The 70655-nt window shown below is 39.9% G+C and overlaps 4 protein-coding genes and 1 pseudogene across 5 annotated transcripts; 1 reads left to right on the top strand and 4 right to left on the bottom strand.

The window, feature by feature from the left end:
- Positions 1 to 827: 827 nt before the first annotated feature.
- LOC100436483 (keratin, type I cytoskeletal 24) lies at positions 828 to 6923 on the bottom strand. Its single transcript, XM_063719064.1, is given in 14 exon segments — positions 828 to 1006; positions 1159 to 1256; positions 2497 to 2714; positions 3418 to 3474; positions 3476 to 3544; positions 3666 to 3728; positions 3731 to 3831; positions 3942 to 4096; positions 4762 to 4844; positions 5161 to 5267; positions 5270 to 5404; positions 5407 to 5542; positions 5544 to 5728; positions 6917 to 6923. Coding segments are annotated over 13 exon segments (1413 nt in total). The 3' UTR covers positions 828 to 1006; position 1159.
- Positions 6924 to 17465: 10542 nt separating this feature from the next.
- LOC134760614 (putative uncharacterized protein FLJ38264) lies at positions 17466 to 28824 on the top strand (annotated as a pseudogene).
- A 2976-nt stretch (positions 28825 to 31800) lies between these two features.
- KRT25 (keratin 25) lies at positions 31801 to 39068 on the bottom strand. The gene is made up of 8 exons (XM_002827593.4): positions 38580 to 39068; positions 38120 to 38202; positions 37594 to 37750; positions 34945 to 35106; positions 34734 to 34859; positions 34163 to 34380; positions 33045 to 33112; positions 31801 to 32169 (listed from the first exon to the last, which is right to left on the bottom strand). Exons 1-8 carry the CDS (start codon positions 39006 to 39008, stop codon positions 32060 to 32062), a joined length of 1353 nt encoding a protein of 450 aa, XP_002827639.4. The 5' UTR covers positions 39009 to 39068; the 3' UTR covers positions 31801 to 32059.
- A 10969-nt stretch (positions 39069 to 50037) lies between these two features.
- On the bottom strand, positions 50038 to 55892 carry KRT26 (keratin 26). Of its 2 annotated transcripts, none has more exons than XM_054546343.2 (8): positions 55452 to 55892; positions 54933 to 55015; positions 54029 to 54185; positions 53737 to 53898; positions 53530 to 53655; positions 52655 to 52872; positions 51363 to 51424; positions 50038 to 50443 (listed from the first exon to the last, which is right to left on the bottom strand). In XM_054546343.2, the coding sequence occupies exons 1-8, from the start codon at positions 55890 to 55892 to the stop codon at positions 50292 to 50294; spliced, it is 1401 nt and encodes a 466-aa protein (XP_054402318.2). In that variant the 3' UTR covers positions 50038 to 50291. The 2 variants fall into 2 exon arrangements, with proteins under 2 accessions (XP_054402318.2, XP_009250085.3); XM_009251810.3 differs by having other exon boundaries at positions 51363 to 51430.
- A 4700-nt stretch (positions 55893 to 60592) lies between these two features.
- On the bottom strand, positions 60593 to 66345 carry KRT27 (keratin 27). The gene is made up of 8 exons (XM_009251809.2): positions 65845 to 66345; positions 64974 to 65056; positions 64093 to 64249; positions 63493 to 63654; positions 63285 to 63410; positions 61300 to 61517; positions 61033 to 61082; positions 60593 to 60918 (listed from the first exon to the last, which is right to left on the bottom strand). The coding sequence occupies exons 1-8, from the start codon at positions 66286 to 66288 to the stop codon at positions 60779 to 60781; spliced, it is 1380 nt and encodes a 459-aa protein (XP_009250084.1). The 5' UTR covers positions 66289 to 66345; the 3' UTR covers positions 60593 to 60778.
- Between the last annotated feature and the right edge of the window lie 4310 nt (positions 66346 to 70655).

The raw sequence follows: 70655 nt of genomic DNA on the forward strand, positions 1-70655 counted from the left end.
GAAGACATCTTGCTAAGTGAAAGAAGCCAAACACAAGGACCACATATCATATCATATGATTCCATTTATGTGAAAAGTCTAGAATGGGCAAATATATAGGACAGAAGATGCATTACTGGTTGCCTAAGGCCGGGGGTGGGGGTTTGTTGGGGCAAAATGAGGACTGACTGTTCATGGATATGTGATTTCTTTTTGAGGTGATAAAAATGCTCTAAGGTTGACTGAGGTGATAATTGTACCACTCTGTGAATACGCTGCAAACCATTGAATTGTGCACTTTAAATGTGTGAGTTGGGCCGGGTGTGGTAGCTCACGCCTGTAATCCCAGCACTTTGGGAGGCCAAGGCAGGTGGATCACTTGAGGTCAGGAGTTCGAGACCAGCCTGGCCAACATGGCAAAACCCCATCTGTTCTAGCAATACAAAAAAACATTAGCCAGGCATGGTGGCATGCTTCTGTAATACCAACTACTTAGGAGGCTGAGACAGGAGAACTGCTTGAACCCAGGAGGTGGAGGTTGCAGTGAGCCGAGATCGCGCCATTGCACTCTAGTCTGGTTGACACAGTGAGACTCCATCTCAAAAAAAAAAAAAAAAAAAGTGTGGATTGTATGGTATAGGAATTATATCTCAATAAAGCTGTTATAAAACAAGTCAGTGAAACAAAAGGACAAAGATTGATGGAGTTGATTTGCAACAGGCAGAAAGTTTATTGACACAGAGTGATTAAGAAGGAAAACACATTTTGCAATTTAAAGACAAAACCAGACCCAATAAGACAAAAGAATCTGAGAAATGATTACAGGAGTAGCTGCAGCTCTGTGGCCGCAGGTTTGTTGCCAGTGCTTCAGCACACCTTTGTTAGGTGTCATCATTTACATCCTGGGGACAGGACTCAGCTGCCCGCATCTTACTCTTGAATTTTACATCAGAAACATTGTTGACTTGAGATGAAATTAGTTGGTCATTATCCATCACCAGCCTGGTTCCTCTGCTTTTATGTGAATCTAAAAGAGAAATAGGGAGAATTTTACTGGAAATGTGAAGGATGGTTCACAAGTCATGCTTTAAAGTGAATGACTGTAGCCCAGATTTTTGGGGGTAAGGAAAGCACACTTTATTCATGATGGATGCTCATTAAGTAAGCAGAAAGTATTACTTCAAAAAGCGACTCTTCCCCTTGACTGAGCTGTGCTGATTCTTCCTTTGGAGTCCACAGACAATGATCCTTTAGATTCAGCTTCTCTGGCCTCAGAACTATTGACAAATAAAAGAAATGATTGTTGTCAGTTACTTCTCTTTGGCCAAAAACTGTGAAGAAGCAGACATATTTTCTTTCTGAATGGAATGAGTTTTGGTGAGGATGTGAAGAAATTGGAGCCCTCCTACACTACTGGTAGGAATGTAAAATAGTGGAGCCACTATGGAAAATAGCCAGGCAGTTCCTCAAAGGTTAAACACAAGGCTAACACATGACCCAACCATTCCACTCTAAGGTATATACCCAGTAGAAATGAAAACATATGCCCACACAAAAGTTGTATGTGAAATGCTGGTGCCAGCTGGGCATTATTAATAGCATGCTGGGCGAATGGCTCATGCCTGCAATCCAAACACTTTGGGAGGCTGAGGCGGTAGGATTGCTTGAGACCAGGAGTTTGAGAATAGCCTGGGCAACGTAGTGAGACTCTGTCTCTACCAAAAGTAAAAAAAATTACGCCAGACACGGTGGCTCATGCCTATAATCCCAGCACTTTGGGAGGCCAAGGTGGGTGGATCACGAGGTCAAGAGATCGAGACCATCCTGGCCAACATGGTGAAACCTCGTCTCTACTGAAAATACAAAAGTTAGCCTGGTATGGTGCCTGTAGTCCCAGCTACTCAGGAGGCTAAGGCAGGAGAATCACTTGAACCCGGGAGGCAGAGGTTGCAGTGAGCCGAGATTGTGCCACTGCACTCCAGCCTGGTGACAGAGTGAGATTCCGTCTCAAAAACAAAACAAACAAACAAACAAAAAACCCAGGCATGGTGGCTCATGTCTGTAGTCCCAGCTACTCAGGAGGCTGACGTGGGAGGATCATTTGAGCCTGGGAGGTCAAAGCTGCAGTGAGCTGTAAACACACCACTGCACTCTAGCCTGGGCGACAGAGTGAGACCCTGTCTCAGAAATGACTGCAATTATCTAGGAGATACAAAAAAAACTAATGAACAGTTTAAGGAATAACATGTAATTTCTTATTTACATTCAGTTATCAAGATACAGCTGCAGAAAAATTTTAAAGGAACTAACGCCCAGTGTCAATTACATTCTAAATAAATCTAGAGTGACACCATGGAAAGTTGTGTTTTTTTTTCTTTTCTATTTTCTACTAGCTTTTCAGATTGTACTTGATTTGAAACTTGCGAAAACTGTAAATCTCAGTCTCTGAATAAAAAACAATTTCTTCATTTTTAAGAAAGTGATTTTAACAACAAAATCATGGTATCGGTGACTCACCCTCCCTCTCCACTGAGCAGGCGGTGGTAGGTCTCGATCTCCACCTCCAGGCGTGTCTTGATGTCCAGCAGTTGTGCATACTCTGTGTTCTGGTATTCAGTCTCGCCCCAGATCTGGCAGATCTGCTCCTCCAGGATGCTGATATGCATCTTAATTTCTGACAGCTGAGCCACGTAGCCAGCTTCTGTGTCAGCCAGGGTTCCTTCTAGGGAGCTTTGCTACAAATGCCCATGAAAATTGAAGCATTGTCAGAATAACTGCTCAGTATTCAACATATGAATCCTGAAACATATATTTTGTATGGTGATGGTGTCTCCAAACGAACCACTTAATAGAGATTTACCTTGATAATTAATACCCAATAATAGTAATGATAGCAAATATTAATCAGAGAGTGCTACTGTAACCATATAGCAATTCCTACTCACTATTAGGCACTGTCCAAGTATTTTATAAATATTGACTCATGTAATTCTCATAACAACCTTATGAGATAGGTACTATTATTCCTACTTACAAAAGCCAACATTTTGCCAGCTTGCTTCAAACAATGTCTGCAAAACAACTTTTTAAAACTATAGGCCGGGCGCGGTGGCTCATGCTTGTAATCCCAGCACTTTGGGAGGCCGAGGCGGGCGGATCACGAGGTCAGGAGATCGAGACCACGGTGAAAACCCATCTCTACTAAAAATACAAAAAATTAGCCGGGCATGGTGGCGGGCACCTGTAGTCCCAGCTACTTGGAGAGGCTGAAGAAGGAGAATGGCGTGAGCCCGGGAGGCGGAGCTTGCAGTGAGCTGAGATCGCGCCACTGCACTCCAGCCTGGGCGACAGAGCGAGACTCCGTCTCAAAAAACAAACAAAAAAACCCCAAAAAAAAACTATAGAAGAAAATTGAGTGAGTGCCCCTTTCCCACCTACCATGGCCAAGACAGACTGTAGTTCATGCTGGAGGGACTGGAGGACTGGTTTCAGTTCCATTAATGTCACTCTTGGCCGAGCTAACGGCTTCAGCATTCGTGGAGATCTGTGTCTGCAGGGATGCACTCTGCAAGCATGAAATCAACAAAGCACAGTGAAATCAAAGAAGCGCCAAGCACTCCTCCTGACTTTCTATCTTCTCTCACTTTGCCAGGTTAGGGTTCGGGTTAGGATTAGGGTTGAGCTACCTGCTTGTTGAACTACTCCTCGGCCTCCCTAAGGTTTTGCTCAGCCAGTTCCTCTTACTGTTTTGCCTCATGCAGTTCAGCCGCTTGGTTAGATCTGCCCCTGGGGCCGAGTTCATTTCTACAGTCACGTCCCCACTGGACTGTCTCTGCAAAGTGCTCATTTCTTGGCGGAGAAGAAACGCAAAAGTCACAGTAGCAAAAATCCTTTGAGGTTGGGGACATTGCTGAATGGTGATGGTGATGGGAAGTCCCTTGATGGGTTTATTTCTCCTACCTCCTTGGGGTTGTTCTTGAGATAAGCCAGGTCTTCTGCTAGGCTTTCGGACTGTATTTTAAGGTCCCATGTGGTCACATTCAGCTCACTGAGTACTTTTTGCGGGCCGTTTACATAGGCTTCAACTGACTGGCATAGATAGAGCTCATTTTCATACCTTAGGAGATCTTTGGAATATGATATATGAATTAGATTAACTACTTTGAGAAACTTTGTTTTAAAAAGGACTTGCCCACTGACATCCAGCTCAAGTTGAAATTCTTTTGAAATATTTAAACAAAGACTATGAAATAATTTTTATTTCTTAATTAATTAATTTTGAGAAGGAGTCTTGCTCTGTCCCCCAGGCTGGAGTGCAATGGTATGATCTTGGCTCACTGCAACCTCCACCTCCTGAGTTCAAGTGATTCTCCTGCCTCAGCCTCCCAAGTAGCTGGGATTACAGGTGCCTGCCACCACACCTGGCTAATTTTTTGTATTTTTAGTAGAGATGAGGTTTCGCCATGTTGGCCAGGCTGGTCTCAGGTGACCTCCTGACCTCAGGTGATCCACCCTCCTTGGCCTCCCAAATTGCTGGGATTACAGGCATGAGCCACCATGCCCGGCCTGAAATCATTTTTAAAGATTCCAATTTTGGAATCTCTTGCCATTAAATATACATTAAAATTGGCCTTTTTCCTTCAGTGTAGATATTTTATACTACTATATTACATCTATCTGATACTTGGATCTAATTGCCTTTATATACATTTTATGTTAAAAGTAAAAACCTAAGTCTTATTTTTTGTCATGGTAACAATTGATATTTTGAAACAAACTCACTTCATTTTGAAGTTATCTGCTGCAAGTCCAGCATTGTCAATTGGGGAAGTCATGCTGGCATTATTAATCGTGGCTGCAATGATCTAGGAGACACAATAAAACTCGTGAACATTTTAATGAGTAACTTGTCATTACTGATTTACCTTTGACTGTCAAGATATAGTTGCAGAAAAATTTTTTAGTAACTAATGTCCAGTGTGAATTACATTCTAAATAAATCTAGAGTGACATCATGGAAAGTTTTTTGTTTCTTTTCTCTCTCTCTCTCTTTTTACCAAATATATATCTGAAACATTCTGCATGGAAAAATTGACCAAAAAATAAAAGAACAATTTCATATTGTCCTAAAATTTAATAAGTAAGTACAAAAGAGGTACGTACCATCACTGAGTTTCTCACCTGGTCCGTGTGATCTTCAATTATTGGATAGTATTTGCTGCAATCTCTTCTAGATCCACCGTCTCCAGACCCAGGCCCAAATTTGTCACACCACTCCTTGATTTTGTGTTGGCCTCCTCCAGGGCTCTGACCTTGTCTAGGTAATTGGCTAGGCCATCATTGAGGTTCTGCATGGCTTACTTTTCCCCTCCAGAGAAAAGCCCCCCGTTGCCACTACCACCTCCCATACAACCACCATACTGCAGAAGCCTCCACTAACACCACCTCCTAATCTAGAACTTCCACAGAATCCAGAGATCCTGCTGAAGCTAGAACCACCTCCTACAGAGCAGTTATCAAAGCCCCCACTAAAGCTACCTCCAAAGCCACTACTAGACCTCCCCACTCAGGCCATAGCTGTCGGCTCCTCTTTCGAAGCCCCGGGCAGAGCAGCCCCCCAGACCACATCTGCCTCCACTGCTGAAGCTGCTTCCACCAGCAGACAGCCTGGCCAAGCTGCTGCCTCCAGCCCTGGAGGAGGAGACACGAGAAGAGCAAGACACGATGCTCCTGCAAACGTTGAGCTTATCTAGGTGTGAGAGATGGAAGTGAAAAGCGCACCGATTTGAACTCCTTGGTCTTTATGTACACAGGTTTTTAGGGCATTCATTTCATTTGGCTCTGTCCTTGTTTCACGTTTCCAACCTATTCTGGGTCAATTTATTTTGAGTTAACCTCTCCCTGTTGGGCCAAATAATATTTGAAAAATTGGGTAAACATGGAGTAAGATTAGATTTGTTATTATTTCATTAGAATTCATTAGTGCTGTACAATCCATTATTTCCTGGCAATCATTTTTTCACCTTCCTAGACCTCTGTAGTTGGCAAATCGTACATTTCTCTAGGTCCATTAAACTCATGCATTTTTTCTTTGTGATTCTGGGAAGATTATTAAACCAGATTCCAGTGTTAGTCACAATTCAAATACTCAGAAGTGATTTGTCAGGAAATATTTCTTTCTTTTTTAACCCAGTAATAACGATGAGTAGCTTCATATTCCCTTAACAATTTTTGGGAACAAATTGAGCATTGTAATTACTCTTGCAGAAAGAAAGCCTGTCTTTGCTAATTTATGAGGATTAGCTTGGAGAGCACACTTCGTTGATAAGGGTGGGGTTGTTAGTAAAGTGTCATTGGATTCTTCTATGCAAGACTTTTGAGCAATAATAATGTTTCTTTTTAGCCTCCTGATTCAACAGCCAAAGGAATTGTTCCTCTTACTTAAATCCATTAGTTTTGGCCTACCCCTAAGGATTTTAAAAACATTATTCAGATCTTGTAGCCATAGTTTTCATTAAAAAAATTCAAAGATAAGAGCCCACTTTCCTCATTAATTATGGATGTCTACAATATTTTATTTTACTCTGAAGAGGTAAGCCTATAATATTTACCTCTGTCAGCTACATAGGTGAAAAGGTGATTTCAATGTTTTAAATAGAATACTATAGAAAATTGAATTTATTGAGGTGGATAACAAGTGCCTACACTACGTGTGTCTTGGGCTTTCCTGCAAATTACTGACGGAGGGACCCAACAACCCTGTGTGGTAGGCACATCTTCTCTCCCTCTCTCTCTCTTTTTAAATCTATTTTCAGTTTTTAGATGGTCTTTTCCAATGTGTAGGGTTTAATATCATCCACATGCTGACAACTCCCACATGTATATCACCAGTCCAGATTTCTCCTGGAAATCCAGATTGGCAAATGCAGCTACCTACCTGACATTGACACTGGTGTGCTAAATCAGCATCTGAAACTCAACGTGTCCGATATTGAGCTCCTAAAATTTTGTCCCCTCCTCTTCAACTCAATAGCTCCTGCAGCCTTCCCCATCTGGGTTAATGACAGCTCTATCTTCTAGCTGCTTAGGCCAAAAACTGTGTTGCCATCCTCTCTGGTCAGGAGTACTGTAGTAGCCTTCTTCTTCTTCTTCTTTTTTTTTTTTTAGATGGAGTCTGGCTCTGTCACCCAGGCTGGAGTACATGGCGTGATCTTGGCTGACTGCAATCTCTGCCTCCTGGGTTCAAGAGATTCTCCTGCCTCAGCCTCCCGAGTAGCTGGGATTACAGGCATGTGCCACCATCCCCCAGCTAATTTTTGTATTTTTGGTAGAGATGAGGTTTCACCATGTTGACCAGGCTGGTCTTGAACTCCTGGCCTTGGGTGATCTGCCCGCCTTGGCCTCCCAAAGTGCTGGGATTACAGGCACGAGCCACCTTGCCCGGCTATAGTAGCCTTCTGACTGACCTGTCTGCTCTTGAGTTTACCCCCCAAGCTCCTTTCAACACAGCAGAGTGAGCCCGCCTGAAAGCCATGCAACTCTGTAAAGCTTACTAGAGGCTTCCCATCTCATGCAGAATAAAAGCCCAAGTTCTCCCTAAACGACATGTGTTGTCTGGCCTCCAGTGGCTCCCGATATCAGCTCCTACCTCTCTCGCCCCACTCACTCAACACTAGTTCCTCAAGCACACCAGGTCTCAAGGTCTTTGTGTTTGCTTTGCCTGGAAAGCTCTTCCCTCAGATACCCACAGGGTTTAGCTCCCTGATTTCCTTCAGGTCTTTACTCAAGTCCACTTTGGAACAGTAAGGGCTTTCCAAGAGAACGGATCTAAAATTCTGCCCCCAGTCTTCTGCTAGTTCACATCTCCCTGATATTTAACATTCTCCTTTCATACTTTTCCTCTTTGACATTTATCAGTAACCCACTATATGTTTCATTTCTTTATCTTGTCCGTTGTCTTCCCCAGCCTACACTAGAATGTAAGCTCTAAGCACTTTTTGGGGTTCTGTTTTGTTTACCCAAGAATCCCCAGTACCAAGAAAAGTGACTTGCATGTAGTAGGTGCTCAACATATATTTTTTTGAGTAAGTGAATTAATGAATAATTAAGTAGAAGCTGTGACAGACACACAGATGACAGACATAGAGATGCTCAGATCTCCTTTCAAGAAAGGACTCTCTGCCAGCTGCAAGGGTTATTCATTCCTGCAGGGTTCCCCGGTCCCTATTCTTGCAACTAACCCTGGCTGATATGGTTTGGCTGTGTCCCCACCCAAATCTCATCTTGAATTGTAGTTCCCATAATCCCCACGTGTCATGGGAGGGACTCAGTGGGAGGTGATTTAATCATGGGGGCCGTTATCCTTATGCTGTTCTTGTGACGGTGAGTGAGTTCTCATGAGATCTGATGGTTTTATATGAGGCTTTTCACCCTTTTGCTCAGCACTTCTTGCTGCTGCCATGTGAAGAAGGACATGTTTGCTTCCCATTCCACCAAGATTGTAAGTTTCCTGAGGTTTTCCCAGCCATGCTGAACTGTGAGTCAATTAAATCTCTTTCCTTTATAAATTACCCAGTCTCAGGTATGTCTTTATTAGCAGGATGAGAGTGGACCACTACACTGGCCAATGACTCAGCAAGACAGTGGTAGCCAAGGGCATCCTCTTCTTGGGGTGGGCACCAGCCAGTGTCTGACTAAGGGGTTTGAACAGGGCCTGGCCATTTGTCCAACACAAGGCTTCACTAACACTTGACATATCATCAGGGGCCACTGGACCCAATTTAATTTTTGACTGTCTTTTTAAAGCAGTTCTAACTATTTGTAAGGACTGATATTTTGTGACTTAATATTCTTATTACTCTTAAAGAACAAAGAGAAAATTTACTTATTTTTAAAAAAATAGAATAAAGTTTATTTTGTCTTATAATTACTATAAGGATTCACTAGATCCTGTCATAAATCTAAGACACATTTATGAGGTCTTAATTGTTTTATTTTTTTCTATATCTTGAAACATTTTCCTATTTCATTATCTTAAAAGTTATTTCATCTTCAGTCATCAGTTATTCCTAACTATGCTAAAAAAGGCTAAAATAAGAAAATGAAAGAATGATGGAATCACCTGGAAGGATGATACAACAATGAAATAAATCATCATTATTCCATCGTCAGTTTTCTCAATGCATTGCCCAAAGTATTATATTGCTTTTCAAGAAGGTATAAGGGAAGTATGGTGATACCAGCTTTGAGCCTTTCTTTTTTTTTAAAAAAAATTGTAATTGAACAATATTGAAAATTTAGTTTTAGATTTTTCGGCCCATAATGGCAAAGAGAAGAAAATTGAGGAATATGTTTGACAATTATTAGAAAAATCAGAAAATAATGCAAAGGAGAGATAGCAGCACTTTAGACTCTAAAGAGAATGGTGAAGTTGATTGCTTAAGCAGATCTTGGACTATGAATGTCCAGATGATGATATTCTAGAATAATTTTCTGTATATCAATATTTAAAGAGTAATTTATTTATTGTTTGGCTGTGTCCCCACCCAAATCTCATCTTGAATTGTGGCTTTCATAATCCCCACATGTCATGGGACGGACCTGGTGGGAGGTAATTGAATCATGGGGGCAGTTTTTTCCCTTGCTGTTCTTGTGATAGTGAATAAATCTCATGAGATCTGAGGGTTTTATAAAGTGCAGTTCTCCTGCACACTCTCCCTTGCCTGCCGCCATGTCAGATGTGCCTTTGCTCCTCCTTCACCTTCCACCATGATTGTGAAGCTTCCCCAGCCATGTGGAACTGTGAGTCCATTACACCTCTTTTGTAAAATAAATTACCCAGTCTCTGGTATGTCTTTATTAGCTTGAGAACAGACTAATACATCATCTATACTCACTCAACAGAAATAATTTCATCATACAATGTTTTGCCACAAGTTCCTGGGTCATTCCATTTTGCTGAAAGAAGGTAGACAGTATTCTTTCAGCTTTTATGATGTTTGTTACCAAAATTTATGAGATATGGTTTGCAAGTGCACAAGTGTTAAAGGCAGGTGTGTATACAAAGGTTGATTGGGAGGAAATAGGTAATGTAGACATAAAAAAATATTAGATTGATTATACAATTGATATTTATAAATATATATATATATATATAAATGAAAACGTTTTGCAATTATGGAGCAAAGAGGGTTGCTCCTCTCTTAAAAAATCTTGTGAGCTATTAAAGTTCCCAGACTTATTGTATTTTGTTGCTGCAAGTGCAAGAGTTGAAAGTAATGATGAGCTAGAACCTATTACAGATGCATTTGAAATCTGGAATCCATAAATACAGAACGGGTATGTTCCAGGGGCATGCATGACATGCATTCAAACGATGTTGCCCATTTTAGGTATATATACTTCCAAAACCACAAAATTATAGAATAAAAATTTGGGTTTTCTATGTTTTAGTTTATATTAACATTTTAAATAAATTTGTTTTGTGCTATCTTTTAAATCTTCCGTATATTATTTGTAAAAGTCACTTGAAATTATAAAAAAATAAAATGGGCCTATGTGATGGTGATGACTTATTTTTGGGGCATGCTAGGGGCTAATGGGCAATCTTTGTTCCAGAACTCTCACGGGGCTGACAGAGACTTTGGTCTGCATCAGTCTGCTGACTATCCCCAAAAGACTAAAAGCCTGCCTGGTCTTGCTTTCTCCCTTTTCCTTTCATAAGTATTACTTCTTAGGATACCTTTTGATCCTCAAACTCAGTCTCAGCATCTACTCACTGAGAGCCAACCTGCAACAAAACTCAAAGAAATGAAGTGACTTTCCCAGGGCCAGATATCTGGGAAGTGTTGGAACTGAGATTCCAACTCAGGTCTATGCACTCATATTATTTGCAGAAGTCTGCCTGGATTTAGGGTCAGAACTAGTAGAGTCGTCTAGTGGTAGAACTCTACTAATTACCAAGAAGCCTTAACTCAATCTAGAAACTTCGATTTCTGGAGCTATAGTTTTTTCACCTGTAAAATTAAGGATAATAGTTTCTGCCCTACATATGGCATAGGATTATCACATCAAATGTGAGAGCGCAGAGCGCTCTGTAAATTGTAATTCCATATTCAAGCATAAGGTTTGGTCATTTTTATTGTTGTTTTCTTGCATTTGTACTGTATTGCTTATTCCCTAAGACCATATGTTTCTAAACCAGGAGGTCAGCCTAACTTCATCTATTGAAAAGTCCGTCATAGTCCTCACCATTTTTCTATGTACATTTGGTGTTCCATTTGATGTCTTTTCTAAGGGGTTTATCTTTGAAATTTTTATATATAATTATTTACAAAAGAAGACGTAGACCCTATCTATGGATTCTTTCTGATTTAAGTTTGAGGTTGTAATCAGCTGCTCTCACATACCTTAGCTATTAGGGATTGTAGTTCAGTGTCATGGGTGTGAAGAATGCGTTTTTCAGTTTCATGATCTCATATCTTGCTGCTTCAGTGGAGAACTGAGCTGGCCATGACTTACTCTGAGCTATAACATCTTGGCAAAACAGAGCTCTGAAATATACCCCTATTTTATTTACACATATATATTTGACTAGCTACTCTATTAATTGAATTGTTCTTTAGCTTCTTAATAGTTTTGCTCGACAAAAATGTTGTGTTACGTTTATCAACATTCAAATGTTAAGACCGGTCAGCAGCTGGGGCAGCATTCCTTACAGTAATTATATGACTACTAGACTATTCCTCAATCTCATTGCCTAATCAAAAGGAACAGAAAAGATTACATTAAAACAGAAAAAATCTATACTTCTATTTTCTCTGATTTTTTTTTTTCTAAAACAAACTCTGAAGAAAATGATTGTTTTGGAGGAGAGGTGGAAAAGCATTGAGGCATGAGTCCCTTCTGTGGTGAGTCACTTTCTTCAGTTTGGTTTCACATTCATTTCCAGGCCAGCAGTTGTGAAAGTTTTCAGGGCATTGCCTGTGTCGTTGACCTCCATTTTGCACTTTAGATAAACCCTGTTTTGATGCTGGTGTTTTGGAAAAGTGGTTAAAATTGTTTCAAATAAAAATATTTTCCCAAATATTTTCTATTAAATTACGTGTATTTTTTTTCCCCTGATATCGAGTCCAGTAACTTCAGGCAAATTTAGTGAAATTCTGTACCATCTAGAAAGGGATGAAGAACTTAAAGGAAGTCAGATGAATTCGTTCCTTTTTTTTTTTTTTTTGAGACGGAGTCTCGCTCTGTCTCCCAGGAGTGCAGTGGCACGATCTCAGCTCACTGCAAGGTCCGCCTCCCGGGTTCACGCCATTCTCCTGCCTCAGCCTCCCGAGTAGCTGGGACTACAGGCGCCCGCCCCCACGCCTGGCTAATTTTTTGTATTTTGTTTAGTAGAGACGGGGTTTCACCGTGTTAGCCAGGATGGTCTCGATCTCCTGACCTCGTGATCCACCCGCCTTGGCCTCCTAAAGTGCTGAGATTACAGGCGTGAGCCACCGCGCCCGGCCTCCTTCCTTTTAAAATTCAAAAATCTTAATTTTAAAAAGTCTTAACTCAGAGTAGTGGTTTCTTTAAGATCTCAGATGAGTTAGTGATAGTGCTTGAACAAAGATCCAAGACACCTGCACTTTCGTTTGTTTACTGACAAGATGAAGATTATTCTTCCTTACGTGGCTTTGTAGATTTTGGTGTTGTATCCAAAGAAGAAGTTGTATTAAAATATCTACCACATCTTCCTGCTATAACATACAGATTTTAAAGATTAAAGATGGAAATGTTGATAGCTTCAGAATAATTTATTTTGGACAAGGATACATGTAATGCCCGTGTTGCTCATATTGTATACTGTATAACAAGGTAATATTAATATTTCAAACTCACTGTGCTGTTTATGATGAACATAGCAGTTAAAAGTTGGTGCTATTGCTTCATTCATTTACAATTTGTCTATCACTCCATTATTCTGCTTATTTATTATTCTTTATTATTCAATTTGTTATTTATTCATTTATCAATTATTCTGTTTAGTTATTTTATTATTGTTATATATTATATATCTTATATATAATATATATATCTCATATATTTTATATATATGTATATATCTCATATATTTTATATATATATATATATATATATATATATATATTTGAGAGAGGGTCTGGCTCTGCTACTCAGGCTAAAGTGTTGTGGAGCGATCTTGGTTTACTGCAACCTCTGCCTCCTGGGCTCAAGAGATCCTCCCCTTGTCCTCCTTAGTAGCTGCATGCACCACCACACCTGGCTAATTTTTGTGTTTTTTGTAGAGACGGGGTTTCATCATGTTGCCCAGGCTGGTTATTTATCTTCTATTTTACATATGAGTAGTAAGTCAACTTTTATCAGTTATTTAATATTTATTGAGCATCTTGCAAAAACATTCTGCTAACCCTTGGGAATAAAACTAACAAGTAATAGTCCCTGCTCTTAAAGAATTTCATATATAAGCCTGGTCAATATATCGAGACCTTGTCTCTACAAAAAGAAATTAAAAAGTTAGCTGGGCATAGTGGTGCATACCTGTAGTCCTGGCTACTCAGGAGGCTGAGGTGGGAGGATCACTTGAGTCCAGGAGTTTGAGGTTACGGTGAGATATGATTGTGCCACTACATTCTATCCTGGGAGACAGAGGCGGGCGGAGGGGCTGGTGGGGAGAAACCCTTCATGTATAATTTTTGTTGTATTTTATATAATCACAGCAAGTCTTCTCTTACATATTCTTCACCATGTTCAGTAAGTGTCCAAAAAATAATTTGCATTTTTTTTTCACCTGCTGAGAAACAGTAGGGAGATATTATTAATTGTCCAAGTGTTGACCTAGAAGCAGACTCTGGGCTGCAGATGGCTGATTTATCATCTTCCCTTGTGGACAAATAGGTGCCCTAGTTACAGACCCAGTTTCCATGTGTCTTGGTACCAGAAGCTCACTTTGCCATCCCACTACCTACTTCTACTCCACCTTCTGCCACAGACTTGCAACCATATCCTGCTGCCCAGTAGAACCCAGATTCTCTCCCCGGTTTGCTGCTGAAGTTTTGTGCTGCTGCTTTGCCGCTAAAACCAAAACCCCATCTGTCATCTGCTGCTAAAAAGTTGTGCCATCTCCATAAGGCCCAATCACCCAAATTCCTTTCCACCACCAAACCGTCGAGACCAGTGTAGGAGATGCTGTAGAGGAGCACATCTATGTTTCTGCCATTGACTGCTCCAGTGTTCTAGAGTGTTAACATCATAAGTGGGGCACCTATTCCATCTTAAATTCAACAACGCTATTGAGCACTTCCTCTGTGATAAGTACTGAGCTGGGAGCCAGGGATAGCACTTTGATGGATCAATAGAATTTCAGCTGCATGTGGTTTAAATAGGGTATTGTGGAATTTTATAACTATTTATACCATTGCTTCTGTGGAGAAGTATATCAGGTTCTAAAAGGTCAGCATGGCATGGCAGCTAAAAAATCCTGGAGCCACATTTTTGTGCTTCCAGCTCTCCACTGATTATTTGGCTATTTACTAGCTGTGTGACCTTCAGCACGTGACATAACATCTCTGTGCCTTCATTTTCTCATCTGTAAATTGAAGACAATAGCTCCTGCTTCATAAAATTATCACAAGGATTAAATAAGTTATGTTTGTAAAGGACCAGGAGTAATTCCTAGCATACAGGATGTGTGAAATATATTATTAAATAAAAACATTTATTAACAACTCTTGGAATACAACCTTCTTTTGGATTGAGAACTGCTTTTGTTTTTAATGACAAATGGATGTAATCAATAACCATTGTGGCTATCTATAAGATTTTAATCACTAGCAGCTGTTAACTTCAAAAGTAAGCAAGATTATGTTGCAATGCATTATTATTTTTTTTATTTTAAAAGCCCCTCCAAAATGACATCTAATAAAGAGGTTGAAGAGTGTAGGTTTTTTTGCTTAACTCATCAATTCTTCGATTAGTGGATAATATTTGTTGTAATTTTTGGCTGGACCAAATCCCTGCTGACTTTGTTGAGTGAGCAGCTTGTTTAATACTGTACCCAGGTAACTGAGGGTTTCCCAGACCATCTATTCTTCATGTTGGAAAAGCTCACTGTTGTAGAAGTTGGCCTTTACATCTCGACACTACCTAAACTGCAGGTCTGTTCATCATCATGGAAACCTACACCACCTACACCACTATCCCTAATCTGTCTCAAGTGCCACTTTTCAAAAATATGTCCTAATGATTTATTACATTAAACACATTTGGCTCCTTTAAATAAGACAACATTTTCTTGTCTAATATCTTCTGCTATCAATGCTTTTGCATTTCTACATCACTTTTGCAGTTTTCAACTACATTTGTATGGGTCATTGTAACTGAATACTTATTAGAGCTGTGAGAGGCAATGAGGGCATGTTACAGAGAAGCAAACTGAGGTTCAAAATTTATGTTTTCCTCTATGCAATACAATCTGTTACTGCAAGAATCAGGATTAGAATCTGAGTCTCTTGATTCCCACCCAACACTCATTTTCCTACCTAAAGTCTCCTGAGATACAGGGCTTATGGTTGCCACCTTCACCGATAGTCTCTGAGGGTGTGTCACCGACCACCCATTTACCTTGAGGAGATGCTAGGCTGAAAGGTGTACACGCCTGCAGAGATGAAGTTCACGGGTAAAAAACATGGTTCTCCCAGTTTTTATGATTCCTTACACATGAAATTCAGTGTTCCACCATAAGTTCTGTCCCTTTGTAGTGATTTAAAAATTATCACCACATATTTTATGTTTCATAATATTTTATTTTTGGGGGGAAAGAAAGAACCTCTATGTGTATGTTTGTGTTTTAACTGTGACACAGGCAGATGTAGTAATGAAGTTTTATAACATTAAAATTTTAATCCTTTTTAATGAGTAATATTTTCTTACCTTTTACTCTAATTTCACCAACTTTGCTTTCAGATCTTCCTTGTGAGACAAGTTTGGTGAACATTATAATTAAACAAAACTTCCCATGAAATCTACCAATTTTCCTATGATTCTGAGAATCACACTTGTTTCAATAACCGAGAGGCATTCTGTCTTTGTCTTGGTGAATTCTCCTTAGTGAAGTGAATATATTTTATTTTGTCTTCATTGGCATTAATCAGTGGCATAAAATTAAACATTTTGGGTTTGTGTTGAAGAAAAGACGTGACATCTGATAGTTTGTTACTATGCCTGCCCATATGTTTTGAAATCATTTTCTTTAAAATTGCTTTTTGTGGAATAACTTTCAAGGGGTTGAGTTTTTTGAAATCCTTGCCAAATTCCTGGGGTAGTGTGTTGAGTGGGAAGAACACTGGACTAGTAGTTTGTAGACCTGGGTTCAAATTCTGTACTTTCACTAAATTGCTTGTGACCCAGGACAAAACAGGTAACATCTCTAATCTGGATCTTGATCTATAAATGATCATCATACTTCTTATAAGGGTTTTGTGAAGATCAACTTTTACTCTTTGTCTGTATATTAAAATCCTAAACTAATATATAAACGTAAAGTATAATCACTATTAAATTAATTGCCAGTGTTTGTTTTCTTAAGTTCTGTCTTTAGACTTGAAGAAAAATCTATATTGTAGGTGAAGAGGAAGGGGAAGAGTGGGTTTTATGTCTTGGAAGATAAATTTTTATGTTAGATTTAAGGCAGTACCCATTTGTAACTTCGTCTTGCATTTCTGGGTCTAGAAACTTAATTGTGGCAACAGACTGAAAATATTACCTTCTGATATGTTTGAAACATGCCTATTTGTGTTGCTTGAATTTCCCACTTTTGCTTTAATCACCTGGAAAATGGTTTCAGAGAATGTAAGTTTTTCTTAAGCTTGCCCTGATTCAATTATTTCTCACACAGAAACTTCATCCCTCTTCTATAGTCAAAGCTTCCGAACACTGTTAGATCCCTCTGAGCCTGAGTGGAGATTTAGGTACTCTCAGGGGTAATTGTCTTTATTTTCTGCTGAGGTGACTTCTGTGGAAAGATCTCAAGTCTTTTCTGCAATTGGGCTTTGCATGCATGCATGTGCCGAAGATTGGCAGGAACCCAGCAGATGCTAAACATTAAAGAAGGTCTCTAACAGAGAACTCTTTTTTTTTGAGATGGAGTCTTGCTCTGTCTCCCAGGCTGGAATACAGTGGCACGATCTTGGCTCACTGTAGCCTTCGCCTCCTGGGTTCAAGTGATTCCCCTGCCTCAGCCTCCCCAGTAGCTGGGATTATAGGTGCCCACCACAAGGCCCAGCTAATTTTTGTATTTTTAGTAGAGACAGGGTTTCACTGTGTTGGCCAGGCTGGTCTCGAACTCCTGACCTCGTGATCTGCCCTCCTTGGTCTCCCAAAGTGCTGGGATTACAGGCATGAACCACTGTGTCCGGCTTTTTTTTTTTTTTTTTTTTGACTGGGTCCTGCTCTGTTACCCAGGCTGGAGTGCAGTCGCATGATCTCGGCTCACTGCAACCTCTGTCTCTTGGGTTCAGGCGTTTCTCCTGCCTCAGCCTCCTGAGTAGCTGGGATTACAGGGGCCTGCCACTGCGCCAAGTAATTTTTGTATTTTTAGTGGAGAGGGGTTTTCACTGTGTTTTCCAGGCTTGTCTCAAACTCCTGACTTCAGGTAATCTGCCTGCCTCGGCCTCCCAAAGTGCTGGGATTACAGGCATGAGCCACCGTGCCCAGCCCGAGAGAACTCATTTTAAGGAAAGATGGACTCCATCATGAGCTGTATGTGACGACAGAGCCTAGATGTCCAAAGGTGTGGAGGGCTTGAGTGTGGGGTGCTCATGCATGCTGGCAGTTGGGGGTAGGACTTGTAGGGGATGAATGTGCTGAAGTGAAACTCCGTACTATCTTGGGGCTCTGCACAGAAGACCTCTTCTGCAGGAAAGGGTTAACTTAGCAGGCTTGAGGTGTTCAGATCTTGCACATACCAAAGAAAGGCGTAGCCCTTACCCAGCTCTTGGGGAAAAAGCTCTCAGCTTTGGAATATTCTGCCTGATAGGAGTGTCTTTGTATACCTGGGGCTTTAGGCCAAGGCAGAGAGTTTATGCTAACAGTGTGACTTATAGTGGGGTTCTTGGGCTACACTGTATCAGTTTGACTTCTGGAGGGGCTGCAGACTGAGTAACTGAGGTGAATTATGTGGGCGTCCCATACCTAAGTGACTGACCCCCAATAAAAACTCTGGACACCAAGGTTTGGGTGAGCTTCTCTGGTTGACATTACTACGTATGCGTTGTCACACATCATTTCTGGGAGAATTAAGTGCTGTTTTTTGTGACTCCATGTGAAAGAACAATTGGAAGCTTATGCCTCATCTCTCCTGGACATGGCCCTATGTGCCTTTTGCCTTTGCTGATTTTAATGTGTATCCTTTTACTGTAATAAAACATAACCATGAGTATAACATTTTTCTGAGATCTGTGAGTCCTTCTAGTGAATCATTGAAATTGAGGATGGTCTTGGGGGCCCCAACATACCCCTATAGAATGGAGCTCAGAGAAAAGGTAGAAGGGTGTTTCTTTTCTCCCTTTTTGGATAGAAACTTCCAAGAAATTGTAACATATCATGAGACTTGAGAGTATCAGTGGCCTAGTGCAGAGCAATAAATTATAGTGGAAAAGGCTGGTAGCCAGAGGGTTTGTACGTAGTTTTTTATAGGTGGCAACTAAATAACTAGAAAAATTAAATTAGTGCATCAATGTTAAGAAGACTTCATGGATACCTGTAAACTGGTGGGGAGTGAGGACTTCTGGTTATGTTTCAGTTACTAAATCCTCTAGGTAATTTACAAATTATAGCCACGCTCTCTTAGGTATATAAATGTACCTCTTTCCATATTAAGCAGAATGCCCTCAAGAACCAACGTGGTTACATTTTTCTTCCCTTTTTGGAAAGCTTTCAATTACTTCCTGCCTTTGACACTAGTTCAGGCATGTTAACCACCTTGCCACATAGAACCTCCCATCTGAGCAGGAAGGTTTAGGCTGCAGTGAGCGCCGTGTTCCTGCAGGTATAAGTATCACAGAGGACAGGATTAGGAAGAGTGCTCTCTGTATGTTCTTTGTAGACTTGCCATTTTGGCAACACAGTCATTGGAACTAGGTCATTTTCTCCTGAATATATTTTTGTTTTAATTGGCTAATTTATTCAACACTTTGTCTGAGTCTTACAGTAAAGTAGGGAGAATTGTCATTCACCTTTAAGAGGATTGATAAGGCTGGGCGTGGTGGCTCATGCCTGTCCCAGCACTTTGGGAGGTTAAGGAGGGAGGATTGCTTGAGCCGGGAGATTTGAGACTAGACAAGGCAACATAGGGAGACCCCATCTCTACAAAAATAAATAAATAAGAGAATTGATAAGATGAAATCTCTCATTCTTCGTACCAGAAATGCCTCTGAATCAACCACTTCTCATGGGGCATTAGTTTCCTCAAGTGGAAATGACACGGACTAGTCTCTAAGCTCTCTTATATCTTTAAAGTTCTCTGATAACATACAATTAATTTTTAAATTTTTATTTTTTTTCACCATAGTAGCTACATTGATTGAGGGTTTCATATGAACCAGACACTCTCCAAAGTGCAGAGATTAGATATTTAATCATCACACCAACTCTCTGAATAGGTGTTAATATTATTATCACCATTTTACAGGTGAGGAAATTGAGAGACAAGGTAATTAGATAACTTGCCCAAGAAAACACAGCTAGAAACGGGTAGAAATAGTTTTAAATCCAGAAAATTCGAGGCTTGTTCCCTTAACCACTCTTCAGCGTTGCCTTCTCTGACAAGCAAGGGACTACGTTTTCTTTAGCTTGATATGTTCCTTTGATTCATTAATAAAATGAATTAGAGGAAAAGGTCCAAGCCATGGTGCTCTGACCTGCTCACCAAGGCTGGAACCACTCAGCTGTAGTCTGAATCCTCATAGGACTACCGCTCCTGATCATGTTCTCATGCCCTGGAAATTGATCACCTGGAATTGTGGAAATAGTTGTATGTACAACCACTAGGCCATTCCTGAGGCTACAAATGGTTTCTGAAAGATTTTCTAAGATGTGAATAAGAAAAAAACAAAGGAAAATGAATAAAACCAGGTGTGATATCCAAAATAGTTAACAATTATATGGCACGGGCAGGATGAGTCAGAATGAATACTGGCAGCTGGTAAGTCTGGATTGGGGTCCTGGACCCCCCTGCTGTGCCTAGCATGTTTGGTTACTGATGGTGTGCAGGGGGTCATGGGCAAGCCCTGTGGCCATCGTTGAGGCCATTCAGGGGCCTCTGGGCAGGGGCTACTTATCAGCCCTATGAGCTATTTTGGTATTTTATTATATTATTTATTTATTTAGAGACAGGGACTCAATGTGTCGCCCAGGCTGGAGTGCTGTGCTCACTGCAACCTCGACCTCACAGGTTCAAGCAATCCTCCTGCCTCAGCCCCTCAAGTAGCTGGGACGACAGGAGCACACCACCAGTCCTGGCTTATTTTCTGTATTTTTTGTAGATACGGGGTTTTGCCATATTACCCAGGTTGATCTCAAAATCTTGAGCTCAAGCAATATGCCTGCCTTGGTCTTCCAAAGTGCTAGGATCACAGGCGTGAGCCACTGTGACTGGCCAATTTTGGCATTTTAATGACTTGTGCTGGCACCTTTGTGGCCCTTGCTGTAACTTTGTACAAATGAGAAGAATATGCCTCCTTTCCTGGGCCCTCAGCTTGGAGCATGGAGTGTGGGCTGGGCACCTTAGTGCAGGGAGTAACCTGACAAACCTCATAGGAGACCTTTGTAATAAATATTCTCAGTTGAGAGTGGAAAGGGAAGTGTGTATCAGAACTTCTAGTAGGGCTGGGATGCTGTTTCCACATTTACCCCAAAGGGCTGTACATTCAGCTGAGCTGCTTTATAACATGATCAGCAATGGTCATTCTTTGCAGTTTGGCCACGTTACTACAGAATGGTTTCTAGTTATGATACAGATTATGGCCAAAATTTTTGCCTACATTATCTCAGGAAAACTACTGTATAATCTGCCCCTTTTCCCTGATTGATTATCTGATTGTCTTTAATAGATGCCTTTGGATATTTATGAAGCTAAGTATGGTACAGGGTAGAGTAATCCTAGTTTATTTTGGTACTGAAGAACTTCAATAATTAATTATTTAAATTCCTTTTAGGGTGAATCTGAATAAAGTCTGTAGTTTAGTTGATAGTACCGTGCTAGTGTTAATTCTTAGTTTTGACAAATGTACTATAGTTACATAAGATATTAATATTAGAAGATATTGGGTAAAGAATGTGTAGTAACTCTCTACTGTCTTTGCAACTATTATGTAAATCTAAAATTATTTCAAAATAAAAGGTTTTAAGAAAAGACAAAACAAAAATTAAATTCCTTTTAGGCCTTAGGTGCTGCTTCGAATTAGTTTTGGTACAACTTGAGTCATATCATTCATTCATTCAGCTCTGAGTCTAGTACTGTGCTAGGTGGTGAGGATTTGAAGATGATTGAAACAGCCCCTGTTGGCAAGAGCTTACACTGGGCCAAATCATGAGATGAATGGGTAAACAGGCAATTCCAACACAGAGTGAAGATAGGGTCCATAGGTGCTATAGGATGGGTGTTCTGGGAGGAACCCCACAGGAGAATGAGCAGAAACCTTCACAAACAGCTCATGCTTCCACCATATCAGGTGTAGGTTACTGTAAGAGTCCCCTGCATCCACTCCAGCTTTCCTGCATTCTCCGCACTGCAAGTGGAGTGATTTTTCCATAATCACGGCATTCTAGGGTCTGAACATACCCATGGCTTCCTGTTGAACTTTGAATGAAGTCCAGATTCCTCCATGGCCTCATCTGATCCTCCCTCTTCTTTGCTCGCTCTGTTCCAGCCACTCTGGCCAGAGCTTCTGGCTCCAGCCACTCCGGCTTCTATTTGTGGGACCTGCCAGCCTTTTTCCTGCTATGCTGGGATCTGTGTGCAAGCTGCCTGCAGAGCTTCTTGTGATTGATTCCTTCACATCATTTGGGCCTCAACTCAAACGTCACCCCTCTGAGAAGTCTTCATTGACCACCCTTTTCAAAGAAGCCACTCCACTCCTGTATTGGTCATGTTTTAAATTTTCTACATTTTATGATATTTCAATACCTCAAAAACTTGCTGGCTGGGGAGAGAATGCCCCTCCCTGTGCTAGCCAATTTTTAGAGGTAGCAAAGGGCTCAGCCAGGAGCACATCTTTCTTCCACAAACCAGCCAATCCTGAATCTAGAGCTCCAACCACCTCCTTACCTAATTCACACACCAAGCCATATTTCCCCTGCCCTACATCACCCCAGGGCCAGGTACCAGGCACCTTATAGACCAAAGCACACTGGAATTAATTCAAACCAGTCCATCTTAAGCTGCCTACCCTACCCTGCCTTGGCTCTCCTGTGGAAACCCCAATAAAGGCTCTGGCCTAGGCTCTTTCTCCTCATTCCTTTCTGCCTCCTGGCCCACATCGGCGCTGCCCACATGGTCTTGCACAGAATGACACGCTCCCTTCTCTGGGAAACATAAGTAATATAAATCTTTAGTGGTACCGGCCCCTCTGTGTTGTCACTCAGTTGTGCCTCTAAATTAAATCCCAGGTGTCATCTTAATACACAAGCTCCATGAAAGCAGGGGCCAGTTTGTCTGGATTCCCCTAGATTCACACTCCCCTAGGACTGAAGTGGGCACTGTATTGATATCTGTTGACCAAACTAATGGATAACAGACATCAGTCATCCTTTGCTCAAACTGACGTATCCACATTTTTCTACAAAGATTAAAGGAGAAATGGAACCGAGTTGGAATTATTCCACACAAAAACTATGAATACACAGTTTTTAGTTAATATTTGTAAGCATTCTCCAAGGGGCAGAGTGATAGGTGTTTTAAAAGAACAAATTAGAAATGTTTGCAGAGATAAAGGTGAAGACTATGAAATATCAATTTCAATGCTATCCTCCACCTTCTCTTAGATTATCCCTAACTGAGTATACGTCAACCATTTGGGCAGTTTTATTACCTGTGCAGGTCTATGCGGATATAACTTTAAGCTTAAGTAAGGACAGATGCAATATTATAAGATTTGGTTTCCCTAGGAAGTAAGACTTTATCTGGTAAGACGTTAATGTAAATACCTGAAAATCTCATAATTGCTGTGAACCAGGAATTAGCAATGACAGCAGCCACAGTGGCAGATGGAAGAGAAACAGCATTACTAGGGAGCCCTGAAGACACACTGGCTATACTGTGTTAGTGGAAGCTCTGGAAACATCTCCAGAAAGTTGTTTTCTTTCTGCAACATAGTAATTATTCTATTTCGAAAGTCACTTTCCAAATGAAGTAGTTCTATTACTGAATAAGAGTCTTATTTTTGAGAACATTCTTGATTATTGTTATTAAATGGATGGGAACAGTGGCACAGAACCCAAGGGGCATAAAACCAACAAAGTGTTTTCTATTTGGCGGGGAATGTCTTTTATGTACACATTTGTTGGGGCTGCATTGTTTGTTCTGGGAACTCAGGACAAACAATGCAAACAAAGTCTCCTGACTTACCTTAACTCTCCTCCCTCCTGGGTACCTCTGACCCTCTTTTTTAAAATTTTTTTTTGAGACAGGGTCTCGCTCTACCACCCAAGCTGGAGTGCAGTGGTGTGATCATAGCTCACTGCAGCCTCCATCTCTGGGGCTCAAGTGGCCGTCCCACCCCACCCTCCTGAGTAGCTGGGACTATAGGCACTCCACACAATGCCCGGCTAATTTTTTTTTTTTTAAAGTAGAGATAAGGTCTTGCTATGTGGCTCATGCTCGTCTAGAACTCCTTAGTTCAAGACATCCTCCCCCCTGAGCCTCTCAAAGTGCTGGGATTACAGATGTAAGCCACCGCTTCCATCCTAACCCTATTTCCTAATTCATGTCTATCTGCATCCTCATCCACTGCTCAGTGTGTTCCTGACCTCGGGTCTTCATCGTCTGCAGAGTTCTTCATTCTGATTGACTTTCAAGGTATCAGTGGTTACCTCTCTCCTATGCAATCCAAAACCTCCCCTCCTGCTCCAATTCTTTCTCTTAGAAAATTAATTGATTGTTCTTACCTTCGTGCTTGTGTTCTAAGCTAAACTCACCAGCTTTTCATTCCACTGACATCCCTTTTCAGTTTGCTACATCTCTCAATATCGTCATTATTTTCTAGTCATTCAGTCATTTTCTTTACTTAAAATATTGGTATTATTTTTGTCATCTGCTTAAAAATTTTTCATTGTATAATTTCCTGCTTACAAAAAATTTAGAAATTGTGTAGTTTAAATAATAAATAATAGTAAAACATACCTGTATCTTAGAGATCCTGCTGTTTCTCCCCAGTGATATCTCCCCTATTACTTCTCAGATGTCATCACTATCCTGAGTTTTCTTTATTACTTGCTGTGACATAATGAGAAATATATAGTTGGTCTTTGTCTCTATTTCCTGGCACAGAGCTTTTAAAATCCTTGTAATTTCCTGAGTGATGGAAGCATCTTTTCTTGTCCTGACACAGAGCTCCTAAATCCTTTGAAATTTCCTGTGTGATAGGAGCATCTTTGGTTCTAATGAGGTGACTCTTGGTGGGCCCCTAAGTAGCTTTAGGATGGGGGCTGGCTGCCAGAAAGACCAAACCTTGATGAGAGGCCCAGACATTTCAGCCCTAACCCTTCCCCACCCTCCAGAGAGGGGACAGTGACTGGAGACTGAGTTAATAATCGATCATGCTTACATGATGAAACCTCAATAAAAGCTTCTAAATGAGGGGGTTCAGAGAGTTTCTGGATTGGTGAACACATCAAGGTGCTGGTAGGTGGCCCACCCGGAGAGGGCACGGAAGCTCCATGTTCCTCGCCCCCGACCTTGCCCCGGGCATCTCTTGCATTCAGCTGTTGCTGAGTTGTATCCTTTATAGTAAACCCACAATAGTAAGTAAAGCACTTACCTGAGTTCTGTGAGTCATTCTAGAGAATTATTAAACTTTGCGGAAGGGGAGGTTGTGAGAACCCTGAATTTGTAGCCATGTCAGACAGAAGTGTGGGTAACCTGCGGGCCTGATACTTGTGGCTGATATCTGATGTGAGGACAGTCTTGTGGGACTGAGCCTTTAGACACGTGGAATCTGACACTAACTCCAGGGTGTTAGTGTTAGAATTGAATTGAATTGTAGGACACTGAGTTGGTGTCAGAAGGGAAGAAAACCTTTCACCTGCCTTTAAAAAAAGTTTTGCTATCTACATATGCACCTCTAAACAATGTCTTGTTTAGTTTTTCTATTTGGAACTTTATACAAGTGGAATCCGCCTTATGCATTGTGCTGGGACTTGCTTCCTTCCTTTGGCTTTATGTTTCTGTAACTCATCATTGTTGATGTGTGTGGCAGTTGTAGGTTGATTCTCTGGGAAGCAGAGTTCAGTGTGCAGGGTGCTTATTAAAGATTGCCCTGGGATCAATACCTGTAGAAGGGGAGAAGGAAGCAGAATTGGGCACAGGTAGAAAGTGAGCTTCCATGAGGAGCTCTGGAGCTCAGTATTGTCCTGAGTGGGGCCAAGATGGCCAAGCCTTTATACTCCTGTATCAATTATTCATTGGATGTAGGGTGTGAACTCAGGTGAGGTGACACTGCAGCTGAAGCAACCCCTGAGGGGCTGATGGCTGAGGACTGCCTGCTGCCAATACCTATGCAGCTGGGATGAAAATCTCTCCATTGGAAGCCTGCTGGATCTGGGTAGCCAGTGGGATCACAGCATCACCACAGGGTTTATAGTCCATTATTTTCCACTGTTGGATAGCATTTTTTGTTGTAGACTTCACTTTATTTATCCATCCTACCATTGATGGCTAGTATTTGGGTTGTTCCTAGTTTGCAACAATGTTGCATGAACATTCTTGGACATGTCTCCTGGTGCACCTGTGTAAGGGTCTTTCCAAGTTTTAGACCTCCTTAATCTGTTTGGTCTGCTGTAACAAAATACCATATACTAGGTGGCTTATAAACAACAGAGATTTATTTCCCACAGTTCTGGGGGCTGGGAAGTTCAAGATCAAAGTGCTGGCCACTTTGATGTCTGATCAGAGTCTACTTCCTGGTTCATAGATGTCACCTTCTGTGCCATGTAACACTGTGTCCTCACAAGGTGGGAGGGCAAGGGAGTTCTCTGGGTCTCTTTATTAAGGGCACCATTCTCAATCATGAGGGCTCCACCCTTATGACCTAATCACTTCCCAAAGACCCCACCTCCTCATACCATCACCTAGGCTTCTACATAGGAATTTTGGAAGATTGTAAATATTCAACCCACTGCATAGAATATGCATATATCCAAGTTGATTAGGTGAAACTGAATTTTCGAAGTTCAGAGTTACAGCCTCACAAGAGTATGAGTTTCTGTTGCTCCACATACTCATATATATTTGATACAGGAAGACTTTTTGATACTTGACAAGTTGGGAAGTGTGAAATGGAAGCTAACTGTGATTTTTAATGTGCATTTCTCTGGTTACTAATAAGGTTGAGTATATTTCATGTTTATTGAATGTATGGATTTCCTCTTCAGTGAGGAGCTTGTTCAAATTTTTATGCCATTTTTAATAGGGCTGTCTCTTTTTATCCTTTGTCCTCTTTTATGCTTCTCTTAATCTTATCTATGTGTCTATCCATCTATCTACTTAACTACTTACCTACCTAATTTTTTCTCTCTGTGCTGAAGTCTGGATAATTCCCTCATTCTACTTTTCAGTTTACTAATTCTCTCTCCCACTGTGTCTAATCTACTATTGGATCTAAACATTGATATTTTAAATGTTATTTCTTACCTATGTTATATCTAGAAGTTTATATCCTTAGTCATTCTTTATAGTGTTTTGGATTCTGCTTATATTTTCAAAGTTTTCATTTCAAAAGTATATTGATCATTTTTTATGCTCTATATTTTAAAATTGTTTCTATTGGCTCTTGCTCATGGTAGCTTGTTTAGCAATTTCTGATTATCAACAGCTAATTTTCCTTAAAATTTTATTTACAAGAATCGTTTGAGGCCTGGGATAGTAGTGGGTCTATCTAAAGAGAATTTGCATTTGCTTCTGTTAGGCCCCCAGGGAGGTACCAGTGGTTGGGAACCCTCTTAAAGTAAATTCCCAGCTTAAAGTTATTTTCATGCAGCAAGATAGTGTGGATTTTGGCCATAACCCTATCCGAAGTTTAGCTTGTAACCATGTATTCTCAGAGTTAATTTTCCCTCTTCCCTTTATGCCAGTGGTTGAGACAGGGAACTTTCTTTGCAGTTCTCTGGCAGGGAGGTGAGTTTATTTCTAGGTCATGCTTGTACTGCATGTATGGCTTTTTGGGGCTAACACTTATAAGGAAGGGTCTCTGTTTATACTCCCCATTTTAGGCAGGTGCTACATTTTATCTCCTGTCCTTCATACTCTGTGGGGTCATAAACACTGAAGTCCAAGTTCACAGCTTCAGCAAATGCCTCAAAGTGCAAGCCATCTTCAGATTTCTCCTTTTCTCTCTGGGTTCCTTCCTTCACACAGTGTTTGGTCAGGGTTTTCCTCGTTATTACAGCTCATTAGTTTGAAGTCCTAATTAGGGAAAGGGAGTCAGGCTGGTGGAGGCAGGAAAAAGCAAAAAGATAAAGCAAATAAGCTACAAGTCTGCCTTTCTTCATGGTCCAGGACACACAGTCCTCCTGCGCAAATAATTCACAATCTTCCTGCACCCAACTATCACCAGACACCTGCAAGTTAGCTCACTACAAGCTTTGCATTATTAATACTAAACAAAGCCCTCTTCAATAGACAGCATAAACACCATCCTATAAAATCTCAAGCAAGCCTTTCTCTTTGCAGTCAGCTTCTCTTCTTCTGATCCTGCTTGTTGCCTCCTCGCAATGTATTTTCCTACTTTTTCTAATAAATCTGCCTTTTTTTTTTTTTGAGATTTTTTTTGAGACAAAGTCTTGCTCCGTTGTCCGTGGTGGAGTGTAATGGTGTGATCTTGGCTCACTGAAACTTCTACCTCTGGGTTCAAGTGATTCTTCTGCCTCAGCCTCCTGAGTAGCAGGAACTACAGGCACATGCCACCATGCCTGGCTAATTTTTGTATTTTTAGTAGAGACGGGGTTTTGCCATGTAGGTCAGGGTGGTCTCGAACTCCTGACCTCAAGTAATTCATCTGCCTCAGGTCCCAGGGGAGAGACTAAGGGCCTGAGTCACCGTGCCCAGCCAAGTCTGCCTTTCTTTATCTACTACTTTCTTGGTAAATTCTTTTACCCCTGTGCCACTGGCCCCATCGTTGCTCCCTCGTAACAATTAATGCTTTTTTAAAAATTTGAGACAGTCTCTTAGGTTCAAGCAATTCTCCTGCCTCAGCCTCCTGAGTAGCTAGGATTACAGGCATGCACCACCATGCCCAGCTAATTTTTGTATTTTTAGTAGAGACGGGGTTTTGCCATGTTGGCCAGGCTGGTCTCGAACTCCTGACCTCAGGTGATCCACCCATCTTAGCCTCCCAAAGCGTTGGAATTACAGGTGTGAGCCACTGTGCCTGGCCAATTAATGCTTTAAAAAGATTTTAAAAGGATTTTATCCAGCATTTTTAGTTGCTTCCAGTAGGAGAACCAGTTGAAACCAAGTCTCCTGTATCATCTCTTGATTCTCCTTTTTACCCCTGTGACTGTTCTGTTGATTGTTCTTCATAGATTTTCATTCCTCTACCTATTGCTTAAATGTTGATATTCCCATTTTAGAACATGACCCCACTTCTTTTTTATTTTACATATGTACATTTATCACATTCGTTCTCTTTAATATAATTTTTCCTTCAGTAAAGCTTACCACCTCTCTACCTGGTAATTCATCCCATATGAAGACTGGCTTGTGGCGAGACATCCCAGGCCCCTCACCTTGGAGGACACAGGAACACAGGGCTTTAGCCTTCCCGGCGAGCCTGTTATGTTCCCTTTGTCTCTTCAGGGACCTGTTCATGTCTCTCTACTTTTCTCCTCTGCTGTCGGAGAAATACAAAAGGTCACTCAGGGGCCTAGAGTCTCTTCATTCAGGCCAAGACTTTCACTCTTCAAAAACTCATAATTGGAACAATCACTGGGGACCAAGCTGGTGCAAGCCACAGGCTTTGCTGTATGATGAGAAGCTGGTCAAGGATGTGTAGCGTAAGCTCTCCTTCTTTTAAAAGCTTACAGACTAGTTAGGGAGAGGGAGACACCTGACTCATCACAGCCGTGACCTTTTATAGTTTTAATTACCAACTTTAGTCTTACATGTTTCCAATACAAAATACTTCTTCTGGTTTTAGATGTGTATATTTATTCATTTATTGAACAAATATTTAATGTGTACCTACCATATGCCAGACACTGGTTACTGGGGATATGATGTTGAACAAAATGGGCCATATCCCTGCCTTAGAAAGCTTACATTCTGGTGCGGGGGAAGGAACAACAAATAAGAAATAAAATAAATAAACAAGATAAATTCAGGTGCTAATGAAGGTTCTGAAGGAAGTAAGGCAGTGTGATGTACTAATGACTTCTGCTAGAGTGGTCAGGGATAGCTCTTCTGATGAGAAGGATCAAAAGGAACTAGCCATGGGAAGATCTGGGGAAGAGCATTTCAGGCAGGGGGCACAGCTGGCACAGAGGCTCTGAGGCAGGAATGAGCTTGCTGTATCCAAGGAATAAGAGGAGGGCAATATTGTTAGGGCTTTGGGGGAGGTGAGGGCATAAGATATGAATAGAGAGATAAGCAGAACGAGGTCACATTGGGCTCTGGAGGCCATAGAAAAATATTTAAATTTAGTCCTAGGTACATCAGGAATCCACTGGACGATTTTTTTTTTTTTTTTTTGAAACATGGTCTCACTCTGTCACCCAGGCTAAGGTGCAATCATTGATATCTGCAGCTTCAACCTCCTGGGCTCAAGCAATCCCACTGGAGGATTTTAAGAAAGGTAGTGATGTATTCATCTTTCTCTCTGTCTGTGTATATTAAGAGATTAACCATTGTGTGTGTGTGTGTGTGTGTGTGTGTGTGTGTGTTTAAAGTCATCTTTGTTGGAGTACAATCAGTGATGTGCTGGTAAATGTGTAATAACCAGGTTTCAGAGGAGGAAGAATTTCTGATTTGTGGGGTTTACTTATTTCTGCAAAAGTGTAAATACCTTCTCCATTGCTGACATCAAGCTACCAAGTGATATCACTAAGTGAGGGGTCAGGAAGAGATGTGCAGAAGAGGCTGTCATGAGATGTAACAGTTCTAGCACACGACCGGGTGTATTACAAACTTTTATTAAAATTCACCTTTTTAAGTTGTTCATGTGTATGAATCGTGGCATATATAGCTGTGTAAGGATTTACATTTGGAATCATCGCTCTAGTCAGTAAGTGTATTAGTCCATTTTCACGCTGCTGATGAAGACTGGGAAGAAAAAGAGGTTTAACTGGACTTACAGTTCCACATAACTGGGAGGCCTCAAATCAGGCGGGAGGTGAAAGGCACTTCTTACATGGCAAGAGAAAATGAGGAATATGCAAAAGCGGAAATCCCTGATAAAACCATCAGATCTTGTGAGACTTATTCACTACCATGAGAGCAGTATGGGGGAAACTGCCCCCATGATTCCAATGATCTCCCACTGGGTCCCTCCCACAACATGTGGGAATTATGGGAGTACAATTCAAAATGAGATTTGGGTGGCGACACAGAGCCAAACCATATCAATGAGGGAGGATTTGATGATAGGTGGGGAATAGTGGTGAAAATTGCTTCAGCACTTAGACAATTACAAGATTTTCTTTTCTAAATGGAATTTTCTCTGAGATTGTAATATTTTTGTTTCACATAATCTAATGGGGAACATAATTAGGCCTGTGGCTAAGATTGTATCAGAAGCAGGCAATAAAAACAATTCAGGGATAATTACAATACACTTAAAAGACTCTTTTTCTGCTTTATATTTTCACATAGAAGCTGAAACCATTTTTTTGAATAGATTATAATATGGATAATGCATCCATACAGGATAGAGGGTCAACTAAATATCTAGAGGTAATATCTGATCTGAGGAAATTATGTTTTTAATTAATCTAATTTATTTCCCTTTAGTAGAGATAAATCTGTTGGTCAAGAGAGTTATAAACATCAGCTACAACTTTGTAGTAGAAGTGGATGGCTCTATTCCTATAACTTGGATTCTAAACTAAAACTTTTGCTATAACCTCTATTACATTTGGAATATTGTTTAACATATATATCCAAAAGGAAAATGAGGTTGAGAATTAATCATTATAAATATTGAGTATTAAAAATAAGTATTAGCATCTGTCGAATGCTTATCCCATAAGTGCACTTTGCAATAAGTTATTTCTTTAATCTTTACAATAACCATTTGAAAGAACTACTTTTATTATCCCCATTTACAGATGAAGAACCTGAAATGTATACACTTTAGTTATTACTAAAGGGAATAGGCTTCTTAGTATGTCAAAATATGGCAGATTGGGGATTTAAATAAAAGTACTTTTATTCTTTCTGAATTTGTTTCAGTTTGAATTATAGGGTAAGCCTTATGAAAACCTATGAGGAAATCTATTATTTTGAATGAGTTTTTATACAAATAAAAGCTGTTAGATGTTCACATATTTATATTGCACACATAAACATTCTAAAGACAGTATCACCAATGATAACTTGCTAAAGAAGAGGTTTATTGAATACAAAGAATTGACAACAGATTTCTGTAGGATAATCAAATGAGTCATCATATTTGTGTGTGGCATTCTTCCAGATGAATGGGGAGATGCTGTCATTGATTGCCCAGAAAGAAAGTAACAGAAAGACAACAGGATAGACATTTTTCTTAGACATGCACATTTTTCTGGACAGATACATAATGCCTTTTCTTCGCAGGGGGTATGTGGCATACATTCTCTGTTGCATCTCAAATTAATTGCTTTGAGATTTCTCTTCCAGGGAGTGGAGCCTGGTGGTAAGTATTTTGCTGCGTTGGTCTACCTCCTCAAGAACTTTCTTAACCACTATGGCTTTGGCTGAGTCTGAAAATTAAAAATTAAAAGGAGATTTTATGTAGTTAAAAAAATGAATAAAAATTATATCATTTAAAGGAATAATAGGATTTGCATACAGAATGAACTTTGCACTAAGCACAAATACTTAGACTCATTTTTGGTGAATAATTTTGATTATTTGGTTAGAAAAAACATGGTGACATGTTACTCTGTTTAAAATTAGCACACATCACTAACATTAGACATCTAGCACATATGGATATCCACTACAAATCTTTATTGTATGTATTCTTACCAAGCCATGGTAATATAAGAACAATCAAGCTATGCATTAAAAATGAAGTAGTTGGGTATATATATACCCAGAGGATTAGAAAGCATTCTACCATAAAGACACATGCATGTGAATGTTCATTGCAGCATTATTCACAGTAGCAAGAACAAGGAATCAACCTGAATGCCCAACAGTGACAGACTGGATAAAGCCATAAACACCATGGAATATTATGCAGCCATGAAAAAAACCAAGATCATGTCTTTTGCAGGAACATGGATGGAGCTGGAGGCTATCATCCTTAGCAAACTAACGCAGGAACAGAAAACGAAACACCGCATGTTCTCACTTATAAGTGGGAGCTAAATGGTAAGGACTTATGAACACAAAGAAGGAAACAACAGATACTGGGTTCTACTTGAGGGAGAAGGGTGGGAGGAGGAAGAAGAGCAGAGAAGATAACTATTGGGTACCAGGCTTAATTCCTGGATGATCAAATAATATGCACAACAAACCTCCGTGACATGTGTTTACCTATGTAACAAACCTTCCAATGTACCCCCAAACCTAAATTAAAAGTTAAAAAATAAAAAAAGTAGCATAGCACAACAGATTTCATTTTAGTTACCTTTGACTTGACTTCCCACATTTCCAGATCCATAATCTTTAGACTTGTAACCCCCAGACTTACAGGCTCTGTGAAAACATCACAAAAGAGGGTGATTTAGAGAGAACCCCATCAATTCTAGGTTCACCATATGGTTTTCTTTAGCTCTTTGGTAGTTTCAACTGTGTAACCCAGTATTTGATTTATAGTGTTTGCTGATTTCTGTAGAGGTATGAATACCTTCTCCATTGCTGATATCAAGTCACCAAGTGACATCACTAAGTGAGGGGTTAGGAAGAGATAGACAGAAGAGGCTGTCATGAGATGGTAACAGCAGTTCTAGCATGCCACTGGGTGTATTTATACAACTTAGGTTGAAATTCACCCTTTTAAGTTTTGCAGGTTTATGAATTGTGACAAATGTATATAGCTGTGTAAGGATTTACATTTGGAAGCATCACTCTAGTCAATGAGGGAGGGTTTGATGATAGGTGGGGAAGAGTGGTGTAGATCGCTTCAGCAGTTAGGCAATTACAAGATATTTTTTCTAAGTGGGGTTTTCTCTGAGACTGTAATGTTTTTGTTCTGCTTCAGCATTAAGAAGTGATTTTTTTTCTGTATGATTCTTTTATATTAACATCAAGAATGGATCAAATAGTAACTGCCAAGGGAAGTGGGGCACAGAAGAACTTTCTGGGGTGATGAAAATGCTCTTCATTGTGAATTCAGGAAGCTTCCTGCTCCTAACAACCCTGAGCTCTAGACTTCTAGACTTGTGCCCATGGGACTTTATCAGTGCTATGAAGACAGGATTCTGTGAGTGCTGAGCTCCAGAAACCATTTCCAGAGTCAGAATCCTGGTCCACATATTGAAACTCCATTTAGCCTCCTGTTTGTTCTTTTCACTCTAGAAGTGATATTTTCAGTGTTCATATCTTAAACTCGGTGCCTGCTGCATATTGGTTTGTTAAGATATTCATTTGTGTTTTGGCAGTTGAGTGTGTATTATATTTAATATTTAGTATTCATGATAGTAAATGCATGCAGCCAAATTATGTCCACTTTCCAGTGGAAAGTGGGACCTAAGTTGCAAGCAGATTTCAGTATATTACGCCATCCATGCAAATTATTTTACCTACCCATCATCTCCTCCTATAAGGAGACAGTAGGTCTCAATTTCTTTTTCCAGGTGGAGCTTGATGTCCAGGAGCTGCTCATACTCCAGCTTCTGGCCCTCGGTCTCGGTTCTGACCTGGTGCAGCTGCTCCTCCAGGGCCCCGATCTGAGCCTGGATCTGCGCTAGCTGCGCACAGTAGTTGCTCTCGGTCTCTGTCAAGGAGCACTCCAGGGAGTGTTTCTGTCAGGAAGCAATAAAGAGAACCTGAGATGGATATGCAGATATGCAGGGATTTCTTTGATACATGATTTTCTCCTGTTATTAACTTTACATATAATTGTTTCAGATTTCACATGGACACATAGTTAAGACTCTGTGATACTGCTTGAAAATGAGCAAATCCTTCTTTTTTAGTAGAATAAACCTAAAGACATTCGTGTAGTTTTAGCTGTCAGCTATACAATCCTATTCTTTCCTTATGTTTTGAGACAACTATAAAAAATATATTTCAATATTGTTAAGGTTTTTAAAACCAGCTGGTAAGTATCTAACATGATGACCTGGGAGATGGTAAAAAATTGTTCTTTTCATACCGTGGCTAAGAGAGACTGAAGTTCAATTTCCAGGGTTTGAAGAGTGCGCTTCATTTCAGTCAGCTCATTCCGGGCTGAGGTTGTGGCTCCGACATCCTCAGAGATCTGCTGCTGCAGGGAGGCGCTCTGAAATGACATAAGTGAAGGAGCAAATCTTAGTTTTGTGAATATCAGTAACATGCAAAGGGACCGCCTTCCGGAGGAGAGTCACCTTCTCGTTGAACCAGGCCTCCGCGTCCCTGCGGTTCTGCTCTGCAAGGGCTTCGTACTCAGCTCGCATGTTGTTCAGCAGAACTGTGAGGTCCACCCCGGGTGCTGCGTTCATCTCCACGTTCACGTTGCCTCCAGCTGCGCACTGCAGAACTTGCATTTCCTAGAGGCAGAAAAGTGTTCAGCTCAGCTCTGCAGGAATCTCATGGAAAGTCTAGAAGCTTAGCTTTGGAAGGGCACTTAGAGTTCATCTGGTTTTCCCCTCCCAGGCTGTGCATTGACCCCCTCCCACCACATTTGATACTTCCTGTCCCTTTGACCTAATTCTCAAAGATGGTGAACTCACTACCTTATGAAGTAGCCTGTTTCATTCTGGAAGAGTTTTAATTGTTCCAGAGTTCTACATTATAGTGAGCCAAACTCCTGCTCTTATAACTTAAACTCATCAGTTTCAGTTCTACTACTCAGAATGAGTCTTAATTCCTTTTCCAAATGAAAGTTTTAAACATTTAAAATGAATGGTCCTCCATCGCTTATTCTATTTTCCGCCTTTGTGGAATGGTTTTCATTCCACTAGAGGCCAGCTTTGATGCAGTCTTAACTCAGCTACACCCTGAGCACAGCCATGAACATGGTTGAAGGGCTGAGTTTGAATAATTCTGAACAACTGAAAAGATGATAAATAAATAAATAAATGTGTGTGTGTGTGTGTGTGTGTGTGTGTATATGTGTGTACCCCTCAGGGAAGAACATCATCCTCTAAAGAATCCCAGCTGTCTCTTAGGTCTATACAGAGACATTAGAGTATCATGTTGGATTTGGAGTCACACAAATCTCTCTGTGAATTTTGGTTCTGCTCTATAGTGGCTGGTGAGTTTGGGAAAGTTGCTTAACATCTTTACGTTTCTATTTGCTTATCTGAAAATTGAGGATAATTAAAAACCCTTCTCTGAGTTGTTAAAAGAAGTCAAAGAACTAATAATAATAAGACTCCATGATACTGCCTTGCACATAAATGCTAAATGAATGCTGGTTATTATGATTATTATCATCATGGAAGCTGGAATTTATTTTGCAGTCAAAGTCTGCATGTTACCTTGTTTGAACTGCAAACTGTTAGAATGTGTGAGTCAGTTCTAAGATTGTGAATGGCAGGCATCGCTGCGAAGACTGTGTATATTGGAATACCACCCATTAGCTCATGTCTGCTGCAGAAACTCTCCTCCCCGTTCATGAATTGGTCTTAATGATGGTAACTAAGGCTTTCATTCCTCTCTGCAGTGAGCCCCTCAGCTATTCCAGCCTTCTTTCCTCTTAGTTGACCCTAAGTCTTCCTGATCTACAGATGTGGCTTTTACTTCTGAGGATTTAGTGAAAACTTCCTGGTTCAAGCATAAAAAGAAAAAGATAAAAAAAGATATATCTATATCTATATCTATAACTATATCTATATCTAGGTTTGCCTGTAAGTGAGGCATTACAAAAATCAATTGCTTTTAATTCACCAAAAATTGATTAAACACCATGGGCTGTAACTATATTTGAATCCAAGTAGTCAAATCAATGTTATTCAAGTAGTTATATTTGTAAGACAGCCTCATGACTAATCAAGTAGGATTCTTAGCTTGATCTTCCGTTTTAAGCATTTGGCTTGACCATAGAAGTCTTTTGGCTATTTAAAATATCAAATTTATTTTCAAAGGATAAAGGTTTTTCCCTTTTGGAAAACGGTGCCTCTGAAAGCAATCCTAAAGATGTAATTGCTGCAATATAAAATTTGGAACTTAGCTTCCAACAGTGACCACTTTGGAAGTTTATGATTAAGTGTAAATTCTGGTATAATAGTTTAACTTCATTCTCATTATTTTTACAGCCAGACCTATTAAGAATATGTACTAGAGTGAAGTATGTATACTTAATGTGTGTACGAAGTAAATGTTTTAGTGTTTTAAATCTGCCACTGTCATATAGAAATTGAGATCTAGTTTTCTAGTTTAAGGATGGCCTTAAAGTATATTTATTTTATATTTATTTTATCTAATTCGACGTAATCTCCTAAGTGGATCATTTTAACTTAGTTATAATTACACAACCAAACACTGCTCTTATAACCCTGATTGGTCTGGAAAACATGATTCCTTTTTTTTTTTTCCCATAGGAAACTCTCCCATAGGAAACAGAGCAAGGGTGAATCTGTACAAAGAATCTGACACTTAAAAAGACAGCTCAGGCCAGGCGCGGTGGCTTACGCCTGTAATCCCAGCACTTTGGGAGGCCGAGGCAGGTGGATCACGAAGTCAGGAGATCGAGACCATCCTGGCTTACACGGTGAAACCCCGTCTCTATTAAAAATACAAAAAATTAGCCGGGCACCTGTAGTTCCAGCTACTCGGGAGGCTGAGGCAGGAGAATGGCGTGAACCCGGGAGGTGGAGCTTGCAGTGAGCTGAGATCGCACCATTGCACTCCAGCCTGGATGGCAGAGCGAGACTCCGTCTCGAAAAAAAAAAAAAAGGACAACTCAGCCCTCATGTCTGTCTGACAATGTGTCTTCAGCACCAACTTTTTATATGAGAGGTTATGTACATTATCTCCTGTCAGGTGCACAGTGTCTGCGGAGGGATCGCAAAATGTAGACGACCAGCTCTTACCTCTTTATGGTTCTTTTTGAGGTAAGTCATCTCCTCACTCAGGGTTTCGTACTGAATCTCCAGATCTGTTCTGCACAGGGTTATTTCATCCAAAACTCTTCGTAACCCATTGACATCAGCCTCTACACTCTGGTGAAGAGCCAGCTCATTTTCATACCTTAAAGAGTGTTAATGATTTCCTAATTTGTCACATGGTTGGAGACATAGTCACTAGTCACTGATCAATGACAAATGCTAGCATTCTGGAATTTTGAAGATTTGGCCACAAGAGGCATTTTCAAAGCTTGTTGTATAATAATTATTGTTTCTACTTTGCAGTATTTGACAGAAAAAGAACTAGGGTATTGGGCACTAGTTTTAATAGCAGTTCACGCTTTGTATTTAATAGTCAAAGCATAAAAAAGTAATAACATCCTGTTTATGTGAAATTCAAGTGTTTTATAATTTTGGAATAAGAGTTGCTAAATTTGATGTAATGCTTTGCATGAATTGCCATGAATTCATTTCACTCTGGCAGTCTACTTACTTGAGTCTGAAATCATCAGCTGTAAGCCTGGCATTATCGATCTGCAGAACAGCATTAGCATTGCTGGTGGTGGATGCGATGATCTAGAAATGGGAATTTGACTTTTATCATGAAGTAAACCAACTGAATCTACTTAATGCTTATTTCTAATGCTAAATTGGAATTCTCTTTAAGAAATCACAAGTAGGTGGGCATGGTGGCAGGCACCTGTAATCCCAGCTACTCGGGAGGCTGAGGCAGGAGAATCTCTTGAACCCAGGAGGTGGACGTTGCAGTGAGCCGAGATCCCGCCATTGCACTCCAGCCTGGGCAACAAGAGCAAAACTCCTCTCAAAAAAAAAAAAAAAAAAAAAAAAATCACAAGTAGGAAAGATAAATGTTTTTAGAATGTAATAAAGAAAGGAAAACAAAATTTAGAAATAAAGGTACATGAAAATGATTGTGAAGTATGATTTCTTACCTGATTTTTAAGGTCATCAATTATTGGGAAATATCTGCTATAATCATGATCAAGACCACGGCAAGAGCCAGGCCCAAATTTCTCATACCAGCCCTTGATCTTCTGCTCCAGGTCAGCGTTGGCCTCCTCCAGAGCACGCACGTTGTCCAGGTAGGATGCCAGGCGGTCATTGAGGTTCTGCATGGTCACCTTCTCATTGCCAGAAAGGAGCCCCCCTTCATTCACAGTGAAGCCAGCACAGGGATTACCTCCCCCTGTGTTTCCTCCCGATGAGCTGCCTCCGAAGGCACAAGAGAAGCCACTTCCAATCCCTGAAATGCCACAAGAATTTCCAGCCCCAAAGCTGGTTCCCCCACCAGAGAGTCTGAGTGATCCTGTGGTGGGACGAGGACAGGACCTCCTGGATGCACTGGAAAGTCGAAGAGACATGGTATCAGGGCAAACGCGTTGCAGAGCTGTATTCGTGAAAGCCAGAATGGAGTGCCTTCTCGTCTAAATGGTTTTGTTTGCCTTTTTATAGGCAAGTCCCAAGTGTGTTCTGAATGAAATTCTGCCTACATAGAGTAAAACATGGCTTGCCAGTCTCAGCAAGTTGGCATAATTGGGTGATTTTTTCTAATTAGTAACTCACTTTGCTGGGCTCATTGCTGTAGGAGGGCAGTTGCCCTCAGGTTGGTGGTTATCTGAGAAATGGGTCTGGGTGGAGCAATGTCAGGTTCATTATTACATTTTTAAATGTTGAGTGAGTCATTCTTCACTTCCATCCTTAGAAGATAAACCTCATCGGCTCATTACAGAATAGAAATTTAGCATCATGGTTTTGGGCTATTATGCCAAGGCAGGTTGTGATGTTTCTGAGGCTTTTTCTGCTTTTATTTTCACAAGTTTTTCCACATAAGTAGAGAATAGAACTGTAATCATTATTTCCCCAACCTGGTTCTTCAACCAATAGGTTTTTGTTTTTATTTTTAAATTCCTCTTGCCACTGTTTCCCATGGGAAGTTAACTTCCATTCTGGCTGACATGAGCATCATATTTTGTTGACACTTATGACTGAGGAGAGTTGTCTTACCTTATCCATTTTGGTAATTAGGAGCACACCCCTAATTGGTGTTATGTTTTGTGGGAGTTTGGAAAGACATTAACTTATTTCCTGACCCTGCAAAATCTGAAGCAAACCTGGTAGGAATTATTTCTTCTGTCTTAATTTATTGTGGTTTAGCTCAGATGAAAGTCATCATAAGGTATTTAGTGGGTGGGAATTCACATATATTTACTGAAAACTCTACTTATTATGGAAATATAAAAACTTGACAAATAAGGCCAGGCACGGTGGCTTACGCTTGTAATCCTAGCACTTTGGGAGGCTGAGGCAGGCGGATCACTTGAGGTCAGGCATTTGAGACCAGCCTCACCAACATGGTGAAACCCCGTCTCTACTAATAATACAAAAGTTAGCCAGGCATCATGGCGAGGTGCCTGTAATCCCAGCTACTCGGGAGGCTGAGGCAAGAGAATCAATTGAACCTGGGAGGCAGAGGTTACAGTGAGCTAAGATTGTGTTACTGCACTCCAGCTGGAGTGACAGAATGAGACTCTGTCTCAAAAAAAAAATTGACAAATAAACATTGTATATATTTATGGTGCACAACATGATTTTTTGATATATGAATATATTGTGTAATGACCAAATCAAGCTAATTAACATATCTATTACCTCACATACCTATTTTGTGGTAAGAACATTTAAAATCTACTTTCTTATTGTTATTAACTATAGTCACCATATTGTACAATGGTTATCCTGAACTTATTCCTCCCACCTAAATGAAATTTTGTATTCTTTGACCAAAATTTCCCTAGTGCACTTCGCTGATGATTAGTGATGTTGAGCACCTTGTCATAAACCTATTGGCTATTTGTATGTCTTTTGAGAAATGTCTTTTTTTTTTGTTTGAGACGGAGTCTCACTCTGTCGCCAAGGCTGGAGTGCAGTGGTGCGATCTGGGCTCACTGCAAGCTCTGCCTCCTGGGTTCAAGCCATTCTCCTGCCTCAGCCTCCTGAGTAGCTGGGACTACAGGCGCCCGCCACCACACCTAGCTAATTTCTTTTTGTATTTTTAGTAGAGACGGGGTTTCACTGTGTTAGCCAGGATGGTCTCGATCTCCTGACCTCGTGATCCGCCCACCTCGGCCTCCCAAAGTGCTAGGATTACAGGCGTGAGCCACTGTGCCCGGCTGACAAATGTCTTTTTCATCACATTCTTTTCTTGTTATTGAGTTGTTTGAATTACTTATATATTTTGGATATTAAGCCTTGATCAGATGTATGGTTCACAGCATTTCATCCAACAGGTTCATCCATGTTGTCACAAATGACAGAATTTCCCTTTTTAAAGGCCGAATAGTATTCCATCGGGTATATATACTATATTTTCTTTATTGCTTCATTTGTTGATGGATGCTTAGGTTGAATCCCTATCTTGGCTATTGTGAATCATGCTACAAGGCACACGGAATGCAGATATCTCCTTGACATACTGATTTCGTTTCCTTTCAATACTCAGTAGTGGGATTGTTGGGTCACATGGTAGTTCTACTTTTAATTTTTTGAGGAATCACTACACTGCTTTCCATAATGGCTGTATTAATTTACATTTCCACTAACAGTGTACAAGGATTTTCTTTCTCCACTTTCTTACTAACATTTGTTATTTCTTGTCATTTTCATAATAGCCATTCTAGCAGGTGTGAGGTGATATCTCATTGTGTTTTTCATTTGCATTTCATTCATGATTAGTAGTGTTGAGCATTTTTTCCCATATACCTGTTGACCATTAGTATGTCTTCTTTTAAGAAATATCTTTTAAAATGGGTTATTTGTTTTTGTTATTGTTGTTGAGTTGCTTGAGTCTCATATATTTTGGGTATTAGTCCTGTGTCACATGTGTGCTTCACAATATTTTCTCCCAATCTGTGAGTTATCTCTTCATTCTGTTAATTATTTTATTTGCTATGTAGAAGCTTTTTAGTTTAGTGTAATCCCATTTATGTATTTTTTCTTTTGTTGCCTGTGTGTATGGGGTCATATAAAAAAATCTTTGCCCAGACTAATGTCAAGAAGTTTTTCCCTATGTTTTCTTCTAGTAGTTTTACAGTTTCACGTATTATGCTTACCTGTTTAATACCTTTTGAGTGGATTCTTTCATATAGGGTGAGATAAAGGTCCAATTTCATTTTTCTGAAATATAGTTTCCCCAACACCATTTACTAAAAAGACTGTTCTTTCCCCATTTTGTGTTCTTGGCACCTTTGTTTGAAAATCATTTGGCTGTAAATGCATAGATTTATTTCTGGGCTCTTTATTCTGTGTCATTGGTCTATATGTCACTTTTTGTGCCAGTGTTGTGATGTTTTGATTACTATAGATTTGTAGTGGATTTTGAGATCAGATAGTGTGATGCTTCCAACTGTTCTTTTTGCTCAAGATTGCTTTGTCTATTCAGGATCTTTTGTGGTTCTATATGAATTTTAGAATTCATGTTTTTTTCTCTTTGTGAAAATGTCATTGGAATTTTGATAGGAATCACATTGAATCTGTATATCACTTTGGGTAATATAAACATTTTAACAATATTAATTCTTCCAGTCCATGAACATGGCATATCTTTCCATTTATTTTTGTCTTCATCAATTTATTTCATCAATGTTTTATAGTTTCACTTATTTCTCTTCTGATCCTTGGTATTTTCTCCTTCTACCAACTTTGGGCTTAGGTTTTTCTTCTTTTTTTTCTAGTTCTTTCACGTGTAATGGTAGGTTATTTCTTTTTTTTTAATGTAGGCATTTACTGTTATAAAATTCCCTCTTAAAACTGCTTTTGCTACATCCCATAAATTTTGTCATATGTTTCCATCTTCACTTGTCTCTAGATATTTTTTGATTTCCCTTTTGATTTCTTCTTTGCCTCATTGGTTGTTCAGGAACATGTTGTTTAATTTTCACATATTTGTGAACTTTCCAAATTTCCTCCTGTTATTGATTTCTAATTTCATACTATTGTGGAGAAAAAATACTTGATATAATTTTAATCTGAAGTTTGTTAAGACTTGTTTGTGACCTAACATATAATCTATCATGGAGACTGTTCTGTGTGTGCTTGAGAAGAATGTGTATTCTGCTCTCGTTTATATAATGTTCTATATACGTCTGTTAGGTCCACTTGGTCTAAAGTGTGGTTTAAGTCTAATCTTTCCTTACTAATTTTCTGTCTGGATGACTGATCCATTGTTGAAACTGTAGTACTGAAGTCCCCTACTATTGTTTCATTGTTGTCTATTGCTCCTTTCATATCTGTTAATGCTTGCTTTATATATTTAGGTGCTCTGATGTTGGGTGCATATATATTTACAATTGTTATATCCTCTTGATGAATTGTCTTTTTTATCATTACATAATGACTTTCTTTTCATAGTTTTTGACTTAAAGTCTATTTTTCTCTTAAATATAGCTACCTTTGCTCTTTTTTGTTTCTATTTGCATGGAATATCTTTTTCCATCCCTTCACTTTTAGTCTATGTGTGTCCTTAAAGCTGAAGTGAGTCTCTTGTAGACAGCATATAGATTTTGTGTATGTGTGTGTGTGTGTTTGCCTTTTTAGTACCCTTAGCTATTCTGTGTCATTTGATTGGCGAATGTAATCCATTTATATTCAAGGTAATTATTGATAGGTAAGGACTTACTACTGCCATTTTGTTGTTTTCCAGTTGTTTCATAGATCCTTTGTTTCTTTTTTCCTTTCTTGCTGTCTGCCTTTGTGATTTGACAACTTTCTGTAGTGGTATGCTTTGATTCCTTTCTCTTTCTCTTTTGTGTATCTACTATAGAATTTTGCTTTGTGGTTATCATGAAACTTACACTGAACATGTTAGAACAGGTTATTTTAGGCTGATAACTTCAATTGCATTCAAAAACTTTACAATTTTACTACCCCTCCATCTATTTTTTTGATGTCACAATTTATATCTTTTTATATTGTGTATTCCTTAACAAATTATTGTACCTATAGTTAGTTTTAATAGTTTGGTCTTTTAACCTTTATACCAGATATAAGTGATTAGTACACCACCATTACAGTAGTATATTCTGAGTTTGTATATTTACCTTTAACAGTGAGTTTTTTTTAACTTTCATATGTTTTCATGTTGTTAATTAGAGTTCCTTTGCTTCAACTAATTGACCTATCTTTATCATTTCTTGTAAGGGAGGCAATGAACTCCCTCAGCTTTTGTTTGGGAATATCTCCTTAATTTGTGAAGCACAGACTTTTCTGGGTATGATATTCTTGGTTGGCATGTTTTTTTCTTTCAGTACTTTGAATATATTATCCTACTCTCCCGACTTGCAAGGTTTCTGTTGAGAAGTCTGTTGATAGCCTCATGGGGGTTCTCTTGTATGTAATGAGTCTCTTATCTCTTGCTGCTTTCAAGATTCTCTCTGTCTTTTGGCAATTTGTAAAAAATTTTACTTTAAGTTCTGGGATACATGTGCAGAATGTGCAGGTTTGTTACATAGGTATACATGTGCCATGGTGGTTGGCTGCACCTATCAACCTGCCATCTAGGTTTTAAGCCCTGCATGCATTAATGTGCCTCAGAGTGTTTGTCTTTGGGTTGATCTTGCTTGGGATCCTTTGAATTTCGTGAATCTATATGTCCATATCCCTCTCAAGATTTGGGATGTATTTCTTTACATAAGCTTTCTTTCCTTTTCTCTCACTCTTTCCTCCTTCTGAAACCCTCATAATGTATATATTTGTATGGTGGGATAGAATAGATCCTGTATGCCTTCTTTACTCTTTTTTATTATTTAAACATTTTTGTTCCTCTAATTGGGTAATTTAAAATGCCCTTTCTTTGAGTTTGCTAATTCTTTCTTCTGCGTGATAGAGTCTGCTGTTGAAGCTTTCTATTGAATTTTTCAGTTTTGTCATTGTATTCCTCAGGTCCAGGATTTCTGGTTTTATTTTTATGGTTTCTATTTTTAAAATTAAGCTTCTCATCTTGTTTATGCATTGTTTTCCTAATTTCATTTAGTTATTTATCTATGTCTTTTTGCATCTTATTGAGCTTCTTTAAGATGATTATTCTGAATTTTCTTTCAGGCAATTTGTAGATCTCCCTTTCTTTGGAGTCAGTTATTGGAGGCTTATTAGTTTCCTTTGGTGGTGTCATGCTTGCCTTATTCTTCATTATTCATGTAGTCTTGCATTGGTATCTGTGCATTTGAAGGCACAAATACCTCCTTCATTTTTTTTTGAGACAGGATCTTACTCTGTCACCCAGGCTGGAGTGCAGTGGCGTGATCTCAGCTCACTGCAATCTCTGGCTCCCAGGCTCAAGTGATCCTTCCACCTCAGCCTCCTGAGTAACTGGAATGACAGGCGTGTGCCACCATACCCAGCTAATTTTTATATGTTTTGTGGAGATGGGGTTTTGCCATATTGCCCAGGCTGGTCTTGAACTCCTGAGCTCAAGCCATCCACCCACCTCAGCCTCCCAAAGTGCTGGGATTACAGGTGAAAGCCACCACACCTGGCTCTCTTTAAATCTTTATAGACTGCTTTTGGCAGTTTAAGGCCTTCTTCTATTAGGTTCCTGTGGTGATGGGATTGTGGTCAAATGGGGTTGGAGCTGGATCACATGGCTATTGCTGAGTCCACAGTGGGGTCTATAGTTGATAGGTCTGTTACCAGGGGCTCTAGTCGCTGTGGATTCTGTGTAGTCTCTGGGTTGACTGGACTGTCTGTAGAAACTTGGTCCATAGAGCTGGCACTGGGATGAGAGTCCATTTCAAGATCTGTAGATGATGGGCCTGTTACCAGGTGTGTGAGTGGGTGTGGCTTCTTCTGTGTCTCTGGAAAGTCTCCCAGTGGATCACTAAGTGAGACCCTGGGTATGTAGTGCTGCTCAAGTCCATGGCTGAGACAAGTTGGAACTGAGTTTTGGGGCTGCTTTAGAGCCTGTAACTGAGACTGAGCTCTTCAGACCTGTCTTTGGGGTCACAGATGGGTATGTTTTCTGGTGGGTCCCTGGGCAGGCAGGCTTACTCTCAGACCACAGTTGATAGAGGCTGGTGCTGAATTACAGGGCTATTTCAAGATCCACAGCAGGACCAAGGTCAGTGGGTCAGGCTATAGGAGCATTGATGAGCATGTCTATCTCCAGATCTTGTGTGGGCAGCACTGCTCTCAAGCCTCAGATGAAAGGGGCTGGGACTGCTTTTCAGGGCCATTTCAGGATCTTCTGTGGGTCCCAGGTCAGCTGGGCTGTCTGTGGAGCTCAGATGAGAGTGCCTCCCTCTGGATTCCTGGGCAGGTAGAACTTCTTTCTGACCACAGCTGAGAAGGGCTAGGGCCCAGATTCAGGCTTGTTTTAGGGATGCTGTAAAATTGAGATTGGCAAGCCTGCCCTGGGGACACAGAATGGTGTGTCTCCCAGCAGGTCCCTGATGAGGCAGAAGTGCTTAGTCTGCAGCTGAGAGGGGCTGGGGTTGAGATTTAGAGCTATTTAGGGAACTGTTGTGGGACCAAGATTGGCAAGCCTGCCCTGCAGACTCAGATGGACATGTCTCCCTCTGGGTCCCTATGGAAGCAGGACTAATCTCATGCTGTAGCTTACAGGGGCAGGGGATGAGTTAGAGGATATTTTTAGGATGCATAGCTGAGACAGAGGTTGGTGGGCCTGTCTTCTGATGTACTAGTGTGCATGATTCCTCTCTGACAAATGTTTTTGGTAGCAGGACCAAGAAAAAATGGGGTTGTAGCCAAGCTTGCAAGGATATGGGGCAGTTTCTAGGTCTGGGGATGGGACCATGATCAGTAAGTGCCAACTGGGTGTGGGTCTGTCCTGTAAAAATGGTACTCCTAGGTCTTGGGCTCTACCAGAGCTTTATAAACTCCTACCTGAATCCCAAGGCTCCTATAAAGGCACTTTTGCCTGTTGATGACTATTATGAAATTATTGTTCCTTTGGGGGATATGAGTGGGGGATCTCCTATTCCACCATCTTGCTAATGTCATTTCTGTTTTATGAATCTTTTAAATATGTAGATCCATGGATCATTTAGAAGTATGTCATTTAATTTCCGTGTGTTGAGAGATTTTTCTTTTGACTTTGTATTATTAATTTCTGGTTTGATTCCATTATGATCAGAGAACATATTCAGTATAATTTCAATTCTTATAAATTTTACAAGGTTTATTACATGACCTAAGATATGGTCTATGTTCCATTGGAGCATGAGAAGAATGTGTTTTCTGCTCTTATTGAGTGCAGTGCTCTATAAATGTCGATTAAATTCTGTGGTTTTATGGTATTCAGTTATTCTATTCAACATCACTAATTTTCTGTCTAGTAGTTCTATCAATTGCTGAGAATTGGGCATTGAATTTTTCAACTGTAATTTTGGATTTGCCTCTTTCTCCTTTCTACTCCATTAGTTTTTGCCTCATATATTTGAAAGCTTAGTGGTTTAGTGTATTTAGAGTTGCTGTATCTTCTTAGGGACCTTTTTATTATTATATAATATTACTCTTTGTCTCTAGTAACATTCTTTGCTTCAAAGTTTACTTTGGTATTAATTCAGCCACTCCTGATTTTTTTAATTCATGCTTGCATGATATAGCTTTTTCTATCCTTTTACTTTCAACCTACCTGTGTCACTATGTTTGAAGTGAATTTCTTGTAGATAGCATATTGTTAGGTTGTGTCCTAGAGAAACTCATACAGTCATGTACTAGGTAACATGTAAGGAATATTTATAGTAGTAGTATTCATAATAGTTTCAAATTGGAAACCATTCCAGAATAGAATGCATAACATTGTGGCAAATATTTTAAAAGTGCTGCCAGTCTGGTTGGTGTGTGATAGTATTTCATGTGGTTTTAATTTGTATTTTTCTGGTTACTATGGGGTTGAGCACTTTTTAGAAATTTAATGACAATTTGGAATTTCCGTCAGCATATTGAAGATGTCATTCTATTGTCTCCTGCCTTCCATTGTTGCTGTTGAGAAGTCACTGTCCATCTCACTGTCACTCATTTGAAAGTAATCATTATTTTCCCATATGGCTGATTTTTAAGATCTTTTGTTTGTTATTTTGTGGTTTTACTATGATTTTTCTACATGTGGATTTCTTTTTATCTTGTCTTTAGTTTCACAATTGGTAGCTCACAATTAAGGATGTCCAATAAAAGTTTTTGGGATTTGTCATGTGTTGGTGACAGTCTTTCCCTTTTTTCATTTTCTGCGAATACTAACTTTTTGGAAACAAAGCTGAGTACGTAAACTTTCCAGCCTTCATTTCAAGAAGTATGGTTGATTCATCAACAGCATGTATTTTGGAGTCATGGGTTATGCTTGTATTAAGTGCAAATCAGTCTTATCTAGATAGGGAAATCTATTTATTTAAGTAGAAAAAGTAGATATAGAAAAATGGAAGTTGGCCTGATTGTTCTTGGAAAGAATAGGACCTCTGTTGGGAATAAGAAAGAGTGAATAGTACTGGCGGCACAAGAGAAAGAGGGTCAACATTGTGTTTGTAAGATGGTGAGTTAAGCAAGTGTCTTCAGAGAGCTGATAATGTGGTTTTACTCTGTTAATTCCTGGGGGATAGAGCCTCTGAGGGACCCTACCTGTCAGAATGAGAGAGTAATGAAGCATAGTGATGGAAACTATAGCAGAAGGGAGGGGGCATCCAGTAACCAGGACTTAATAAATATGGGGGCAGAGAAAGGAGGTGCTGGGAGAGGAGCTGGAGGTAGGTAACTAGCAGATAGGAAAAGACTGTACGCATACTGCAGGCATGCTGTAGGCTTTCTGTAGGGATGCTGTAGGTATCTGTAGGCATAATGTAGATATACTGTAGGCATACTGTAGGCATTTTTCAGCATACTGTAGGCATACTGTAGGCGTGCTATACACTGTAGAATGCAGTAGGCATACCGTAGGTGTACATACTTGAGGGATTTGTAGTCATGCTACAAGCATGCTTGTTTTATGTTACAAGCAGGCCACTGCACTGAAAGCCATACTCCTGGCTTTCATTGTATCATTGATAGTCAAGCACATAAAAGTCTGTCTGATTGTGGTCCCTCTTGGGTGGTAATGGAAACTTAGTGTGAAAACAGTGAATTCCTATGCTTATTTTTGTTCTGTTCAATGGAACTCAAATCACCATGGCAGAGGAGATCTGGATTTGCATCTAAGCCCGGCTACATGTCAGCTTTGTAGCCCTGGAGAAATTTCTTAATCTCTGAGTATCTGTTTTCCTCATATATAAAATAAAGATGATAAAACACCTACCTCATAAGCATTTATGAAAATTAAATTGGATAATGCATGTAAAGTGAGTTAAAACACACTCGGTAAATGTAAGATATTGTCACTATAGTTCTGCAATTGAAAGTGCTTCTAACCAGACTTAATCTAACTCCATACCATTGAAATATGGCCTTTGTCATCATGGTTGGGACCATTCATCACAGGAAGACCCTGACAAAAGGAACTTTCAGCTGTATCTACATCTCCAGAAAGTGTCATCAGGCTAAGGTCAACTACCTTATGTGGAAGCAGGAAATAACGGTGACCAAGCCTATATATGAGACTTGTAAAATGCAACCTCAGAGGGTTTAGCACCCTGAAATGGTGCAGTTCAGTCTTCATGAGCCATTTTGAATCCCACATTGTCTATATGCCAGTTGATTAAAACCTTTCAATGTTGTTCTTGCCATGCAAGTTGGAAATCCAAGTGATTATAGAGGTCACTGCCTCATTCTGCTCCAAATGAAAAAAACCTCTTTAGCCTAGAACTTTGCTGCTTTCCAATCCCAGTTGCACTTTCCAAAATAATTTAGTAAGGATGTCAGGCAGAATTTTGTGTGCAGGAGAATATGAGCAAGATTTAGAACCACCCCTAGGCTTGAGTTCTAAATTTGCTTAGTCATTACCATGGTAGGGGCAGAGAGATAGATGCATGTGCTGGAAAATGGAAAAACAGCTTTCCAGGTTCAGATTTTACAGCAAACATTTGCTGATCACCCAGGCTAGGCATTGTAAGGGTAAACAAATCCTAGTGATCAGTGGGTATTATCTTCTTCTTTTATGTCCATAGACGTTCAAACACAAGAAGATCAACTTATTTACATAGTCAATCAGGGACAGATTTGGGACCAGACATTAGGGCTAGTGCTCTTTCCACCTTATTCTGTTATTAATTGAGGTAACTGTGACTATGAAATGAAACACATTATTTTATTAGCAGGTCCTTAGTATTGCCACATTGTGATCAACTTTAGAAATTAAAAAGAATCAGATATTAAAAAAAAACTTGCAACAGAAGAATTTTTAATGAAATGTCAAAAAAGGCCCCCAAAATAAGAACTAAAATTAAGGACAGAGCAGGATTTTTCTACTCTGGAAAAGGATTACATGCATAGAACATGAGAAAAGGAAGAGAAGGAGAACAAATTCTAGCCCTTTTATCTTTAAGAACAGAAATGAATAATTTCCTTAGGTTATTTGACCAGTAGGATTTTTGCAAAGGCCTGCTTGCTTGCTTGCTTGCTTGCTTGCTTGCTTGCTTTCTTTCTTTCCTTTTTCTTTCTCTCTCTCTCTTTCTTTCTTTCTTTCTTTCTAAATAACTTTTTCCTCATTATGGTGCTTTAGAAGGTACTCGTTGCTCTACTGTAATGTTGCTTATTTTAGAGGACTTTTCTTCAACTGAGTGGACTCTCAGTGAAAGGACATTGCCAATTTGATCCAGTTCCTCAACCACTGTTTTGACAATAGTTTCTTCTGTTGAGTCTAAAATAAAATAAATAAAACATTAGTGGTCATTTTTTAACAGGTTGAAAAGTAGCCATAATAGGTATGCTTTTTGTTTGTTTGTTTTTTTGAGAAGGAGTCTCGCTCTGTCACCCAGGCTGGAGTGCAGTGGCACGATCTCGGCTCACTGCAGCCTCTGCCTCCCGGGTTCAAGTGATTCTTCAGCCTCAGTCTCCTGAGTAGCTGGGATTACAGGTGCCTGCCACCATGCCTGGCTAATTTTTGTATTCTTAGTAGAGATGGAGTTTCACCATGTTGACCAGGCTGGTCCTGAACTCCTGACCTCAAGTGATCCACCTGCCTTGGCCTCCCAAAGTGCTGGGATTACAAGCATGAACCACTGCACCTTTTAAAAAATGTTTCCTTTTTAAAAATGTTTTTTGCAAGTTTGCAGTAAATTGATATATAATACTGTGTTTGAAGTCAGTGTTTAGCAAGAGCCTGGACTATCTCTCTTATATTTGCCACTGCTTTTAGAGCAATGGGCGTTTGAAAACATAAATGAAACATGGATTAAAACAATCTAAGTATCAGGCAGTAAAGGCTGGCTGCAAGTAATGTTGTCTTCTTTTAAATACCAACTTGCCCTATTTTTGTGGTTTAAGATAAAGTAGCTCTTTTATCAAAGTATTGAAACTATGAAAGATAATGCACTCCAGGTAAGAAATATGTTGTGGGATTAATTCCTAATTTCAGTAATTTCATAATTTGACCACATCTGTTGATCTACAGGAATATAAAATACAAACATTAAGAACTATCATAATGACCCCTCATCCCTTTATTCACCAAAAATAAACTTAAAAACAAATTTTATTTAGTTAAAAAATAAGTAACTTAGTTAACACAATTGATGGAGTTTAAGGAGTTACGCCAGGTAAAAAAAATCTGTCTATACCTTTGGCTTGATTTCCAGAATTCACAGGCCTGTATCCTTTTGATTTGTAACATGTGGATTTGCTTTTTCTGTGAAGAGAAGAGTAAATTATTGCATTTTTTTTTCTTTCCTTAGTGAGCTTATAAATACCTCTAAATTGGAAATAAGAGTTTTGGAATTCTAGTTTCAATAAGATTCAAATTCCTTATATATTTAAAGGACATTAATAAGCTTTTCATGACTTCAACATAGTGAAAGAAGAGATTAAACGGATGTTTATGAATAGAAATTTTCTCATGACCAGAAATTACCTCTTTCATCTAGCAATATTTCTCACTCTGACTTTTCAATCAACTGGCCAATGAATGTGTTTGGAGTGCCTACCATGAAGAAGGTGTTGCTGGGCTAGGTGCTGCAGAAAATATAGAACCAAGACACAGTTTTTACGGTTGGAAATAAAGTATACACATGCAAAAAGTTACCTATAACATGAAAAGTGCTGTAAATTAAGTGAAAAGTGAGTGGTGTAATGAGTGCTTTGTTCTGAGGAGGGAGCAATCACTGTTGGGTTCCTGTGAGAATAGGCTGCAGAGGGCTGATGGACCTTGGAGTGTGCAAGACGTTACCTCCTCACTATGCGGCCATGGGCAAGCATTTAGTAATAGGCAGTGATTACCAAATACCTTTTCTGTGTATGCCACTGTCACAAGCTCTTTACCTACGTAGTGAGACATTATAGTTGAGATTTGTTATAAGTATGGTTTTGGCTTTATCACAATTTCATCAATGAGGAAACTGCATTTGAAAAGGTTAAACAATGTGCTCATAATTCACTCAGTATTTGATTCACAGCCAGGGCTGCAATTCCAGGGCTGTTGCTATTGACTAAGAAACTATGGTGCCTCTCCAATTAATTCTTCCTATATCTTCATTGCTCATCTTTAATACAAGGTACATGTGGGGTAACTAGTGAAGTGATAAGAAAAAAGAGTGAGTTATTTATAAGAAATGTGCTTACACACTAAATCACAGAAAGCAATTTTCCCCTTGAATTGGAGTACTGGAATTGTTAAATATTCTATATTTAAATGTCCTTTATATATTATACATACAAACATTTTGCATACTTAGAAATTTGATTTTCAAATTTCTGCATGTTTTAATTTCACTTGGCTGCAATAATATACATTCCTGAGGAAAAATATGTATTATCTCCAGAGTAGGAAATTCTAGGATGCAATATTGGCATACCTATACTGTGAGAAAACCTAGTTAATGTGAGGTTTTTTTTTTTTTTGCAAGTTAATTTTTACCTTTCTTCTCCATCTAGTAAGTTGCAATAAATTTCAATTTCTTTTTCTAAAAACATTTTTACATCAAGAAGCTGTTCATACTCCAGCTTCTGGCCTTCTGTTTCTGTTCGAATCTGTTGCAGTTGTTCCTCCATCACCCCTATCTGATCCTGAATTTGCTGGAGTTGATTGCAGTAATTTCCTTCAGTCTCAGCCAAGGAGCATTCATAGGAATGTTTCTGAAAGACAAGCAAAGTGAAGCTTGAATGTGTAAAAGAGAAACGGCATGGTCATCTTATATTATTTTATTTATTTTTTTGAGACGGTGTCTTGCTCTGTCAGTCAGGTTGAGTGCAGTGGCATGATCTTGGCTCACTGCAGCCTGTCTTCCTAGGTTCAAGTGATTCTCCTGCCTCAGCCTCCTGAGTATGTGGGATTACAGGTGCATGCCACCACACCCAGCTAATTTTTATATTTTTAGTAGAGATGGGGTTTCACCATGTTGACCTGGCTGGTCTTGAATTCCTGACCTCAAGTTATCCACCTGCCTTGGCCTCTCAAAGTGCTGGGATTACAGGCGTGAGCCACTGTGCTTGGCCGGCATGGTCATATTTTAAATATTCTCAAGGTAGAAATAATTATTTGTATAAGGTCTGAATATTTTCAATTGAAAATCAACATTTGCAAGATTTAAAAAAATTCCTCTATTGTAAAAAGGCATTTTTCAAGTTTTGGAATTGGTGAGTTTAGGGACAGAATTCTTGATATTTAATATATTTTATACTTTTAGTCATATGTAAATGGTTATACGTATTTGGTGTTATATGTATTTTTATATCTGTATTGACTTATACATATTCACACATATATTCAATTCAATGGCGATTCCTACGTACCACAGCCATGAGGGACTGAAGTTCTATTTCCAGGGTTTGCAGATTGCGTTTTAATTCGGTCAGCTCATTTCTGGCTGCTGTGGCTGCTCCCTCATGATCGGAAATCTGTTGTTGCAGCGTTGCACTCTGAAGTGTAATTGTCGAAAGGGTTAGTGACTGGCCTGATTGTCTCCTGAGCAAGCCCTTTGTAATTTGCCATAGACCTACCCTCTCGTTGAACCAGGCTTCAGTGTCTTTGCGGTTCTGCTCAGCCAAGTCCTCATACTCAGCCCTCATGTTGTTCAACAGGACAGTTAGGTCCACTCCTGGGGTTGCATTCATCTCCACGTTCACGTTCCCCCCAGCTGTACATTGCAAGACTTCCATTTCCTAGAAAAGGGATCGGTATTCATCCTCAGTGGAGGATTTTGATTGATGTTCATGCCCTGCTACGAAATGAACAGTGGACTTGAAGAAGGAAATTAGACACTGTATGAAGCCACTCTGCAGGCTTCCTTACCTCCTCGTGACTTTTTTTGAGGTAGGTCAATTCCTCACTGAGAGTCTCACACTGTATCTCCAGGTCAGTTGTACAAAGGGTCAGCTCATCCAACACTCTGTGAAGACCATTGGTGTCGGCCTCAACACTGTGGTGCAGAGCCAGCTCATTTTCATACCTGAAAGATTAGTAAGGCACCTGAGAGTTGTCATCGTAGGCAGGTGCAAAGCACAACTTTTTAAGATATTTTGTATGCTGAAAGATATGATGTTCTGTACATACTTCTGAAGCTTCTTGCAATGGCAAACTGCTAAAATGGTTTGAGATACCTAACAATTCATGAATTGTATTTTGGGGATGTTATTTCTTCAGAGTTGATTTTTGCCATCCAATGTGCTTAACAATTAAATAAAATATTGCTAGATTTTAGATTTTAAAAAATATGTAATAGCTCTTTTTTTGTTGTTGTTTGTTTTTGAGACAGTCTCACTCTGTCACCCAGGCTGAAGTGCAGTGGCCCCATCTTAGCTCACTGCAACCTCCACCTTCCGGGTTCAAGTGATTCTCGTGTCTCAGCCTCCCGAGTAGCTGGGATTACAGGAGTGAGCCACCATGCCTGACTATTTTTTTGTGTGTGTACTTTTAGTAGAGACAGGGTCTTGCCACGTTGGCCAGGCTGGTCTTGAACTCCTGACCTCAAGTGATCTGCCTGCCTCAGCCTCCCAAGGTGCTGGGATTATAGGCATGAGCTACTGCATCCAACCATGATAGATCTTTTTATAAGGGCTTATTTAATTCAATTTCTTTATTGATCTAGTCTGGCTTTAGAAAAACATTTTGGTTTTCAAAGCAAAATTATATTCCTTAATCCAATTGTAATATTTTAACTTTTATTAATATAATTAATCAGTTTGTTTTCACCTACTTCAGCCTGAAGTCATCAGCGGTCAGTCTGGCATTGTCATTTTGTAGAACAATGCTGGCATTGCAGATGGTTGCAGAAATAATCTAAATAGGGAAGATTGTGAAAAATGTTAATCACCAAAAGTCAAAGGAGGCTCCAGACCTCAGTGTGATTTTATATCTTCTTAATCTGTCAAACATCTGTTTTAGTATCTTTTTTCTATGTTAAAGAAATCTGGATTTTCTTCAGATAATAAGCATCCAGAGCTTAAGAGCCACATAGATACTTTTATTACTTTTGATCAAATGGTATGAGCTAAATATATGAAAAACGAAGTGAATATATCTGTTTTGAAATGATTTCTTTTTCATGATTTAATTCTACAAGATTTTATTGCCAGGTACTGTGCTTAGCACTGGAAATACCGAGTGAACAAATCTTACATCACATAAATTTGTTAAGCACATTTTATAGTTTCTCTTCTTTAAATTATCCACACACAAAGTCTGTAGTAAAAGTATGCAAATCCCTATTTCTTACCTGCCTTTTAAGATCTTCTGTGACTGAGAAGTATCTGCTATAGTCATGATCGTGTCCCCGGGAAGAGCCAGGCTCACATTTCTCGTACCAGCCCTTGATCTTCTGCTCCAGGTCTGCGTTGGCCTCCTCCAGAGCATGCACATGGTCCAGGTAGGATGCCAGGCGGTCGTTGAGATTCTGCATGGTCACCTTTTCATTCCCAGAGAGGAGGCTGTGCTCATTGCCAAGAAAACCAGCACAGGCACCACTTCCCAACCCTCCACTGCTATTGCAGAAGCTTCCTCCAGAAGAGATGCCCCCAAGAGTACAAGAAAAGCTGCTTCCTGCTCCCGATCCAACACACACATTCCCAGCCACGAAGCCTGTTCCTCCACCGGACAGCCTACCAGACCCAGTTCGCGAGCAGATCCGCCTGGATCCACCAGAAAGTCGAAAAGACATGGTGGCAGCACAGCCGGGCAACCCCTTCCCAGAAAGAGGAGCAAAGCCAGGGTTCACCTTCCACACTCGTTAGCTCCCTTGGCCTTTTATAGGATTCACTGGGTCATTTCAGTCTTGACTATGCCAGTCTGTAATAAAATTTACTTGCATCCTAATTGTTGTTTTTCACAATTGGGTGATTTTTAACAGCGTCCAGTCTGTAGGTGGAAAGGTGCCCCAAGGATATTTTTTATATATAAAAATGGTGCCAGGTGAAGTAAAACTAAATCATATAGCCTCAAAGGCCAAAATTAAATATGACTAAATGTGCATCTTTTTGGCCACTGGAATATTAATAGAATCTAGATTCTCCCCCTGCCACATATAACAAAGAATTAATAATTCCAATGAGAAATGTCTCCTACTTTTGTCCTGTTAATGCTCATAGAGTATTTCTAGTATTCCCACTTCATTGAGTGCTTCCTTTCTTCCTTCCTTTGTTTCTTTTATTTTTCTTTTTTCCTTTTTTTAAAGAGATGTGGTCTCGCTGTGTTTCCCAGGCTGGTCTCGAACTCCTGGCTCCAGTGATCCTCAGCCTCAGCACCCAGCTCAGCCTCCTGCAGCCAGCATTACAGGTGTGAGCCACTGCCCTGGGTGTCTGGGTGTGTGTCTTCCTTCTTATTGAAACCAGAAAATCTCAGCATCTATTGATCTTTTGGTAGTGGGAGATTTTAAAAGAAATCTACCATTTCTTGAATTGAAAACTGAAGTAATAGAAATCCTGCAGTCCTGCTTATTATTAATTTCAATATAATTCATGAATATGTGATGATGGTGGAGAATTAATTTGATTGAGATTTCTTGGTTCGGTCCAGGAGCAGGACATCAATTCAACTAACAGTCTCCAAATTGTTCACTTCCCTACCCCTAAATAGTGTTTACTGTCTTTTAGTTTAAATATATGTATTTAAGACATTAGGAATTATTTTGAGAAGTGAGCATCATATTGATTAGCAAGGAGTAAAATACATAAGGAGGGAGGTGTTTTCATCATTACCTAGAAAACCAGTACTTATGGTACCCTAGAGACAAGATAAGTTGTCACAGGGAAGTACTCTTTATTCTCTTGCCTTGATGCTCTTGGGAAGTTATCCAGGCTTGGATCATTTCCCTACTGGGCAAATGAAAATAATAGCATCAAAGAGTCTCAAATGAATGTTGAGCAGTTCCAATCATGAATGATGATAAGACAGTTTGAAAGGCACAAACATTTTTAAATGTTAACTATTTAAATTATTATAATAAAGTGGACATGTCAGACAGGGTCAGGTCTCTATCACCTATAATGATACAAATTGATTGGTTAACTAATTATGGGTTTAGTTTTGAAACAGTAATTTTTTTCTGAATGATATTTTTCAATGTTGTGGATAGTGAATCCTTTGGAAAACATCCAACATTACTGTCACTAAAACGTATGGAACATTTAGTGGACTGCATGGATTTTCTAAATCAAAAATATTTAAAAATAAATAATAAATACAAAGCTATTAACTGGACCATCAGCTTATGTTTAGAACAGTGCATGATAACCTAGATACAGTTCCTGTTTAGAGACTTTTTACTGATTTTGTTGTGACCTGGTCAAATTTTTAATCTTTTGCTCATTTTTCCCAGGAATAAAACAAGAAAAACAGAGAATATTGTCAGTTTAATGGCTTATAAGGCTTGAGTTTCTTAGGTGAGTTATTATGAGATTTCAAAGTATTATTAACATAATCTATTTATCTCTAGATACTTTATAACTACAAATTATCTTTTGTGAAACAAGTTAAACACATATTATTAGGACCATTTTGGAGATGAGTTGTCTCTGAAGCTAAGTGGCCACACAGATTACAAAGCATTTCTATATCAAAGCAGGACTGGAATATATGATGCTTAACTCCTTCTTGAAATGTGTTTGCCTATTTACTCATGTGAGTAGGTCTTTTAAATTATTTTAATTATAGATTTTCCTCTAAACTAATACTTATTTTAAAAATTTAGGTATGCTCTAGTTCTTTCTGGAAGTGGAGATAGATTTAACAAATTCTCTGGACCACTTCAGTCTGTACATTTCTTCCCCCGGGATTGATTCTTTTATCCATGGCAAGAATGGATGTACATAATAGATCATTTCTTGATAATCTACTAGGTAGTAGAACATTACATGATGTGCATACGTATTTTAGATATTCAAAATAAATCGAATTAAGCTTTATGCAGTGTTGCTGTCTCCTTATTTCAGGATAAAGTTTTTCATTACATTATCTTATGCTAATTATCATATGCTAATTTCCCCCCGATACATTTATTGTTTAGTTTCAAGTACGCTGTTGTTTAAAATTCACATTCTATATTTCTGTTAGATAACCATTTTTCTTGAGCTTGAATGAGGTTTGTTTTGTCACTAGATTCCTAGTTGTTTTTTTTTTTTTTTTTTTTTTCTGAGAATCAGATTCTGGTATACTAAGTCCTCTCACAAAATGGCTTCCCTGGTTTGTTTTGGGAAGAAGGAGATACTGATGTCTCTGCTAATCTCAGACCGACTGGAGTGAGCATGCACGTAGTTTCTTTATCCCTTCTCTTGTTATAGGGAAGGTGGAGTCATAAGGTTCTCACTAGCATGGTATTATGTCGTGGTGAAGCACCAGACTCTGAGCCATTCTGTGTGGTTTACGTATTTCAGCACTTCATGTTATTAGCTGTTTGATCTTGGGCAAATTACTCAACCAGTCTCTGCCTCAGTTTCTTTATCTGTAAAACGAGGATGATAACAGTACCTACCTCATAGGGTTGTTGTGAGGAATAAATGATGCTTAGAACAGAGTCTAGCACCTAGTAAGTGCTGGTTATCAACTATTATTGACTCTTTCCTGGAAGTCATATTTAAAGGTCTTGAATATCGGCCTGGTTTTAGCAGAAAGAATTTATTTCCTGAGTTATGGTGAGTTGGTGGTCAGGCGTTTCAAATACTGTGAAATCTGAGCTAAGTATTTGGTGGCTCACGCCTGTAATCCCAGCACTTTGGGAGGCCGAGGCAGGTGGATCACAAGGTCAGGAAATCGAGACCATCCTGGCTAACATGGTGAAACCCTGTCTCTACTGAAAATACAAAAAAATTAGACGGGCGTGATGGCGGGCGCCTGTAGTCCCAGCTACTCGGGAGGCTGAGGTAGGAGAATGGCTTGAACCCAGGAGGTGGAGCTTGCAGTGAGCCAAGATGGCGCCACTGCACTCCAGCCTCGGCGACAGAGCGAGACTGTCTCAAAAAAAAAAAAAAAAAAAAAAATTAAAGACTTTTTAGTATTACCGTTTACTCTTAGTGTTGTACATTCTACGGGTTTGGAAAATGTATAATGACACGTATCCATTCTTATGGTATTATCCAGAGTATTTTCACAGCCTTAAAAATCCTCTGTGTTCTGCCTGTGCATCCCTCCCCTCCAATTTCTGGCAGCCACTTATCTTTTTACTATCTCCATAGTTTCGCCTTGTACAGAATGTCATATAGTTGGGGTCATACAGTATGTAGCCTTTTCAGATTGGCTTCTTTCACTTAGTAATACCCATTTAAGGTTCCTCTGTGTCTTTTCATGGCTTAATAGCTCATAGCTTTTTAGCACTAAATAATATTCTGTTGTCTAGAGGTACCACAGTTATTTATTCATTCGTCAACCAAGAGGACATCTTGGTTGCTTCCAAGTTTTGGCAATTACGAATAAAGCTGCTATAAACATCTGTGCACAGGTTTTTGCGTGAATGTAACTTTTCAACTCTTACGTAGTAGGATGTTTCCTTTTCCTAATTTTGATATGAGGGTATATGATGTGAGGACTGGTTAATTAAAAAGTTAAGTGACAGGGTATCTGCCTTACATTCGCTTAGGTATTATTACATGAGTGGGAAAAAGAGGAGGAAAGACAGCTTGAAAGTGACTGTTTCAACTGTGCTGAGCCGATTCTACAGAGTTCAGTAATAGGACACTGGTTCCAGAGAAAAACAGGCTGTTTCTGTTACGGGATTGGTGAGGGGGAGCCAAATCTCTCACCCACAAATAAACCTCCGGAGGGTTTTCTGCTGAGTTTAACCTCCTCCCACTCCCAGCCTTGAAATAGATTCATTAATGGTAGGTGCTGAAATTATTGCACTAAAAGTTACCTTTGACTTGAGCGCCACATGGCTCTGCAGTCTTGGACGGCAAAAACGAAGGAGAGAACCTGTGAATTCCTACCCTTATGGTGGAGTGATCAAGATTATGAATAAGATTCCTGCTGGAATTCTCCTCTTATCCTTGTCCTCACAGCCCTCAAAATTTTTCCCCTTCTACCTTCAAATATCACTACTTATAGCCTTTCCTTTATGTTTAAGTTTGTTTCTGATTCTTCAGTTTCTTATTTCTACGTCTATGAGCATATTGACCTCAGGGACTGGATCTTATTAACTGTTTTATCCTCGTTATCTGGCACATAGTGTGTTCTCAGTAAGTACTTTTCGTACTGAGACAAGGGAGACAAAATTTTACAGAGAAGTCAAAAAGACTCCAACTAGTTTTCACGTTAAACTTACTTCCAACTTGTGAAGACCGTTGAATTAAACAGAAGAAATTAAAGAGAAAATTCAGCTCCCATTGGGGAGGGTATATCTAAAATGCAAAGATTGGCCAGAACCAGGGAAGATGACTTGCAACAGGAAGAACTTTTATTGAAACACCACCATAGAGAAAAAGCCAAAGAAATGGTACTATTCTAAAAATAACTTGTCTTAATTCATTGGAAGCAGAAAAATAAGGGGACCCTTATCCAGGAAACTAGCTTCATTTTGGTATTTTAATTTGGGGGCCATTCTGTCTCAGAGGCTGGAGTTCAGGAAGGCACCCTCTGTTCATTCTTGTTGTTGACTTTGGTGGATTTCTCTTCCACGGTGTGAACTCTGGATGAGAGAACTTTGCCACGAGGATCTATTTCTTCAACAACTGTTTTGACAATGGTGGTTTTAGATGAATCTAAAATGCCACATATAAACTGTTTAGAATTTATCAAATTCATAAATAGGAAATAAAAGATCATTTGAAACACATACAAATAAACACTGAATGCCTAACACCGCTTTTGTTTACCTTTTGTCTGATTTCCTGTGCCTCCATAGCCTTTTGATTTAGAACAGGAGCTGTAAAAGTATAGAGCGCTTATATTAATTATTTCATTCTGTTTTACTGAGGAAACTGAAAAATAATGATTTAAGGTGGGAATTCACTGCATTCTGAAATAACACTAAAAGAGTACTATCTATGCGTGATCTAGATCATAGATATTTTGTACTTGATTTCAAATCATCTTTAGTAACCTTAAAAATGAATTGTTTTCTCAATGATGGCAATACTGACCCATCTTCTCCATCTATCAAGAGGCAGTAGGTCTCAATTTCTTTTTCCAGGTGGACCTTGATGTCAAGGAGCTGCTCATACTCGAGCTTCTGGCCCTCGGTCTCGGTTCTGACCTGGTGCAGCTGCTCCTCCAGGGCCCCGATCTGAGCCTGGATCTGCGCCAGCTGTGCACAGTAGTTGCTCTCGGTCTCTGTCAAGGAGCACTCCAGGGAGTGTTTCTGTAGTTTGGTAAGACATGGTTTAATAGAAAAGGTCACAGTGTTTTAGAATAAGCCAAAGCATTTAAGAGATAATTAAGAGAATTATCCTTACATCATGCAAATAACTATATTTACCCAAAAGATTTCACTTGTTCAATATTAATTGTTGCCTTTATTAAATGTCATACTACTTTTCTATTTGAGAATGACAAAGCTGGTGCTGAATGTCCTTCAGATGCCCAGGTGTGCTAAAAAAGATGAAATTGTCTCTTCATAGGGCACAGACTGAAAGATCCCTCCCCTGCACCAATATAGCCTGTGCTTGTAGAGTTTGGCACAATTTGCTACTTTACCCACAACTAGAAGTCCGCCTATACTTTGCTACTCATTTCTAGCCATGTGACAGTCTTGTCTCATGAGGATTGTAGCTCTTCTATTAAAAAGTCATCCTGCAGTGAACTGCATAAATGTTCCATGAGTAGAATAAACCACAGAAAATAATTACCTTCTTAGACTTTAAATACAGTAGTTCAATTCATTGGCTTGTGAATCTGAATGGGTTTACAGAGATACTCAGAGGGAACACTCACTGCAATTTTACATGGAATGAAGATGAGAGTGTCTTATCCTTTCACCTGCAAGTATTTTTTATATAAAGCCTTGATTTGATATACATTCATAGCCTCATCTGTGGATAAACTCTGGTGGTTTACTAGCCATAGTGGGAAAAGTATAGACTTGGGAGTTAGAAAATTTGGAGAGAACTTCTGGATTCCTTCATACCCAACTGTGGGACTGTGGGAATTGCTTAACCTCTTCGAATCTCAGAATCCTCTTTTGGAAATAATGACATGAGTTATAACGTCTGCCCTGCCCGTGCCCCAGGGTTGTTGTGGACTCACATGTGGGCGGAAGTGCTGGGCAAACCCTTAATGAAAGCAGTTATGATTATCATTACACATGTTTAGTTTTATAGTCAGCCTTCATGCCTCGACTTTTCCTCTGTCTATGCCACTTACAAAGGAACTTGTAAGTGCTCTTAATTGAGTGGCCAAAAGGAATGCTAGATGAAGCTAGGAGTGGTGCAAATGTATTTTTGCTCTCTTTAAGCAGTAGGATTTTTTCTTTTTTTTTTAAATGGGCACATAAGAATTGTATTATTTATGGGGTTCCATAATTATATTTCAAAACACACAATGTGTAGTGATAGAATCAGGGCAATTAGCATATCCAATGTCCCAAACATTTATCTTTTTTGTGTGTGTTGGGAACATTCAAAATCCTCTCTTTGAACTATTTGAAATTATAGAATAAATTATTCTTAACTGTAGTCATTCTACAGTACTATAGAACACTTGAACTGATTCTTCCTATTTCGCTGTAATTTTGTATCCTTTAACCAACCTCTTCCTATCCCCCCATCCCCTTCCCAGGCTCTAGTAAGCACTTATCCCACTCTCTACTTCTGAGATCAACTTTTTTAGCTTCCACATATGAGTAGTTTTTGATATTTTGACTTATGATAGAAGATTCAAAGTCAAAACGATTTTCTTTTTCCAGTATCTTGACTGTATTTGCTAATTTTTAATATTTCATAATTATTGGCATCCAGCTATACTTTGTAGGCAAAGAGGATTGTCATGTGCAAAATGCAAATGTGTCTTATGTCAAGCACTGTAATTAATGGTTAAAAACTAAAATATGTAATTATGTTGGAAGAAAATTATCTTAGATTATTTTTTTCTCAATTTCTAAAGCAAATCTGTTTCGTAACTTTTCGCTTACCGTTGCTAAGAGGGACTGAAGTTCAATCTCAAGGGTTTGAAGAGTGCGTTTCATCTCGGTAAGCTCATTCCGGGCTGAGGTGGTGGCGCCAGCGTCGTCAGAGATCTGCTGCTGCAGCGAGGCGCTCTGGAACGGCAGGGGCCGCGTTAGGGCGCTGGGGCTGAGTCCGCGCCCGGGGTCCCGGGAGCGCACCCAAGCGTGGTTTTACCTTTTCGTTGAACCAGGCCTCCGCGTCCCTGCGGTTCTGCTCTGCAAGGGCTTCGTATTCAGCTCGCATATTGTTCAGCAGAACCGTGAGGTCTACCCCGGGGGCCGCGTTCATCTCCACGTTCACGTTGCCTCCAGCCGCGCACTGAAGAGCTTTCATTTCCTGAAAGATATTTGTTTAACGGAATTAGGATCTGAATATTTTATTTATTGCATTTTTTGAGTTAGGGTCTCGCTCTGATGCTTAGGCTGAAATGCAGTGGTGCAATTATGGCTCACTGCAGCCTCGAACTCCTGGCCTCAAGCGATCCTCCATTCTGAGTCTCCTACAGTGTTGGGATTATAGGCATGAGCCACCGCGTCCGGCCTGAATATTTTTAAAGGAGTCAGATGGACAAAATCTATAGGGTTAGAAACTTTTTGGGAGGTTTGTTTCTTTTGAGAAGGATGAATAGAAGCGTCTCAAACAATCTAAGCCTTATGGAGAAACTGACAGGTTCCTTCTTGAATGTTAATTTAAGATATTATATTTATCATCTGAAATTAGTTTTAAAATTTGGGAGGGAGGCGATTGTGAGAGCCAGCCGGGTGGAGCTTCTACCTCCTCATGATTCTTCTTGAGGTAAGCGAGCTCCTCACTGAGAGTTTCCAGCTGGATCTCCAGGTCCGTTCTGCACAAGGTCAGCTCATCCAGGACTCTGCGCAAACCATTGATGTCCGCCTCAACGCTCTGGTGAAGCGCTAGCTCGTTTTCAAACCTTAGAAAAGTATTTGGAAGTTTCATCATTAGTCATTAGACATGGCACATCACTTTTTAGATCATCATACAACTCAGACTAAGCTTTGAGGTAAAACTACTAAGATAATACTTAAAATTTCAGGCCGGGCGCGGTGGCTCATGCCTGTAATCCCAGCACTTTGGGAGGCCGAGGCGGGCGGATCACGAGGTCAGGAGATCGAGATCACGGTGAAACCCCGTCTCTACTAAAAAAAATACAAAAAATTAGCCAGGCGCGGTGGTGGGCGCCTGTAGTTCCAGCTACTCGGGAGGCTGAGGCAGGAGAATGGTGTGAACCCAGGAGGCGGAGCTTGCAGTGAGCCGAGATTTCGCCACTGCACTCCAGCCTGGGCGACAGAGCGAGACTCCGTCTCAAAAAAACAAACAAACAAACAAAAAAAACAACAAAAAAACTTCAGTTAGGTCATCTATCATGCAATAAATACATTTCACTGAAGCAAGAGAATGGGAATAGCCAAAATTCTTTCTCATATGACTTTGACCCTCGTTTTTGTTAGTACCCAAATTTCCCAAGTAAAATTTGTTGCTCAGCTAGTTACTCATTCTAACAGGCATTTTGTTTAAAACAAATACCTGAATAAACAAGAACAAAGACTTGAGACAACCTCAAATAACTTAGAAGAATAAAGGAGAAAAAATGCTTAGACAACTTTTTTTTCCTGTTTATCTTCAGCTCTACTTACTTTAGTCTGAAGTCATCAGCTGTTAGTCTTGCATTATCATTTTGCAGGACAACATGGGCATTACTGGTAGTTGCAGAAATTATCTGACAAATGAAAAGTTAGTTAAGATTGAGGAAATATTTAAGATGCATTTCAAAGTTCCTTGAAATAAAATTACACATGAAATTATAGTAATATTTCTGGCATCTGTCTCTAATAATCAGACAATTCTTTTGAAGATGGGTAATTTAAGTATGGTCTCTCTCTCTCTTTTTTTTTTTTTGAGACCGAGTCTGGCTTTGTTGCCCAGGCTGGAGTGCAGTGGCACGATCTTGGCTCACTGCAACCTCCACCTCCCAGATTCAAGTGATTCTCGTGCCTCAGCCTCCCAAGTAGCTGGGATTACAGGCATGTGCCACCACGCTCAGCTAATTTTTGTAGTTTTAGTAGAAACAGGGTTTCACCATGTTGGCCAGGCTGGTCTTGAACCCCTAATCTCAAGTGATCCACCTGCCTTGGCCTCCCAAAGTGCTGGGATTACAGGCATGAACCACTGTGCCCGGCCAGGTATGGTCTCTTTTATTTCCCACCCCAACCATTAAAAAAAGCTCTTTCTATGGGAAAGTCTATAAATATATAACTGGAGACATTGGGCAGCTTTTGATATTTTAATATTACCAAAAGCATACGCACATACCTAATACCACATGATGGATGTGCCACGTTCAAATATTAGAATTTATTAGAAATTATTTTTAATATTGAAAATCAACTCCTAAAATTTAGAAGCTGAGGGCAAAGCCCTGTTATTGTGATAGCTTATACATTTGTGCATCTGTGAGTGGCTAAACACTCTCAGGAGTGCTAACACTCACGCCATGGCGTTTCTTACCTGGTTCTTAAGTTCATCAATAATTGGGAAATATCTGCTGTAATCATGATCAAGGCCACGGCAAGAACCAGGTCCAAATTTCTCATACCACCCCTTGATCTTCTGCTCCAAGTCAGCGTTGGCCTCCTCTAGGGCTCGAACATTCTCCAGGTAGGAGGCCAAGCGGTCGTTGAGGTTCTGCATGGTCACCTTCTCATTGCCAGAGAGGAGGCCGTGCTCATTCCCTGTGAAGGCAGCACAGGAAGCACTTCCCCCGCCCAGACCTCCGCCATAGCCTCCTGCAGATGAGCTGCCCCCAAAAGCACAGGAGAAGCCACTTCCAATGCCTGGCACACTGCATGTGTTTCCAGCCCCAAAGCCTGCTCCCCCACTAGACAGCCTCACAGAGCCAGTGCCCCCGCAAGAGCCAAGTCTCCTGGAGGTAGAAGAAAAGCGCATAGACATGGTGTCCGGAGGCTGGAGCCTTTGTTTCTGCAGTGATGCTCTAATGGTGAACGGCCTACTCAAACAGCTTGGTTTGCCTTTATATATACATTATTAGGGTGTTTCTTGATGAGCTTTGCTCATAGCCAAATGATGTTTGCCAGCTCATTGTGAATTATCCATAATGGGGTGATTTTTTTTTAATGAATGGCTTTACCATACTGTGTCCATTTCTGTAGGTGGATAGTTATTGTAGGGTTATTTGTTATCTCTGGAGTTGGACAGGGTGGAGTACTATCAGGATTATTATAGTGATGCATTTCAAATTTAGTATGAGTAACTCTTCCTGTCTTCCAGGCTTCAGGAATGCATAATACCTATAAGAATAAAAAAGTATGATAGACAGATTTCTCTTTCCCTGGCCCAAATCAGCATTGCATTTTTTTCAGCAATGAAGTATCATAGTCATAGTTTTCTATCAGATATGTTGAAAATAATTTCAAGACCGTGTGTCCATGGTACCAGAAAAAGGAGGGGAGGTCCTAAAGGAAAACTGAGGCATTAAAGGGAATCTTCTTTGGAGACAGAAAGTGTTCCTTTGATCCTTATCCTTCCTGAATTACCATTTCATCTGTGCAGGTTTTCTGTCTAAGTTCCATTGCTAACCAGGTTAAGTAAAGGAATTGGTCACCTCCTCGGGCCTCAGTTTCCACATCTGTAAAGTGAAGGGTCTAGACTGTGGTCTCTATATTCCCTTTCTATCTCTAGATTGCTCATATTTCTGCATTCCTTCTGTTGGCTGTCCATTTCCATAGCACTTTTCTGCATTGCTTCTTGTACTTTTCACCTCTTAACTTATTTCTGAATTGTGGTCCCGCTATTTTACTGAAATTGACCTCCCAAACATCACTGCACATCTCTAATCATCATTTCTTTTATTTATTCTCCTATACCCTCTTGGTTACATTCAATACTGACAACCTCAGTCTGATGAGTCTGATCAAGTTTCAGACAGTTGCTTTCTGAGAAATTTTCTACATCTCATGTTGCTCCCCTTTTCTCTTCCACTTATAGCTCCTGTGCCCTACTTTTGTCATTTCTTATAGTTTTGTGCTTGGTATTTACGACTCTCTCTCTTTTTTTTTTTTTTTTTTTGACAGGGTCTCGTTTTGTCACCCAGGCCGGAGTGCAGTGACATGATCACAGCTCACTGCAGCCTCAACTTCCCAGGCTCAAGTGATCCTCCCACCTCAGCCTACCAAATATCTGGGACTACAGGCACACGCCACCATGCCTAGCTAATCTGTGTATTTTTTTGTAGAGTTGGGGTTTGCCATGTTGTCCAGGCTGGTCTTGAATGCCTGGGCTCGACAGATCCTCCCACCTTGGCCTCCCAAAGTGCTGGGATTATAGGCAGGAGCCACCTTGCTGTCTTAATGTAGATTTTCCCTCACTGACTTGTCCGTTCTGTTTTACTACTTCCCTCTTTCCCATCTCTTTGCCTTTGTTCATGTTATTCTTTCCACCTGGTTTTCTTCTTCAGACTAAAAATTATAACAAATCATTTGAGATCTTGCATTTGCCAAGAATGATTGACATCACTTTCAATTACCTAGATTGAAAATGAAGTTGGCAAAAATATAAATTTTCATGACTTAATAAATGAGCTTGCGGAAAAAAAGCCAGAAAGATTTGTCAATCAATTTAATACATTATTAAAGTATTATGGTTTATTGTTTTACATAAAATTAGGACACCAAAACATTATTTCTTTGCTGTTTGTAGTTTATGCTGTTATATATGTGTCCCCGTTACCTCATTACATGTTATAAATAATAAGACATTTTTAAAAGAAAAAGATTTATATTTTAGTATTTCTTTTTTTTTTTTTTTTTTGAGATGGAGTCTCACTCTGTCGCCCAGGCTGGAGTGCAGTGGTGCCATCTTGGCTCACTGCAACCTCTGCCTCCCGAGTTCAAGTGATTCTCCTGCCTCAGCCTCCCAAGTAGCTGGGATTACAAGTGCCCGCCACCATGCCCGGCTAATTTTTGTATTTTTAGTAGAGATGGGGTTTCACCATGTTGGCCAGCTGGTCTCAAACTCCTGACCTCAAACCACCCACCTTGGTCTCCCAAACTGTTGGGATTATAGACTTGAGCCACTGCGCCGAACCTATTTTAATATTTGTAACTGAACTTTTTTTCTGACTTTTCAATAGGAGACCTCACATTTTCATTTTGCACTGGGCCTTGTAAATTATGTAGCCAGCCCGAATTTTTGGGTCTTTCTGAGGAAGCTGAAGAATCTTAGAGAAAATACCTCCAGATAGAATTGTTTGAGTGTTCTTCACAGAAAGGGAGCTCACCATACAACCACTCTGGAAGGAAATACAGACACTTCACGCAAAGCTTTCAAATGTTTAAGGTCTTACTCAAAATGAACATAATTTAAAATATCACGATACATTGAAAAACACTCCAACAAGAAAGACAGAGACTCAAACAAACAAAAAATAGCACTCAGGGGAAACAGAGATAATGAAGAACGTTGAAGAAAACTTTAAAAAAGAAACTACCTGTAATTATTACTTTCAGAAATAACAAAAATACTGTATATTTAAAACATGGATAGAACATCATTAAAATTGAACAGGAAGCATATAAAAGACCTCTTAGAATTAAAAACTAACTCCCAAAATAAAACTTCAATAGATGAATTGGAAAATAAATTAAAAAAAAAAACTCCCCAAAATTAGAACAAAAAGATAAAAAGATAAATATGTGAGCCTTGAAAGAGCCAGTCTCTCTCTCTCTCTTTTTTTTTTTTTTTTTTTTTGAGACTGAGTCTTGCTCTGTCACCCAGGCTCGAGTGCAGTGGCGTGATCTTGGCTCACTGCAACCTCCACCTCCCAGGTTCAAGTAATTCTCCTGCCTCAGCCTCCCAAGTAGCTGGGATTACAAGCACGTGCCACCATGCCTGGCTAATTTTTGTATTTTTAGTAGAGATGGGGTTTCACCATGTTGGCCAGATTGGTCTCGAATGCCTGACCTCAAGAGATCTGCCAGCCTCAGCCTCCCAAAGTGCTGGGATTACAGGTGTGAGCCACTGTGCCCGGCGTAAAGAGCCAGCCTCTTAAGATGAGTCCTGAGCAGCTAACTGGGCCTAAATTCAAATTAAAACCAAGCAACCATTTGCTGACTACAGGTCACATATTTACTCTGAGTTCCAGAAAATGTGCACATCTGCTTAACTTTGGGACTTTCATAGCTTCCTGTTTATGCCACCTGAACCAAACAATAGGCTGTAACCTACATGGATCAATCAGAAGTCTGCATGCCTTGACCAATAAGAGCTAACTAAGCAAACATCACCCAACCAGAACTAAGTAAATTTCAATCCTGCATTCTGCATAAGCAGACCTAAGTGGGAACCTGGGTGGAAACTTTCTCTAAAAGACAAATTCCCTCCCTTTGTTCTCTGGAACACACTTTCATTTTACACCAAAGGCTGTGTCTCACCAGCTTGCTAGCTGTTTGCTGGAATGAAGTCTCTGTCCTTGAATTTCCTTCTCAGAGAACTTTTGTTTACAGATAAAAGAAAACATTAGAAAATGAGAGACTTGGGCCGGGCGCGGTGGCTCATGCCTGTAATCCCAGCACTTTGGGAGGCCGAGGTGGGCAGATCACGAGGTCAGGAGATCGAGACCATCCTGGCTAACACGATGAAACTCCGTTTCTACTAAAAATACAAAAATATTAGCCGGGGGTGGTGGCGGGCACCTGTAGTCCCAGCTACTCGGGAGGCTGAGGTAGGAGAATGGCGTGAACCCGGGAGGCGGAGCTTGCAGTGAGCCGAGATCGCACCACTGCACCCCAGCCTGGGCAACAGAGTAACACTCCATCTCAAAAAAAAAAAAAAGAAAATGAGAGACTTGGTCAAAGAAGAACAACATCAAGTAGGTCTTCTGGAAAGAGAGAAGGGAGAAATGATGAAGAAATTATTTTATAAACGTATTTTCTGAAATACTACTCAGAACTAAACAACTGAGCTTCTAAATTCAAAGAGACCACCAAGAACCATGAATGATACACGAAAAACAACCACAGTGAGGCACATCCACAGGATCTTTCAGAGAACCATGGCTGGGGGTGGGGGCGACAAACAAACACTTAAAATGTCAGGAGCAAAACCAACACATATTCAATTTTAGGAAAGCCATCATTCTAGTGAAGAATGCTTTCAAAATACGAACCCAGGGCAGGCACAATGGCTCACGCCTGTAATACCAGCACTCTGGGAGGCCGAGGGGTGGTGGATCACTTGAGATCAGGAGTTCGAGACCAGCCTGGCCAACATGGTGAAACCCCGTCTCTACTAAAAATACATAA

Source organism: Pongo abelii, chromosome 19 (genome assembly GCF_028885655.2).
Source record: "Pongo abelii isolate AG06213 chromosome 19, NHGRI_mPonAbe1-v2.0_pri, whole genome shotgun sequence".
Lineage (NCBI taxonomy): Eukaryota > Metazoa > Chordata > Mammalia > Primates > Hominidae > Pongo > Pongo abelii.

What these genes read in the sequence shown, in the direction of transcription:
- KRT25 (XM_002827593.4), bottom strand. Translation starts at nt 39,008, where the DNA reads ATGTCTCTTCGACTTTCCAGTGCATCCAGGAGGTCCTGTCCTCGTCCC. An exon ending in TCAAAAAGAACCATAAAGAG is followed by an intron (nt 35,107 to 37,593) that starts GTAAGAGCTGGT and finishes TTCTGCCTCTAG; the next exon opens with GAAATGCAAGTTCTGCAGTG. An exon ending in AGGCCTGGTTCAACGAGAAG is followed by an intron (nt 34,860 to 34,944) that starts GTGACTCTCCTC and finishes ATGTCATTTCAG; the next exon opens with AGCGCCTCCCTGCAGCAGCA.
- KRT26 (XM_009251810.3), bottom strand. Translation starts at nt 55,892, where the DNA reads ATGTCTTTTCGACTTTCTGGTGGATCCAGGCGGATCTGCTCGCGAACT. An exon ending in CAGAAGATCTTAAAAGGCAG is followed by an intron (nt 55,016 to 55,451) that starts GTAAGAAATAGG and finishes TTCCCTATTTAG; the next exon opens with ATTATTTCTGCAACCATCTG. An exon ending in TCAAAAAAAGTCACGAGGAG is followed by an intron (nt 53,899 to 54,028) that starts GTAAGGAAGCCT and finishes TCCCTTTTCTAG; the next exon opens with GAAATGGAAGTCTTGCAATG.
- KRT27 (XM_009251809.2), bottom strand. Translation starts at nt 66,288, where the DNA reads ATGTCTATGCGCTTTTCTTCTACCTCCAGGAGACTTGGCTCTTGCGGG. An exon ending in TTGATGAACTTAAGAACCAG is followed by an intron (nt 65,057 to 65,844) that starts GTAAGAAACGCC and finishes TTCATTTGTCAG; the next exon opens with ATAATTTCTGCAACTACCAG. An exon ending in TTCAGTCCCTCTTAGCAACG is followed by an intron (nt 61,518 to 63,284) that starts GTAAGCGAAAAG and finishes ACCAAACTACAG; the next exon opens with AAACACTCCCTGGAGTGCTC.